At 46.1% G+C, this 58,804-nt stretch overlaps 5 protein-coding genes across 6 annotated transcripts; 4 read left to right on the top strand and 1 right to left on the bottom strand.

The window, feature by feature from the left end:
- Positions 1 to 551: 551 nt before the first annotated feature.
- On the top strand, positions 552 to 6,356 carry SPATA24 (spermatogenesis associated 24). The gene is made up of 6 exons (XM_004381059.1): positions 552 to 689; positions 1,959 to 2,024; positions 2,253 to 2,383; positions 2,473 to 2,543; positions 5,991 to 6,093; positions 6,198 to 6,356. The coding sequence occupies exons 1-6, from the start codon at positions 573 to 575 to the stop codon at positions 6,322 to 6,324; spliced, it is 615 nt and encodes a 204-aa protein (XP_004381116.1). The 5' UTR covers positions 552 to 572; the 3' UTR covers positions 6,325 to 6,356.
- A 2,044-nt stretch (positions 6,357 to 8,400) lies between these two features.
- PROB1 (proline rich basic protein 1) lies at positions 8,401 to 11,433 on the top strand. The gene has a single exon (XM_004381058.1). It carries the CDS (start codon positions 8,401 to 8,403, stop codon positions 11,431 to 11,433), a length of 3,033 nt encoding a protein of 1,010 aa, XP_004381115.1.
- Positions 11,434 to 13,621: 2,188 nt separating this feature from the next.
- MZB1 (marginal zone B and B1 cell specific protein) lies at positions 13,622 to 18,916 on the top strand. Of its 2 annotated transcripts, XR_002824809.1 has the most exons (6): positions 13,622 to 13,846; positions 15,205 to 15,329; positions 15,708 to 15,818; positions 15,906 to 16,003; positions 17,143 to 17,744; positions 18,881 to 18,916. XR_002824809.1 is itself a non-coding variant. In XM_004381057.2 (4 exons), exons 1-4 carry the CDS (start codon positions 13,670 to 13,672, stop codon positions 16,060 to 16,062), a joined length of 570 nt encoding a protein of 189 aa, XP_004381114.1. In that variant the 5' UTR covers positions 13,624 to 13,669; the 3' UTR covers positions 16,063 to 16,280. The 2 variants fall into 2 exon arrangements, 1 of the variants encoding a protein (XP_004381114.1); XM_004381057.2 differs by lacking the exons at positions 17,143 to 17,744; positions 18,881 to 18,916 and having other exon boundaries at positions 13,624 to 13,846; positions 15,906 to 16,280.
- SLC23A1 (solute carrier family 23 member 1) lies at positions 18,766 to 23,434 on the top strand. Its single transcript, XM_023735598.1, has 9 exons — positions 18,766 to 18,942; positions 19,514 to 19,642; positions 20,049 to 20,206; positions 20,988 to 21,076; positions 21,229 to 21,296; positions 21,464 to 21,645; positions 21,778 to 21,898; positions 22,161 to 22,317; positions 22,605 to 23,434. The coding sequence occupies exons 1-9, from the start codon at positions 18,907 to 18,909 to the stop codon at positions 22,859 to 22,861; spliced, it is 1,197 nt and encodes a 398-aa protein (XP_023591366.1). The 5' UTR covers positions 18,766 to 18,906; the 3' UTR covers positions 22,862 to 23,434.
- A 7,390-nt stretch (positions 23,435 to 30,824) lies between these two features.
- On the bottom strand, positions 30,825 to 58,540 carry PAIP2 (poly(A) binding protein interacting protein 2). The gene is made up of 4 exons (XM_012556892.2): positions 58,399 to 58,540; positions 35,774 to 35,937; positions 34,546 to 34,725; positions 30,825 to 31,835 (listed from the first exon to the last, which is right to left on the bottom strand). Exons 2-4 carry the CDS (start codon positions 35,909 to 35,911, stop codon positions 31,779 to 31,781), a joined length of 375 nt encoding a protein of 124 aa, XP_012412346.1. The 5' UTR covers positions 35,912 to 35,937; positions 58,399 to 58,540; the 3' UTR covers positions 30,825 to 31,778.
- Between the last annotated feature and the right edge of the window lie 264 nt (positions 58,541 to 58,804).

Raw genomic sequence — 58,804 nt, 5'->3', positions numbered from 1 at the left:
ATCAGAGGTTGATGACTTATCTTGGGTGAAGTAATTCTCTTTTTCTATCTTTGGGCTTCCCTTTATTACTTAGACTTAGGCCCCTAAGTACCCATTATGTTCCTAGGAGTGAAAAAGAGCACAGGAGAATGAAGTTTCATACCATGGGGAAAATTCGGAGACTAGTGTGGGAGGATGCAGGTAAAGCTAAAGATTCCGGGTGCTTCAGTATCTTGCAGTTTTTTATAGGCCCTGACAGAAGGCTGAGGGCCAGTGTGTGAGTGTTGCCTGCTCACAAGCATTTAGAGGGAGTATAAAGCAGGCCCTTCCTGCCTCTCAACAGCGTAAGAAACTGCGTAAGAAACACAAGTTATGATGGACGTGCAAATTCCCTGTAAACCAAAATTTCCAGAAGTCTTTTGAGGGTCCTCCGCCCAGGTGACTCCTTTAAGAGGCGGGCCTTAACCCAGCTAACAGACAAAGTGCCCGTCCCCGGTTGCCAGGGTGCTTTGTGGCGTCGCATTCTCATTGGTGGGCGACGGTGGTGAGGCACCCATTGGCAGTCATTTCCAACCAGCGGGCGGGGGCGAAAGATGGCGACGCCCCTCGGGTGGTCGCAGGGGGGGTCAGGATCCGTATGTCTAGCCTTCGATCAACTGCGGGACGTGATTGAATCTCAGGAGGAATTGATCCACCAGCTGAGGAACGTGGTAGGCAGCCAGAAGAGCTGGGGGAGAGGCCGTATTGGACGCCTCATGGTGGGGACGGGACTAGACTCTGTCCCATAGACTATGCCACGCCAAAGGGCGTGGCTAGCTGGCTAGCGCACATTTCCAATGGCGTTATTAGGAGGAGGCGGGGCCCAGACGAATCTGGTTTGGTGGGGATAGGGCCAAAAGCGGTGGGCACTTAGGAGTGTTTACCGGAGAATTTTAACCAAAACCTAGCAGTGCTCTATACTCTCTTTGCGTCTGGTTGCCCTTGGGCCTGGTAGATATGTCCCTGTCTATTCACTGAGCCTCAGTTTCCTCATTTTTAAGTGGAGACGACTAAATTGATTTCCCACTGCTATCGTGGGCAGGCCGAGAAATTACGACGTCCCCTCTATTATGGACGCAGTATTAAATACAGTGCCCTGCTGAGTGCAGTAAGCACACGTTTGGCCCTTGCATACCTTAATTTAAGGTCCTCCAACCTCTTTATGTCCCTTTGCTTTTTCCTTCTCAATCGAACCCCACTTTATAGATGAAAACATTGGAGCCACAGATTACCTGGACATGGTAAAATCCTGGCCGGTTGGTGTTCATGATTTTTGTTTTTGTTTTCTATCTTGATAAGAGGAATGGGATGTATCCCTATCTCAGAAATAAAACTACCGTCCCATATATTTCTCACTGTAATGGTTCTTAGAAAAACTTTTCCTTCCTGGGAAGTTGGATATGGGGCTGAGGGGAGAGAGACATGCTTTTTGCTACCCTAATGCCCCCCTTCAGCAAAATGTATACAGATCCAGGCATTGAATTACTTTCAGTTCCCTGAAGGTACCCAAATCTTTCTCTTGGCAGCTGGCATTAGCCCATGTGTTTTCACAGTCTGGATCACTTTTCTCCTCAACCCCTCTTCTTCTGGCCCACGCCTACCCAATAGATCTCAGCTCTGATGCCACCTATTCTGGAAGCATTTCTGACCTCCCCCAGGCTGAGTCAGGGCCCTCCTCTGGGTGCCACAGCCCCTTATGTTTCCCCATCACAGCACACATTGTCTTAGAAGTGCCTGGTTACAGGCTATCTCCTCCATGAGGGTAGGATCAAGAGCTGAGCCTCAGTGAATCTTGTGGAACTGAATTCTCCCTTCCCAGGCCACGGGCATCATAGTATTATTCAACCTTGGTCTTGGTCCCTAGAGGCCCCCATCCCACCCCAACCCTCAGGCCCTCCCACCCCAGCCCCAGGCCCTGCCTGAGCCAGGCTCTGTTGCAGATGATTCTCCAGGATGAAAATTTTGTCAGTAAAGAAGAGTTCCAGGCAGTGGAGAAGAAGCTGATGGTAAGTAATGACCTCTTCAGGCTCCTAATGCTGCCCCATTTCCCAAGCCTCCTGTGGTTGGGGAGAGTCACTGAGTTTTGGCCTCTGAGAGCCTCCAGCCACAGGAGTGAGGCCAGAATCTTCCTGTACCCTGGCTTCTATGTGCCCCTCTGAAAAATGTGGCTGGTTAGCAGAGCCTGAGACCCAAAGTGACTGGGAATAATGAAGTCACTGCTGCTGCCCCTGCAGGAAGAGAAAGCTGCTCATGCTAAGACCAAGGTCCTCCTGGCCAAGGAAGAGGAGAAATTGCAGTTTGCCCTTGGAGAAGTAGAGGTGCTATCCAAACAGTTGGAAAAAGAGAAGCTGGCCTTTGAAAAAGCGTGAGTGGGCTTTGGTAGAGGGGTGGAGAATTGAGGATCCCATTTGCCTGCCAGCCTGCTCACCCTCCCATCCATCTTTTCCCATCCAGGCTCTCCAGCGTCAAGAGCAAAGTCCTGCAGGAATCCAGCAAGAAGGACCAGCTCATCACCAAATGCAATGGTAGGCGGGAGGCCCGTGCTCCCCCCCACGCTTACATGCATGGGCTCTTCCCTAACAGCCCAGTGCCCGGGTCCAGGGCAGGGTTTCACCCCAACTTCTGTACCCGGCCGAGGATACAGGCAAGCCCAAGCGGGCCACACCTTCGCAAAGGCCTTCAGGGACCAGGCAGGCCGCGGAAATGAGGGACGCAGTCGGCATACAATATTCTTCACAGCCATAAAGAAACGGGCTCGCTCCCATTTTTCTTGAAACCGACAACCTTCTTAGTCCACCTTTTGTTTTCCCACTTTTGATAAGTATTAGAAATAGTGTACTTTACTCATAACTCTGTTGCAAGAGGAACAACAGGGCAAGCACAGTCCTACATGGGTGCTGACCCTTAGCCTCAGGGTCGAGGACACAACAGGGAAGAGTGGGGACCATGGTGACGTGGAGAGCCATGCTCCCTCTCAAGGGCTTAGCCCCCCTCTGCTGTGGGAAAGTGGCCCAGTGTTGCCAGGTCTTTAAAAAAGAAACTGGAAACCAGGTTTTAATGGATACTTTTCCATTAAGCATCTCCATTATGATTTTTGGGTGTGGGCAACTGATTTAAAAAAAAAATTTTTTTTTAATTGTTGTGCTTTAAGTGAAAGTTTACAATTCAAGTTATTCTCTCATGCAAAAATTTATACATACATTGTTATATGACCCTAGTTGCTCTCCCTGTACTGTGACAGCACACTCCTCCTTTCCACCCTGGATTTCCCGTGTCCATTCAACCAGCTCCTAACCCTCTCTGCCTTCTCATCTCACCTCCAGACAGTAGCTGCCCATTTAGTCTCATGTATCTACTTGAGCTAAGAAGCACATTCTTCACAAGTATCATTTTATGTCCCGCAGTCCAGTCTAATCTTTGTCTGAAGAGTTGGCCTCAGGAATGGTTTTAGTTTTGGGCTAACAGAGAGTCCATGGGCCGTGTCTTCTGGGGTCCCTCAGTCTCCGTCAGACCATTAAGTCTAGTCTTGATTTAAAAACTTTTAAAGCATCATGTGGGCCAAATAGAATATGCTATAGGTGACACAAACAGTTAAGCATTCAACTACTAACCCGAAGGTTGGAGGTTCAAGCCCAACCAGGATGCCTTGGAAGAAAGGCCTGGTGATCTGCTTCCCCAAGTTCACAGCCATGAAAACCTATGGAGCACAGTTCTACACTGAAACACTTGGGGTTGCCATGAGTCAGAATCAACTTGATGGCAACTGGTTACTGGTGGGCCAACAATTTTCACCTCAGCTGTAGGCAGATGCCTGGTCTGCTTGCTGGCTCAGGCAGTGCTGGGAGTCGTGGGGCACTTTCAGAGTCAGTTACCCAGCGTCTCTTGACCTCAGGAACCCCTTTCATTCTCCCAGAATGATAAACTCCCATGACTTAGTTTAAGAACTATGTATGAATTCCATATTCAACATCTGCTTCATTAACTGCAACAGATCTTGTGTAGGCCAGAGACCAAAGCCCAGGCTAAAAACAGGTTCAAAGCACTTCCTGGTGGGGCCCCCACTTGGAGCCTTGGGTACCCCCTACCACTACCTGCCAACGCAGCCTGCTGTCTCCTCTGGTGGGCACTCTTACTGGTAAAATGCCAGCAGACAGTTTTGATCTGGCCAGGCCTCAAAGCCCCCCACCGAGGGCTCCAACCAGGGCCTCCTGGGGCCCAACAGGCAGTCACTATCTCCATACCCCAGGCCGCTGGTCCCTTAGTCCTTTCCCTACTTCCTGGGCGTCCAGGACTTCCCTAAAAGGAACCTGAGGTTTCTTCCTGGTGGAGCCAGAAACATCTTTCCTCTAGGGTATTTCCTTCCCCAAGGATCAGCCGAGGCCCCAAGGCTTTGTGTCTGCTTGTAGGAGACTTGTGTGAGTCATGGAGGTAGGGCCTGGCTGCCTCCTCCCAGAATGTCCTGAACCACCCCTCCAGTGGGGCCCAAGCCCTCACCTGAGCAAATCTGGTGACCTGAGCCTCACCTGGCCCACCTCCTTCTCCCCAGCCTCCCCTTGTGTGGTTTGGGTTTGTTACCCTTCATAGTCCTTCATTCTTCTCAAAGTGATTTTCTAACCATCCTCTCATTTGAGTGCCACAGGTTTTATTTTAAAAGACTCATGAATTTCTCATTCTTTTTCCCAGAAGAATTTCAAAAGCAATTAATCCAGATTAACAAATGACCTTGGGAAGGGATGTTCAGTAGTCCTGGTCCCATGACCCAGTGAGCCCATGTCTTCATTCTCTCCCCTTCACTCTGTCGCCTCTTTTGCATGCTGTGCTTTAACTTTTGACCAGATCTTCTCCTCTAAAGTCTTAAATGCTTCTAGTTACTTAATAGTCTTTGTCCAGCCTCTAATGATGGTGGGTTTTTTTTCCTGTGAGGATCAGAACTTTCCAGGACTCCGTGAAGTCAGGTTATATAAATGAAGTACTCCCAGATCCTTATAACCCCATTGGATTTTGACCCAAGACACAGAAAGCATTCTTGCATCTAGTGAGCACTTAATTTGGGGGCAAGCTCTGCCACCACTGTCTCACTGGGTCCTCCTTACCCCCACTGTGGAATGGAGACTGTCTCTGTCCCCATCTTACAGATGAAGCAACAGGTCAAAAAAGGGACGTAACTTGCCCAAGTGGTAATGGTGTCTCACAAATATTAACTTTATTGAAACCTAGCTTGTTCTGTTCTCTGACCGGTTTCTGAGTCATAACTCTCAGAAGCTGCCTCCTTGAAGGCAAAGACCCTCTCTTCTCCCACTACCCCTGAATTCCTAGCACAGGGTGGGTATCCCACCTGTCCTCAGTAGGTCTGGTTGGACTGAGGTGACTGAACCAGTGATGCTTCCATGCCTTAAACCTCCAAGGGACAGTCTATCCATTCCACCACTAAATTCACTCTGCACCTACTATGTGTCAGGCACTGTTTTAGGCCCTAGGGTTATAACTGAGTAAAATAAAAATCCTTGTCCTTATGGAGCTTACATTGTAGTAGGGGAGAAAACAAATGAGTAAAACGTATAGATATAAGTGTTAAGAAAAAAAATAAAGCAGGAAAACAGTACAGGAAGTATTGGGAGGGGTTGTTAATTGGGGAAGGTCTCACCAAGGAGGTGGGATCTGTGAAAACCTGCAGAGTTGAGGGCAGGAACCATTCATCCTCCTGCTTTAGGGCAGGGCTGCCCACCTCTCTCCAAGGCCTGCGCTCTTGAGGGTCACCTGGTCCAGAATACAGTTGTGGAGTCACTGACACATCATCAGACATTACTCCTCACCCCCAAGACTTCATAATAAACTCATTCATACTAAGGTGTTAGCAACTACTTATGGAGAACCCCTAGTGGAAGGAGCCAAGTTCAGAAAAGACCGAGGAGGGAATGTCTTAGGAAGGAGCCTGTGGGATGGGCTCTCCTCCCTACCTCTCTCCCCCACAGAAATTGAGTCTCACATTATAAAGCAAGAAGATGTTCTTAATGACAAAGAGAATGAGATTAAGGAGTTGCAGCAAGTTATCAGCCAACAAAAACAGATTTTCAGGTGAGGGGTCTGGCCAGACTGGGGGTTGTGGTGGAAGTGAGGAGCCAGACCTCTGGCCCCTATCCGAGCTGTCCCCAGCCCACATCCAGCTGACTCCGTTGCAGGAATCACATGTCTGACTTCCGGATCCAGAAGCAGCAGGAGAACTACATGGCCCAGGTGCTGGACCAGAAGCATCGGAAGTCCTCGGGGACGCAGCAGGCCCAGAGCCAGCGTCTCAGGGAAAAATAAAATGGTCGTCGCTTTCCTGTTCTCTGGCTGTAGTGCCTGACCTCTGCCTTTTCTCCCCTGGCAATCCCCAACCCTGCCCTTCCACTCCTGTGTGTACCCCCTTCCCAGGCCTGGCCAGTGACCTGATCTCTAGGGAAGGGACAGGGGAAGAGACAGCAGGCATGCTCCTTCCTTCCTGTCTGCCTTCTGGGGCTAATTCCTGGGCCTGGATGCCGAAGTGAGGATCAAGTTACCAAGGACTGGGTGGGTGCAGTCCTTAGACCACCACCTGCTGGGTCACTCCTGGGCTCAGAGGGGGTTGCTGCTCAAGCCTCCAGCCCCTGCTACTTCCTTCCCTCCCTGGGATAGGAGGGAGGGTCCATGGGGCTGGGGGATGGCAGCCTAGGGGGAGGAGTTGACCGTTGTCTAGTAGGCACCTCCCCTTCTTACTCTTTGTATTTAATTCCTCCTTATATAAACAGCCCTGGTTATTCCAGTAACATCCCACCCCGCCTCCCAGTGCCCTGGTCAATTTAACTCTCCCAGTTTAGCTATAGAGCAGAAGGGGTGTATGCGTATGCGTGTGTGTGTGTGTGTGTGTGTGTGTGTGTGTGTGTGAGAGAGAGAGAGAGAAAAGCATGGCCAGAGGTTTCAAAGACTGTGATCCAGGAACACAATTAATTTGAGAAATCCATTTCCATCATCTAATAAGAATAACGTTATACTGGTGTATCACATTTGCACCTTCTTACATCTCCTCAAATAGAATCTCACAGGTCTCTGCAGATGGGAGGAAGGGAAAAGGACAATGCTATGTTATTTCTAGGGTGGGAGACTAAGTCTCCAATTTGAGTCTCCTGACTTGCTCAAGTTGCCCAAGCAGGGCTGAAAGTGATGGACAGGCTTACTCCTCTTAGAGGCCATCACTGAGTGTGCCCTAGGTGATGATGGGGACACACCCAGGCAGGGGACTCACATCAGGGAGGCTGAGTCTGATTCATCAAGTCCAGCCTCTTCTGGGTCTGTTTGAGGGTGAGGGCACAGGAAGGGCCAGTGCTTCACTCCTGGACTAGCTGAGTCCTGAGTCATAGCAGGACCTTGAAGCCAGACATTTAAGGGCAAGTGGTGCCCATTGTCCTGTCCGAGGACAATGACAGGTGGTGGCTGCTCCCCTCCCCGCCCCCCACTTGCCCCCAGTAGGTCTCGAGGTCATGGGGGCTGGAATTAGGGCCTTGTGGAGTGCCTGGGGGGCACAGGGCTGTTCCTGCCTCAGAGGGGCTTTATAAGAGGGGACCACAGCTATCCCAGTTTCCCAAGGGACCTTACATCTGCATCCAGGGCTTGTTCGAGGTACCAGGGCAGCCTGTAAATGCTAGAGCTGTCCACTCCAGCCCTTTCCAATAGGTTCCTAAGGGGAAAGAGGAATGAGTCCAGCCAGGGACAGACCTTCCTGAGGCCCCCGGAGCACACTTTTTGCAGTAGGGGGATCCCTTCGCCTACCTTCTTCATTCTATCATAGGTTAGGGGGATGACTGGGTCAAGGAAGGTTGTAGGTGCACCTTCATGAGCTCTAGCTGGGCTGGGCAATGAGAAGGCCTGGAGGGCGGGCCCTGCAATGATAGGCAGACCTGGGGGCTGAGGGGAAGATGAAAAATTGCTGGTAAGACTGAGTTGCCTGGCCTGAGTGTCTTTGGCTCCCACCCTGATAGGGGCACAATAGTGCTTGACCTCAGATACATCCCTGCTCCAGCCTCAGTTTCCTCACCTGTAATGGGTGGAGTTGGGCCTGGCTTCTGGCTCCAAGTTAGACACCTGCTTTCCCCTCACCTGCCTGTTAGCCAAAGGCTGGAGTCCCATTCCAGGCGCTCTGACCTGCGGGAAAAGAAGAGTTGGTTCCGTGGTGGGGGTGGGGGGTAGGTCTCTCCTGCTGCCAACACCGCGGGCTCAGGAGTGGACGCGGCCGCTTTAAGGCGCAGTGACCCCACAGCATCTGCGGGCGGGGCGAGGACAGTGCGGGCTGCGGCTGCGGCCCTAGCGGAGGCGAACGCGAGGGAGGTAGTGCGCGAGCGGTAGTGCACGGCGGCATCCTGCGCGAACATGCTGACCGTGCTCGCCCCTCCAGCCCTGCCGGGGCTCCCGGGGCAGCTGCCCGCGGCCCCCGCGCGACGGCAGGACTCCTCGGATTCGTCAGGCTCCTACTACACGGCTCCGGGCTCTCCAGGGCCCCCGGACGTTGGGCCGGACGCAGAGGGACGGGCGAGTTGGCTCATGGTGGCCCCTGCGCCGGGGGCGGGTGCGCAGCCTCGCCTGTCCGTCAGCGCCCAGAATAGCCGCCAGCAGCACTGGCAGGTCTCGGGTTTCCGGCGAGGCCCGGGCTCCGGCCCGCAGCCACACCAGCCCCAGCTGCGCACGCTGCCGTCGGGGGAGATGGAAGTCATCTTCAGCGCCGGGCCCTTGTTTAGCCCCTCCGACGTGACGGATCGCAAGGTTCAACAGCTTACCGCACGGGCTTTCCGCAGCCTCTCGCCGTCTGAGCCCGCGACTCCCGCCCCTGACCCACCGCAGCCTCAGGCCCCCGACAGTGGCGCCCGCTGGGCCACCCACCTGGAGCTGCGGCCCCGCGGGCCGAGCCCCACGGCACCAACACAGTTCGAGTGTGTGGAGGTGGCGCTGGAGGAGCGCGCCGCGCCTGCCAGGCCCCGGACGGTGCCCAAGCGTCAGATAGAGCTGCGACCTCGGCCCCAGAGTCCCCCGCGGGCAGCCAGCGCGCAGCGCCCCCCGCTGCTCCTGCGCACCGGCTCCCTGGACGAGTCGCTGGGTCGTCTGCAGGCTGCCGCAGGCCTCGTGCAGACAGCGCTAGCTAGAAAACTGAGCCCGGCGCCCCCCGCCCTAAGTAGCGCCACCTCCGGGCCCACAGGAAGGCGGGAGCTTGTGACCCGGGAAACGGCCTGCGGCGCCAGAGTCCTCTTGGAGGAGGCCAGATCTCGGCCACCCCGCGTGCACGATGGTTCCGCCCCCGCCAGGGCCCGAAGACCGTGGCCCAGCCTCCGCGAGCGCGCGATTCGACGCGATAAACCTACTCCCGGGACTGAGCCGCTGGGTCCTGTTAGCTCTAGCATCTTCCTGCAGTCAGAGGAGAAGATCCAGGAGACGCACCACCGGGAACCCAAGACTCAGTTCCCGCGGGAGACTCCGGCTCCTGCACGGAATCCGTCCTTCCAGGCTAGGGCCCCCTGGGCCGTGAAGCCAAGGAGCCCGTCCCCGCCGTGGGATGCTCCGAGTGAGGCCATGCGGGGTCCTCGCTGCCCGCCTCGCCAGGCCCTGTCCCCGTGGGATCAGGCTGTCCAGAGGGTGGGGAGCCCTTCAGTTCCCGAAGCTTCTTCCACACGGGAAAATCGGAATCCGGCCGTCGAGGAAATTGTCAGCAGGAGAAGGAGCCCTTCCTCTCCGAGTATTTCTCAGTGGAATCAGGATGTTGCCAGGGCAAGAAGCCCATCCCTCGAAACTCCTTCCCAGTGGGAGGTTTCGCATCTGGCAATCCGGGATACGGTAGCAGGGAGCAGGAGCCTGTCCCTGCCGGCCTTGCCACCATGGGAGACTTCAGGTCGTCCTATCGAGGGGCCGTGGAGCCTATCGCCCCATGAGACGTGGGATCCCACGGTGCAGCGATCATCGATAGTATCTACGCCAGAAGCTCTGAATGGAGTAGCTCAGGAGGAGCAGGCACTGTCTACGCTATCTACACCCAGGACTCCGGAGCTAACAGAGGCGCAAGGTCCGTCCACGCAGGAGATTCTGGATCTTGCCTTTCGAGGCAGTCAGCCGTCGCCAGAGTTGGCTGCATCCGAGCCGCCCCGCAGTCTACTCGTGAGCGCCCTGCACGCTGACGCGCACCCGGAAGCCTCGGGCCCTGAGGAAGCAGCCTCGGGACGCCAGTGCGTGGCCATTCCACGGCCCCGTGACGTGCGCAAGATGGTAAGGACCACGTACGCGCCAACTTTCCCGGCAAGAACCCCAGGCTCAGGGCTGCCTGTCTTTCTTGCCGACCCCCACGTGGAGGAGGAAGGCACATCCAAGTCGCAAGAGCTCGAGGCGCTGGGGTCCCCCGCCCCGGCTCATTACACTTCCATCTTTCTCAAGGACTTTCTGCCTGTCGTGCCGCACCCCTACGAGCCCCCAGGGCCATCCTGCAGTCTCGACACGGTCCCCCAGGACGCCTCGAAGCCCAGTGGGGTCCAGCGGCGGAGGGCAGAAAACAACACAGCGAAACCCTTCGCGCGCACTGAGATCTGCCTGCCTGGTGCTCTTGCTTTGGGCCACCGACGGAAGACAACCCCAGGAGTCCAAGTGCACGGTCTTGTCAAAGAGAACCGGAACGCCCAGGCCCGGCGCCTCGTCCCCGACGGCGCGGGTCGGACCAGCCCTCCAGGCGGCGCTCGCACATCACCCCAGCGGTCCCCTATAGAGCCAGCGGAGACCTACCTTCCTCGGCCACCCCGCCCCAGCTCCCCTCAGGCGCACACCAGTTCAAGCCCAGGGATATCCCCCAAATTGGAGACACCCCTTGCGGCCCACGAGCCCGCGGCTGCTGTCCAACCGCTTGTTCCGCGGGAGACCCAGGGGGCAGGTGGCAGGACAGCCCCTGCCCAGCCTCGCGCTGCCTCGGCGCCCCCCATGAACCGGCCCCCGGAAGGCCCCCCCCAGGGGGCGCGCAGGCTGCCCGGGGCCGCGCATCTGGGGAGGGTCCTGGTGGACCCCGAGAGCGGCCGCTACTACTATGTGGAGGCGCCGCGGCAGCCTCGACTGCGGCTGCTCTTCGACCCGGAGAGCGGGCAGTATGTGGAGGTGCTGCTGCCACCCTCGCCCCCAGGGCCGCCCCGCCGCGTCTACACCCCGCTGGCCCTGGGGCCCAGCCTCTACCCATCCTATGGGCCCATCTCTGGTCTCTCATTACCATCGTCCCCAGGCCTCCCCCAGCTACCCTGGGCCTCTGAGGCGGTGCCACTAGACAGGATGTACTATCTGCCAGTGAGTGGGACCCCCAGCCCCGCATCTCCTCTGCTCCCCTGTGCCCCACCCTCCAGCTCCGGTCCTGCCCAGCAGGGCAAGGACTCTTTGTTCCCCGTGTGAGGCCCCATGGCCTGATCCCCATTGTGCTGGGGCCCACTGATGGCCTTTGAGGCTCTGACATCCAGCCCCCTGCCCTCGTTTCCTACCATTACCTCTGTCCTTGACCCATCCCAGCCAGTCTTCAGACCTGAAGTTTCCTTCAGAGAATGCCTGAGGCCTAGGGCTGATGGAGCTAGAGCTCGGAGAGTGGCTGCCTACTGTCTCTACCAACAAAAATGTATATCCCTTTCCCAAGCATTCCCAGAGTGGTGTGTGTGGTGTGTGTGTGTGTGCGCGTATGCGTGTGTGTGTGTGTGTGTGTGTGTGTGTGTGTGTGTGTGTGTGTGTAGTATGCAAACAATCAAATATGTAAAAGCAATGAGTTCCCGGGCTTGTCCCCAGGAGCAGCCCTGGGAGGTGTTGGGGTTCCTCAGGGGGTAGCAGGGAATGGGAGCAGGAGGCGACAGGGCTGCCCCCAGAGGTAGTGAAACTGTCCCTCCCCGAAGGTAGGCCCACCTGAGGTGGAGCAAGCAGATAGGCACTGGTGGGATGGAGGAGAAAGACTCTGTTATCAAATCTGTTATTCTTTAGAAGAGGATCTGAGCCTTGGCCTGGAAAGCTATGGGGGAAGGTGACTAGAACAGCCCTGGCCAGGCTGGGTCTGGGAAAGGGAGCTGCAAGGGGGAGTAGGTGGCAGTGGAGCAGGGAAGTAACATGGAGAGGGGTTATCAAGGGTCAGCCTAGCATTTGGGGCGGGGCAGGGCTAGGGATGAGGTAGGTGGAGGTTGCTGTACCCCAGCCTCTTACTCAGCTTCTCCTTCAAACCCTCAAAGCCTAACTGACTCATCCTGTGGCCAGGGGTGGGGAGGCTTCAGCCATTCCCACCCAGAGATTGAGTGTAGAAGGAATGAGTCCTCAGGAAGGACTTAAAGCAGGAAGGATATTGGGCTGTTGACCCCTCTGAGTGGGGTGGAAGGTGAGTTAGGGCTTGCAGTAGAAGGGGTGCCCCTGTGTGAGGCAGGCCGGAGGGACCTGGAGCCCTCAGTAGAAGGGATGCCCCTGTATGGGGCAGGCCAGAGAGTCATGGAGCCAGTGCTCCAACTGTCCTCAGGTTCCGGGAGCCTCTGGCAGGATGGGATCTAAGATGGGAAGGATCTGCATGGGGCTGGGAATGGGCAGTGGTCTGCGTGGGGATTCTATGAGTAGTTCTGAGCCAGAAAGAGCTGAGGCTTGCTGGCTGGTGTGTGACGTGACGAGTTCCGGGAGGAACAGTTCTCATTAGAAGCAGTGTCAGGGACGAGGATGCCTCCCCTAAGCTCCAGGCCTCGGGGGGGTGGGGGGGCTGGGTCCCTTGGAGTCCCTGTCCCCCTGCCCTGGACTGGAAGCTGACTGGGAGAACTATGGGTCAGAATGACCTGGACATCTCCCCTTGGCTGGAGACACCGGTCCCTATGGCAAGGAGGACCCTTCGACACCCCTGGCCCCTCACCTCATCCTGTGTGTGTAATAAAATGCTAGCCGTTGAACCATGATAGCTGAAACAACTGGTGTAAAGTGCCTCATTTCCCGTGGTGGTCTCTTAACACCCTCCCCCGCCCCCAACACACACACATACAATGCCCTCTTATGCCTGGATATGGCCTGGGTGGAGGGGACCCTAGGATCCAGGGAAGGAGACCATGTGTGTCTTTCACATACTGTGGCTTCCCACTCTTAGTGAACTTGACATGCCTTCCAGGGAGGGAGTGCTAAGCTGGCAACCACACTGACCTCATTCCTTCTGGTGGCTGAGTGGCTGATGGGCTTTGGAGTCAATCAGGCCTGGGTTCCAATCTCAACTCTGCCCCTCTAACTGGGTGGCCGTGAATTTGTCATTTCTCTCTGAGCCTCAGAGTCCTCAGCAGTAGAATAAAGATGACAGTAACCACCTCCTCCCACAAAGTGCTCAGCACAGTGTGTAGCACATGGGCAGATCCCAGGATGTGGGAGGTATTATATGTTCCCACATGTTCTTGCCCAGGTCTCATTTTTCCCAGTCTGTAAAATGGATCTGAGATGGCTGGAGCCAGGCAGTCCCGCCAGAGAAGGTGCACACGTGGCACCTTCAGGGCCCTGGGGGAAGGGAAAGAATGGGAGGGGTGAGGTGTCAGTTCCTCATTGGGCTGGGCCAGGCATCCGTGGCAGTCCCACCACACACATGCATAAGCACACTTGCACCCCAAGACAGCCCACACTTGCTGAGCTGGCTCCAGAGGCCATGAGGCTGTCACCACTACAGCTACTGCTGCTGCTGGGGGCCTGGGTCATCCCAGGGGGTCTTGGGGGCAGATCTCCACTCACGGCTACTGCCCCACAGCTGGACGATGAGGAGAGGTACTCAACTCATATGCCTACACACCTGCGCTGTGACGCCTGCAGGGCTGTGGCCTACCAGGTAAGCCCCTCTACACTCCCCCTGCCCCTTCCAAGCCCCCTCCTCAAGCCAAACCCTTCCATCTACCTCAGATTCCACCAGTGACCTTTGATCCCCACACTCCCACCCCCAAGGCAGCAAGCCCCAGACCCAGCCTTCCAGGATGTTAGCATCCCCACTTCATCCAAACTCCCATGCCTCTGTTTACCCATCTGCCTGGTCAACAGAAAATAACATTCTGGAATACCTCAAAGTGTCTTAGGATCCCAGGGAACCACTCTCTTGTCCTCTCAGACCCTTCCCTTTACAGGTCTGTCTTAATTATCTAGTGCTGCTATAACAGAAATATCACAACTGGATGCTTTAACGAACAGAAATTTATTCTGTCACAGTTTAGGGGGCTAAATTCAGGGCACCACCTCCCGGTGAAGGCTTTCTCTCTCTGTCGGCTCTGGGGGAAGGTCCACGTCATCAATCTTCCCCTGAGTCTAGGAGTTTCTCAACATAGGGACTCTGGGTCCAAAGGACGTGCTCGTTCCTGGCTCTTCTTTCTTGGTAGTAGCAGGTCCGTCTCCTCTCTGCTTGCTTCTCTCTTTTATATCTCAAAAGAGATTGATTCAAGATACAACTTAATCATGTAGATTATATCCTGCCTCATTAACATAACTGCCTCTAATCCTGCCTCATTAACATCATAGAGGTTAGGATTTATAACACATAGGATAATTACATCAGATCACAAAATGGAGGACAACCACACAATAATGGGAATCATAGCCTAGCCAAGTTGACACACATTTTTGGCTGACACAATTCAATCCGTAATAAGGTCTATCCTTGGGTCTGGACTCCCTCCCAAACATGACTGGGGTGCCTTTGTATATGTGCATATGTGTGCACATGTGTTGAGTGCATGCATATGCGCGTACATGTCTGAGTTCGTACATACACCTGTTGCGTATATCTGTGCCTCTGTATCTGTATGTGTGCATGCACATGGGTCTGTGAGTACACATCATTAAAAATGAACCCTTTTTTTCCTCACCTTGTTCTGTGGTTTAAAATAGCATGTGCTAATGGGCAGAGGTTTCAGAGCAGATGTGTCAGGGGTAGGCACAGGGGACCCTGTGCCCAGGCCTCACTTTCCACTTGAGGGTTTCCTACTCCACACCATCCTAAGGAGTCAATCCTGCCTGGGCTGGCCCAGGCCCAGGTTGCAGGGACTCAGGGATGGGCCGTGTACCCTGCGTCACAGGTGCTTCCTGCCCAAACGGCTCCCTTGCCACCTCAGGCTCCCCTGAGACCTCACCCCTGAGTGCAGCCTCCTCCCCCCACTCTGCAGTCCCAAAGCCCTGGCTCCCAGCCCCTCCTTGTTCCAGATGTGGCAACATCTGTCAGAGGCCGAGGCCAAGCTTCATACCCCAGAGTCTGGGAGGCGACGAGAACTGAGCGAGTCAGGGTATACAGATGTCCTGGACCGAAGCTGCTCCCAGAGCTGGCAGGGGTGAGTTGCCAATCCAGCCCCTTCCCCCCTCCTCCAGGGGCAAGACTGGTGGATAGAGAACCCCACTGTCCCACTCACACCACACACACTCTACAAGGACTCTGGCAAGAAGTTGGGGCTAGCCAGGGTGAAGCCTGGACTCTGGAGCTGGGAGCAGGTAGACAAATGGAGTGGCTGTTGAAGGGAGCATGGCCTTCCTTGGGGCCAGGGGATTTCCTCTCTGGGTCGCAGTTTTTCACCAGGGAGGATCAGCTCTGGGCACTGAACTCAGCAAATGCCCATGATACTTTCGAGTGTGCCTAGCTTCACGTGAAGATAGGTCCCGCCCTGGCCGGGCTCCCACTAATGCTGCATCCCTCTGCTCCCCACTGCCGTCAGCTACGGGGTCCGAGAAGTGAACCAGGTGAAACACCTTACAGGCCCAGGGCTCAGCAAGGGACCAGAGCCAAGCATCAGTGTGATGGTCACAGGGGGCCCCTGGCCCATCAGGTAAAGACAGTGGGAGGGGAATGAGATGGAGCCCAGGTCTGCCCCTGTGGGCTGGGCAGAGTCTGAGCTCCTGCTGGGCTCCCCTAGGCTCTCCATGACATGTCTGCGCTACCTGGGGGAGTTTGGAGAAGACCAGATCTATGAAGCCCACCAACAAGGCCGAGGGGCTCTGGAAGCATTACTATGTGAGAGTCCCCGGGGGGCCTGCTCGAAGGATGAACCAGTCACGAAGGAAGAACTCTAGTCCATCTCCTCTTTCCTGGTATTATCAGGCCTGGAAGCAGGGACTTCCCTCTGGATCGTCCCCTTTACCTTCTGCAGGCTGGTTCCGAGGGCAGGGAGGCCTTGCCCCGCACTGCTGCTCTCCCTCCCTCTTCCAGCTTCAAGGCACTGGGACCTGGGTGGGGGCCAAGGTCTTCCTCTCTGGATTCTAATAAAACCCAGTGACCTCGACTCCTTCTCTCTGCAAAGGGTGCTTGGGGGGCTGAGAGGACAGGCATTGGTGTTTCTGCTGATGTTCCTCCTGGAGAGGGCCAAATGTATGGCCACAACTACCCAGAGGCAAAAGAGCTCTGCCAAGGCAGGGAATGGGCAGCTGCCAATGGCACAGGGACCCAGTTACATGTATGGTAACTCAGGTCCTCAGCTCTATCATGACAGAAAAGAACAATGGAGGGAATCTATACAGGCAGTCCACTTTGTGGACACACCTACTGTAGTCACTCCATGCTCTGTGCCCAGAAGACTCACTGGGTGACTTTGCTGCCTCTGACCCCAGTGGCATGGTTGGGTCCCTCCCTGGGACAGGTCAGAGTGGGCTTCCTGGAACTACCTTGATTCAACATCTTGGCTCCAAGTCCGGCTCTCCCCAGTAACTCTTCTGGTCTGGGGCCCTCTCCTTAGGAACAGATCCCTGATCCCTTACCTGGATCTGAGAATCTGGGGTGAGCCCTGGTCCCATACCTGATCTGGGAGCCTGGGGTGAGCCCTGGTCCCACACCTGGATCTGGGAACCTAGGGTCAAGTGGGGTGACAATTTGCATTTTCATTTGTGAGCATCTCTGTTCCCACTGGAGCCCTGGGAGGTGACCAGAACAGAGACTCTACTCCCCATTTGACAGACACAGAAACCAAGGCTAAGACAACACAAGAGCTCAGGCCAAGTCCCAGACTGGGTAATGGCAGGCTGGGAGGAGGATTCAGACTGGGTGGGGGGAGGTCAGCTACTGGAGGAATGGGAATACCTCATGCAGGCCAGGACCACTCCAATTTCCCTGGGGGCTGAATTGCAGTCCCAACCTCCACATTTCTTCACTTGTTCCAGGATCTGCCTGAGGCTCCTTCTTCCCTGGCTCTCACCCCAGAGAGAACCCCTAGGCACCAGGAGGAGAAACAGGGCCAAGGAACCGGATGAGCAGTTAACGTATGGGGTGTGGAGCTGGGCACCTATGACGTGGACCTGTGTGACCTTGTGTTTGTATAGATTGATTCAGAGACACTCTTTACAACAGAGTCTGGGTGCTCTGGGTCCATTTGTGCATCTGTGTACTTGGGACCATGTGCAACTTCCCCTCCTGTCTCCATGTGCTGTTGTGTGATTTTAGTTGAATTGTGCGTCCATGGGGCTATGTGTATAAAGGGTTGGGCTCAGTCTCCACAGCTCCCTGGGGGGCATTGAGAGGAGAGGGTGGGGAGAAAAGTGCTGAGGAGCGCCTCCAAGCTCCAAACTGGTCAGACGACTTTGGGAGCCTGACAGCAGAAGCCAAGAAGGGAGAGAAGAGGACAGACCGACCAACAGACAAAAGGGCTGGAGGCCAGACAGCACACGGACTCAGGGCTGTGTCATGAAGCTGCTACCTAGCTGGAGATCAATGCTGCCCACAGGCCCTCGGAGCAGGGCCTGGCCGTGGGCACAGCGACTGAGAAGTAGGTAGGCCCCGGGGTGGGGGGGCTGGGGTAGCACAGATGGTAGTAGAACCTGGGACCCTAGGCCCAACCCCCACCAGCTGAGGAGACTTCAGCCCCTTGGTTCCACCCCATCTCCCATTCAGCCAGCCCTCAGACCCCAGGGCCAGACTGGGCTGGGCCTGCCAGGAGGGTACAGGCCAGGAGTAGGGCTGGCTTCATGGGCTTTTGACGTGTACCCTGAACTTAGAAAGCCCCAATGCTCCATTTAATGCTCTGCTGTTGTCATCTTAAAATTCTTAATGACTTTTGAACATGGAGCCCCACATTTTCATTTTGTACCGGACCCCACAAATTGTGTAGCTGGTCCTGGCATAGGGGGAAAGGGAATCCAGGCCCTGACACAGGGACAGGGAAGGCTGGGTCTGCCTGGGCAGCTCCTTCTCCAGAGGCGCCTCTATGTAATGTGCCTCAGGGACCCTAAGTGGTGGGGTGTGGGGAGGGCAGGACTTTATCACATATAATGTGATGATTTACAGCATAGGCTCTGAAGTTCAGACCAACCTGAATTTTAAGAATGTTTTTTCTAGAACTTTGTTACTTGCGTGACACTGGTCAACTCACATCTCTCTGAATCTGTTTTGTCAACTGTAAAAGGGGATAATTCCACCCAACACTATGGGGTTAAGCATGACAGTGCATATACGTTGCTCAGCATGTAGCCATTCCTCAATAAGGAGAGTGGTTATGATGATGATGATAATGATTAACTTGTCATTAATAAGTGAGAAAGGGCCTCATACGGGCGTGGCACATACTAAACGCCCTTTTCCCCTCCTTTTCCTCCAACCTCACCCAGTTCTTCATAAACTTCCAAGACTCCCCACTGCCCACCCACCCCCCTCTCCAGCCCTCTCTTGGCAAACAAGAACAGGTCCCATGCCTGGGCTCAGGTGCCCGTAGGGAAGGGAATGCTCAGGAGGGAAGCATGGCAGAGGCTTGGTGGCCTTTACCACTATGGCCAGAGTTAATACGTTACCTCCACTGGATTCCCCTTTCGCAATCCAGTGCTGGGGCTCTGGTTACAGATTTACTTCAAACAATGTCTGATGTGTAAAGTCCTTCTTGACCTTCGTAAAGTTGTTCCCTCTTCTTAGGAACTGCTCACTGCTGCACCCGAAAGATGAGTGCCCAGGAGGACCCCGAGAGCCAGACGCAGGTGCTGGGGGATGTGCAGGAGAGGCGGGTAGGGAGGGGGCGGGAGGGCCTGTGCCGGGCCTTCTCTCTGGGAGGGCAGAGACAAAGGCTCTGATGAATTTGATCAAGAGTGACTGCCCCAGGCTGAATGTGGGAATTGGGGGCTGGGGTAGGGGCCAGTAGGGGTCTCACTAATAACCCAAGGACCTCTAGGGAGTAGAGGACCCAAGTTGGGCCCAGCCCAGGGAAAGCCTGTCCGTAGGGTTAAGCCCACTTGGCCACCTCTCCTGGTCACCCCCAGGCCACTTGACTTAGGCACGCATTCCCCTGGCTAGAATGTCCAGGTCCCAACTGCTCCAGGAGCCAGCACAGCACACTCATCCATGCGCAAATCAGTGTGAAGTAGAAGCCAAGTGTAGCCGGGTTGAGTGACAGCAGGGTGGATGGACTTGTTGGGGAGGGTGTGGGGCCGTAGGCTCGGACCTCACTCTGAGGAGCTGACAGGCCACTTGGGCTGATTATTTTTGGGGCAGGATAGATTTTGCATGTCTCCCATCACTCCACCCTGAGCTACTTCTCTCTGCTGCCCTCAGCATGAGTCCCTGGACTCAGCAGCCACCACGGACCCCCGGATGTCCCTGCCCACAGAGCCTAAGTTTGACATGTTGTACAAGATCGAGGATGTGCCACCTTGGTATCTGTGCATCCTGCTGGGCTTCCAGGTGGGCTTCCTCCCAGGGTCTCTCCATCCCTCACTTTGAGCTCTCTCTGATCCCAGCCCCCTGGCCAACAGGGTTATCTTGGGTAACAGGAAGAGAAAACTAAGGTCAACACAGTGGCTGTCACCAAGCAGGGGTGGGGAAGAGGCCTAAGAGAGGATTAACCCTCTAGAAGCATTCGTCACCTGCCAGTTGGAGTGTTGGTGGCAGGGAGAAGTGTCCGCTCCACAGAAGCTGCAGGAATGACTTGAGATTAGTGACCTGCAGAGGGTTGAGTGGTAGCTCACTGGGAATCCCTGGTGGGGCTCGTCAGTCCTAGGTAGACCACTGAGGCAGGGGAGGACCATTAGGGTGCCCATTTCCCCTAAACTCTGTAGTCCCTAACTCATGCATTCCCCCTGCCCCCCAGCATTACCTGACATGCTTCAGTGGCACCATCGCTGTGCCCTTCCTCCTGGCTGAGGCACTGTGTGTCGGTCGCGACCAGCATATGGTTAGCCAGCTCATCGGCACCATCTTCACATGCGTGGGTATCACCACCCTCATCCAGACCACACTGGGCATCCGGTGAGCTGCCCCCGCCTGTCACCCCGCTACCGCAATCCATACAGCAGGAGAAAGCTCTCTCTCAAAGCACTCTGCTGGGACAAAAAAAGCTGCCATCCACCCCCACATGCTGTTCCTACCCTCAGGTCAGCCTGAGAGCCAAGCAGCTGGGTCCTACCCTGAGGCCCTTGACTTAGAAGACCTACTCTGGTGCTCCCCAAGGACCAGGAGTCTGTGGGCTTACAGGGGCATGCCCTAGCTGAGTTCTTGCCTCCTAAACTGTACTCTGGGTACTCAGAACCCTGGACTTCCTGGCCCAACTGGCTCTGAGCCTGCTTCCTGGGCCTGTTCCGGTCTCTTCAGTGGTCCATCCTCCCAGGACCACGTGCACGTGCCCTTGTGCACAGATCTAGGCCTGGGTGGCCAAAGGATGGCTGTTTGATTGGTGGGGGGAAACAAAGGAAGGTTGAGTGGAACCTGGATGCAGGAACCAAGCTGTCCACATCTGTGCGCCTGGCCCCTGGCAGTGCAGGAGCTGGTGTTAAGGAGGGGGCAGGCTGTGAGTCAGGGGCCTCCATTTGTTCTCTTCCTTGAGCCCCGAAAATGTTAGGAACAGTCTTGCCTGGGGACTCAATGACTTCCCTCTACCCCACCCTTGTCCCTCTAGGAACAGTCTTGCCTGGGGACTCAATGACTTCCCTCTACCCCACCCTTGTCCCTCGGTGTCTATCCCTATGTGTCTGATTCTCCTGTCTCTGTATTCCTCCCCTCCCCCACCACCACTCTGTACCTGTCCTCCCAGGCTGCCGCTGTTCCAGGCCAGTGCCTTAGCATTTCTGGTCCCAGCCAAAGCCTTCCTGGCCCTGGAAAGATGGAAATGCCCTCCGGAAGGTGGGCAAACTCCTGGGGTCTGTGCTGGAGGTGAGGGAGGCCCAGGGGCCTGGAAGTCTGGGCGACTATCCTGAGTCCAGACACCAGGGTGCATCTTCTCTTCTTTTCTGTCCCTATTCCATGTGTGTGCATGTCTTTGTTTCTGCCCTCAGAGGAGATCTACGGTAACTGGAGTCTGCCACTGAACACCTCTCATATCTGGCACCCACGAATACGAGAGGTGGGTCTGCACGCAGGGTAGAAAAGGTCTGGACCTGATGAGGGGGCTAGGTGGGAGTGAGAGTCACTGAATTCAGGGATGCAAAGAGGTGGGACAAGAACTTTCATCCTGCCAGTGGCCAAGTCATCGCCTCTGCATGGTGACTAACTGATCTTTGCTCTTCCCAGGTCCAGGGTGCAATCATAGTGTCCAGCATGGTGGAGGTGGTAATTGGGATGATGGGACTGCCTGGGGCTCTGCTCAACTACATTGGGCCTCTCACAGTTACCCCCACTGTCTCCCTCATTGGCCTCTCTGTCTTCCAAGCTGCTGGTGACCGAGCTGGCTCCCATTGGGGCATCTCATCTTGGTGAGCAGGTGCCAGGCCTGATCCCTACCCAGCCCCAGCCCCAGCCCCAGCCCGATACCCTGCCCCCTTAGTTCTGGCTCCTGAGCCCAGCCTGGTCTACCAGCCACCTCCTCCTTGTACCTCTACCCCCAGCACCATTCTCCTGATCGTCCTCTTCTCCCAGTACCTGCGCAATCTCACCTTCCTGCTGCCCGTCTACCGCTGGGGCATGGGCCTCACTCTCTTCCGCATCCAGATCTTCAAGATGTTTCCTGTGAGGACCTGGCAGGCGGCCGGGGCTGGCACTAGGGCAGGGGCTGGACTTGTGTCTAGGGCTGTGGTGGGGGCAAGGGCAAGCATGGCATGGGAGCAAGAGCCAGAGCAGAGATGAGGTCCCAGCCAGAGGCTGGGGCCGGTGGTGGGGCTGGGTTCTGAGATAGGGCTGGGATAAAGGCTGGGGCTGAAGTAGGGACTGGTTAGCCTGGACCAAGACCCTCCAGTGCCCTCAGTGCCCTCCTTGCCCAACTCTGCTTCAGATCATGCTGGCCATAATGACTGTGTGGCTGCTCTGCTATGTCCTGACCCTGACGGATGTGCTGCCCACAGACTCAGCAGCCTATGGCTTCCAGGCACGAACAGATGCCCGTGGCGACATCATGGGTATTGCACCCTGGATCCGCATCCCCTACCCCTGTGAGTGATCCCACCTGGGCTGAAGATCCCTCTACCCACAACTGAGACCACTTACGAGGCCCCTGGTGATCCCAACCCAGCCAATGACATTATAAATAGCATAGGCTACAACTTACTGTGTTCCCGGCAGTGAGGTGTTTTACTCAGACATAGCCTCATTCCAGCTTCCTAAATCAGTGACCCCAAATAAGCTTGCACAGCTTAAGATCTCATTACTCTCCCCCACTACTGCCTGTCCAGTCTCCAGGGTCCTCACTGCCTCATTCTCCCGTCTCTCTTCAACCCAGGTCAGTGGGGTCTGCCCACAGTGACTGCAGCAGCTGTCCTCGGCATGTTCAGTGCCACACTCACTGGCATCATTGAGTCCATCGGAGATTACTATGCTTGTGCCCGCCTGGCTGGTGCACCACCACCTCCAGTACATGCTATCAACAGGTATGCCCACCTGACCCCCTCAGAGGCCACGCAGGAAGCAAATATACATGGGTTGAGTTCCAGAGGTATAGACTTGGGCAAATCACTCTCTCCAGACCTCGTTTTATGACATTGGGATGCTCATTACTCTGAGATTGTTGGGAGTAGCTGAGGAGATACTGGAGTCTGAGGAAAACCAGTCATTGACAAATTTCCTTGTGCCTAGCCTTCCGTGTACATTATCTTATCCAATCTACTAACGTTGTGGAGACAGGTACCTTTATTATCCCATTTTACATACGAGGAAACTGAACCCCAGAATTGCCCAATGGAGTAAACAACTGCCAGTGCACTGGGAATAGTGCTCCGACCTGGCTCCTAGCTCCCAGACCTACTTCTGGCCTGGAGTGGGGAATACTACAGATAGTTGCAGCCCATACAGCCCCCAAGACGACAGGCAACCTGGCCAGGGTGGTGGAAGGACCCAGATCAGGGTAGAGTCTGCACCAAGGCCCCCATTCACCCTTTTCTTCTAGGGGCATCTTCACCGAAGGCATCTGCTGCATTATCGCGGGGCTACTGGGCACGGGTAACGGGTCCACCTCATCCAGCCCCAACATCGGTGTCCTGGGGATTACCAAGGTGCCACCCCGCCTGAGCAGCACTAAGTCCCTATACTCATATTCTGTGTTCTGCAGGCCTCGCCTGTACCTCGCCCCCACTTTGGCCTAGCCTCGCCTTGTCTTTGAGAGAAGCCCCGGCCCATGTACGCCCTGCTCGCCCCTGCCCCAGCCTTGCCCCCTCCCATCTAGCCTCGCCTCCTGACTCCTCTGGCAGGTGGGCAGCCGGCGCGTGGTACAGTATGGTGCAGCCATCATGCTGATCCTGGGCACCATTGGCAAGTTCACAGCCCTCTTCGCCTCGCTGCCTGACCCCATCTTGGGGGGCATGTTCTGCACTCTCTTTGGTGAGTATAGGGTCCAGGCCGGGGTGCGGGGACAGAGCACGGTGGTGCCAGTCACAGAGTGGCGGGACCTGACCACACAGCAATTCTAGCTGCTCTCCTATGCTCTCAGGCATGATAACGGCCGTGGGACTGTCCAACCTGCAGTTTGTGGACATGAACTCCTCTCGCAATCTCTTCGTGCTTGGCTTTTCCATGTTCTTCGGGCTTACTCTACCCAATTACCTGGAGTCCAACCCCGGCGCCATCGACACAGGTGCTTGGGCCTGTCTGCATGTCTGGGGCAATAGGGGACTGAGCCCATGACTCCGAGCACAGCTACCTCCCTCAAAGGAGCCACATAAAAAAAAAAAAAAGGCTCCATATAGCTAGAGCCACAAATACTGCCCAACTCTGGCTGTTAATCAGCAGCTGAGAGGATAATTAGCAGGTGTGCTTTACTAAGACACCGTGGCCAGGTAATGGGCTTTAGTACAGCTCCATCAGACAGATACTATTATAGTATCATCTCCACTTGAGAGATGAGGAAAGTGAGGCTCAGAGAGGTTAAGTGATTTATCCCAAGTTAACAACTAGCATCGGGCAGAACAGGGATTTGAACCCACAGATGAAAGAGGGTTCAGCCCTCTATGCCTCTTAAAAGGCAGAATTCTGTAGTTTCATCTTTGTTACCTGCTCAAGGGAGGCAGTAGGCAGCACAGGAGAAAGCCCCTGGGTCCTGCCCACTAGATGATGCTGTGATGCCTATTAACCCTTGGCCTATTCCACAGGCATCCCTGAAGTGGACCAGATTCTGACCGTGCTGCTGACCACTGAGATGTTTGTGGGCGGGTTCCTTGCTTTCATACTGGATAACACAGTGCCAGGTATGCTTCAGCCCTGGGAGGGGTATGCAGAAGTAGGCTGGACTCATGCACTCCAGCTGACAGCTGCTGAGCTGGAGCTGTGGCCAGGTACAGTGGAGGCCCTGCAGGGAGAAGTGGGAACAGATGGGCAGGTGGAATGTGTGCTGGCTGGAGGAAGAGACAGAGGCAGACATTCCTCAGAGGTCTTGAAGAGGGTGGCCCAGGAGAGTCATTCCCAAGCCCAGCAGGTCATTTCTTTAAAAGTAATTTTTTGTTGTTGTTGAGAATATACACAGGAAAAACAGATATCAAGTTTCTACCTGTACATTTCAGTGACACTGACTACATTCGAGTTGTGCAACCATTCTCACCCTCCTTTTCTGAATTATTCCTCCCGCATTAACATAAACTCACCAACCCCTAAGGGGTAAGGTTCCTCCTATCTAATCTTTTGAGTTGCTGTTGTCAATCTGACCCCATATAAATAGACCTTAAAAAAGTGTAATGCTCAAGGCAGACATTTCTTTACCCATTAAGCTAACTTACTATTTTAAGGCTTCAGGGGAAATTTTTGCTTTAAGGTTTAAAGATTATTTTAGGGCAATAGTTTCAGGTGTTCACACAGCCTCCATGGTTCCAGAAAGCCTGGATTCCACAAGAATTTGACATTCTGTTCTACAACCCCCCCTTTTGATCAGGATTCTTCTATAGAATCTTTGATCAAAATGTTCAATAATGATAGCCAGGCATCATCCAGTTCTTCTGGTCTCATGGCAAAGGAGGCAGTTCTTCACGGAGGCAATTAGCCACACATTCCATTTCTTCCTCCTATTCCTGACTTTTCTTCTCCCTCTGCTGCTCCAGGCTAACAGAAACCACTTGTTGTTATTTCTTGATGGCCACCAGGCAGAGGGTGCCTTTGGGTGCATTTACTTTCTTATAGGACAGATGCAAATGCACCATCAGTTAGCAGAGTCCACTCCAAATATGCCAGCAGTCGTATCTGAGCTCCTAACATTTCCCTTTGGTACCAGAGCTTTTTGCAAGGATCATGGAAGATACTTCCTGAGGTCCCCGGCAATCATCCAGGCCCACATATATGTGCCCAGTAAATGTATAAAAAACTAAATGTTATCAGATTTTCTAATTAATAATAAGCATAAACCAAAACAACTAAACCTCTTGCTGTCGATTTGACTGCAACTCATAGTGACCCTATAGTACAGAGTAAACGGTCCGTGTAGGGTTTCTAAGAGCAGCTGGCAGACTCGAGCTGTCAACCTTTTGGTTAGCAGCCAAGCTCTTAACCACTGTGCCACCAGGGCTCCTAATAAGAAGCATAGTTAACATTCATCAAACATCTTCTGGGGGCCAGTATGGAGCTAAGTGTCTTATTTCATCTTCAAAACCCATCCAGTGAGGCAGAGACTATTCATATGATTTTACAGATGAGAAAACAGAATTAGAGAGGTGAAGTGCCTCAGCTAAGGTCACAAAGCTAAGACATTGCAAATCTGAGACTTTAGTGAAGCCCATCTGATGCAGTCTGGCCTGCATCCCAGCCAGTGCACCATACTGCCTCTACTGGAGGGTTTCAGGAGACCTGGGCTGGAGGATCAGGGAGGCTCAGTAGAGACAGGGGTTAAAGACTATCAGTATAGTGAGATAACTGAGGGATGGGGGGTGGGAGGGTAGGAGGACAATGGCCTTCCATCCTGAGCCACTTATCAATCTGAAGAAAGCCCCAGGCCCTGCATGCCTCCCTCCTTCTCAAGATCCAAGTGTCTCCTCACAGCAAAGGAGTCAGAGGCTGTCAGCACACAGCCAGTGTGTGGAAGGGTGGGCAGGGAAGGGCCAGAGCTCCCTGGGGGATTTTAGGCAGCACCAAATGATAAAGGAGCCCTTGGTAGCAGATGCCCCTTGGATGAATGGGTGGGTACCTGACAATGGTACCCATCTCCCTCCATTTAGAGGAAGTTGGGGATGGAGGCTGAAGCAGCCCATCCTGTGGACCTGAGACAATAAAGTGACAGTGATGAATTGCAGCCTCAACACCTAGGGACTGTAGGGAAGTGGAGGGCATCCAAATGGGCAGCCTGACACTTACTGCCCTACAGACTGAGAGGCTTTGATTTGGGTAGTTGGATTAAGCATTCCAAGTAAGCATCAGCAACCATTCCTGCCAGGGATCATTATATGCTTTATGCCACATAACCCTCAATGGCTCTTAAATCAATGCACATTGATGAGAAAACTAAAGCTCAGAGTCACATGCCTAAGGTCACAACCTGGATTCAAACTCAGATCTAGCTCAAAACCAAGACCTTAATGATGGAATTGCAGAGCTTTCTGCAACCCTTAACTTGCTAGTGGGCCACTTTGTATATGCCCTTTCTCTTTACCTATACACAGCCTAACCTTAGAGAGACTGTCGACAGTTCAGCAAATGCCAGTGGAGCATACTACCTTGGCCCTGGGTTGGACACCAAAGGGGTGTGCAAAACGTGTAAGTCAGTTTGTATTGAGGAGCTCTTAGCACAAGACAGAAGTAAAACTAGGTTTAACTGAGCAATAAAGCCAATGAGGCAGGAGGACTTCTAAGATGAGGGAGACTGAGTAAGGCCTGGACTGCCAGCTTTGTGGCTGATCTGCTGACACTTATTCATTCAGTGCCAGACACATGGAAATCTCTCTCCCCTTCCTCTAGACCTGCAATGTTTCACAGCCTGTCAATCCCAGTCCTCCAGGGAAAATCTCAGCAATCTCATGCACCCCTCCCCCACCTTCCATGAGAGAATTCCTCTAGTTGTAAAAAATCACTTCTGTGTATCCCTACTACCAACAAAGATTTTACTTGATCTCAGACGTTTGTATTATAAAAACAAGGGTTTATTTTCCAAATATGAAATAATACTGAATAGATGGTTTCAAAATACACTTCCCTGCCCTAAAAGCAGTCTGGGCACTCACTATTTAGCCCCCCTAGGCCCAGGACACACTAGCTACACACTCAGAATTCTTGGTTGACAATCACTTAACCATTCTGCCTGTTTCCTCATCTTAAAATTTTGTCTAATAGTGCCTATACTTCTCTTAGAGCTGTGTTCTGAAAAAAGAATAATGAATCAAAGCACTTAGCATAGGGCTTAGTACAGTGTATGTACTCAATAAATATAATTAATAACCAGTATCCTATAGAGTTCTCCTTAGAATTCTGGCCTAGTTAGGAGCTCAGAAATCATGGATTGAACAACTTTTCTGGATTGGAAGATATTTGAAAAAGACACTTGATTCCTGAAGTCAGCCTCAGGACTAGGTCATGGGAAGGAGAGGCAGCAGAGGGTTGTTGGCCCTGGTTAAGTGTCCCCATTGCCCTCTTCCAGGGAGCCCACAGGAGCGAGGTCTGATACAGTGGAAAGCTGGGGCCCATGCCAACAGTGAGACGTCCACCAGTCTCAAGAGCTACGACCTCCCCATTGGAATGGGCATGGTAAAAAGGATCACCTTTCTGAAATACATTCCTATCTGCCCAGTCTTCAAAGGATTTTCTTCAAGGTCAAAAGAGGAGCTTCGAGTTCCAGAAGATACTCCAGAAAATACAGAAACTGGGTCTGCATCTACCAAGGTCTGAAAAATTACTTCCAGGAAAGGTAGGATGTGTGTTAGTTCCATGGCTTTGGTGGGAGGGTTAAATAATCAAAATATTCTTATGCTTTAACCAAAGAAAACCAAAAATACTCAGTTTCCATTTTTGTGATCTATCATGTGTCCTCAAGAAGAAGGTGGAATGGGTAAAAAGTCAATATGGATTTTGGGTGAGATTCCTTAGCCATTGTATACTGAGATAGAAAGGAACTTTCCAAACTGGTGTGGGCCACAAAGAGGTAAAGTTACCACTATGCTGAAATAGTTATCCCCTCAGGGGCCTGCGCAGAATCTGGGCCAACTGGAGCTCAGGAGCCAGCAGCTTCAGTCATGGGCAGCCTCATCCTTGTACTCCAGTATGCTAAACAGATATCACTTTATGACATGGAAAAGACTGATACAACCTAATAGGAAAAATCTTTTCACATAAGCTGCCTTGTTTCAATGTTGTTGTGTGCCATCAAGTTGACTCCAACTCACAGTGACCCTATAGGACAGACCAGAAGTGTCCCATAGGGTTTTCCTAGGCTGAAATCATTACAGGAGCAGATCACCAGCTCTTTTCTCCCATGGAGCCACTGGTGGGTCCGAACCATGGACCTTTTGGTTAGCAGCTGAGCTCCTTCCCTTGTTTTAATAGTGGTCATAAAATTAAAGCTCTCTGAGACAGGATGGCTTTGGTTAACCTAAAGCTATGCCAGGATAGGCCCAGTGGGGTGATCCTTTGTACCCAGGGCTTCAAAACCTCTCATCTCCACCTGTAATGCAGATGCCTATCTCTCTAGTTAAACATCAAAGTTCACTGTGCATATTCCCTCAGACAGAGAGGAAAAGCTCCAACAAAATGACAGTTCAGCCTAGACGACTCCTTAACAAGAATAACAGCAATCACTTAAATAGAACTTCCTATGTGCCAAGCACTACCTTAAGTGCTAGATGTACATTAACTTCTCAAACAATCTTAACATACTGTTATTATTACCATTTTACAGATGTGGAAACTGAGGCACAGAAAGGTTAAGTGACTTGCACACTATCACAGGATTCACATCCAGGAAGTCTGACTAGAGTCTTTGGTCTTAATCATTAAAAGTTACAATGCGTCTCTAATTCCAGTTTATCATCTCCAATTATACTGCACTATGCCTCATATATTTGATAGCCTGCTGTGCCACTTATGGTACTGAGCTATTAAGAAAACACAGGGGAAATGGTTGTATCATGGCTCCTAAAAAGAAAGTCAGGCATGATTGTCTCTACTTCATAGCTTCTTTAAAAACCCACCTATACATAATTTGTTAAGCTGGCTATTAAAGAACACTGGGGCACAGGTGCTCCCACCAGTGGACCACCAGGGAGAATGTGAGCCAGAATCGACTACATGACCTTCTTTATCTTTTCTGAGAATCCTCCTATGGGGCTCTTAATTGCTGGGAAAAACCAAGGAAACCTCTGGCCACCCGAGTTCACTACTACTAGGATTATGGAATTGACCTTGTTCTAAGGCCAACAGCAGGTACTAGTTTCAATGACAAACATTAGAATTCCCAAGAGCCCAACAAGCTCAAGAAAAGCACAGAGGACATTATCAAGAGCTGAGTAGGGCCATGAGGCAGAATTGTGTGTGGAATCAGGAAACTGCTAGCTAGCTGACAGTCTAGGTGCCCATGGAAGTGGCAGACAAAAAATCAAATGAGTTTTTACATCAGGCAAATCTGTTGTAAAAAATCTCTTCAGAAGTGTTTAAAAAGTAAAGACATCACTGTGAGGACTAAGGTGCACCTAACCCAAGCCATGGTATTTTCAATTGCCTTATATGCATGTGAAAGTTGGACAATGAACAAGGAACACCAAAGAAGAAGTGATATATTCTAAGTATGGTACTGGTGAAGAATGCTGAATATACCATGGACTGCCAGAAGAAAGAACAAATCTGTCTTGGAAGAAGTACAGCCAGAGCGCTCCTTAGAAGCTAGGATGGTGAGAATTTGTCTCACGTACTTTGGACACGTTATCAAGAGGGACCAATCCCTAGAGAAAGACATCATGCTTGGTACAGAAGAGGGTCATCGAAAGAGGAAGACCCTCAATGAGATGGACTGACACAATGGCTCCAACAATGGGCTCAAACATTGCAATGATTGTGACGATGGGCACAAGACCAGGCAGTGTTTCCTTTGTTGCACAGAGTTGCTATGAGTTGGAACTGACTCGATGGCACCTAACGAAGACGACAACAACACAAAGATTAGCCACAAATATAAATAAGCTTGTGATGGGGTAGGGAGAGAAAGTCCAGGTGAATCAAAATAGCAAACCAGCCCAATTAGACCAGCCATGGTTTGTGAAAGTCAGAAACCATAATGGAGGTTAGATTATAGCAGGGTCAGCATTATGATGGTCAGCCAAAAACGTTCTTAACATGGCTGCCCTGACACTGAAGCCTGAAGAGATCAAGGAGGGTTAAGAAGTGGTCAGATACTTACCCAACAACATACTTGTCACTAAGGAATCTAATAAAGCCTGCTCTCTCTGCACATTCTGCCAGCAGGATTGTCCTGAAGCACTGAGCCCACACTAAAGTGGATATCACCACTGGAGAGTCTGCATTCCAGCATCCAATAAACACAACCATCAGCTCAGTTCTACTATTATTTATTTTTTTAAATATTTTTGAAAAAATATAATTTTCTTACAATATTTTCAACTTAAACACTATTCACACTGAACACGTATGGCAGCTTAACCTACCCAAATATGAAGTTTAAGAAGCCAAAACTGTTCTAGCTTTGTTAAAAGAAAAGTTGTGCTGCAGACTATTGTGATGGTTAACAAAGCAAGGAAAAGCACCACTCAGATCATAATGTTACAATTTCTTTGTTCAATTGGATTATGGGTTGGCCAGATGTTAGACTTCACACAGGCATAGCGCTGATGCAGTGGACTCCTTAGAAGATGCAATTCTCAATTCACATACCTCCTCAGATGTACTTTAGGAGAATTAAACATTTCTGACATGATAACATACCATAAAAGTCAGGAATAGTTCTCATCACTACCTTGTAACCTCAGTAACCAAAAACATGTCTTTAATAAATTACTTCAAATTAACTAACAGGTCTTCATAGAAAAAGGAGATTTTTGTTGATGGGGACAAATGCAAACTGAAGACTGAATTGAGAAATTTCCTTAGCATTTTAACTTAATTCTGATTTACCCATTTTTTAAAAGTTTAAACTTTAACAAGTGTTAGTTAACCTTAAGGGACCAGTTTAGCCTCAAAATAGACAATTAGGTAAAATTTAGAGGTCATTTAATTTGGTACTTTGTCACGTCTTGACTGGTGCTTCTTTCCTTGCTGTCTTCACATCAAGCCATGGGGACAATTCTATTTTCAGTAAATGTGACAGCTTTTTACTTAATAACAGTCTCAGCACTTTTATTAAGCATGCAAGACTAACAAAACTTTGGCAATGCGTAAGTGTAACACAGTGACAAGAGAGAGCTTTTACAATTAAGTTTTCTAATACTGCCTTCACAGTGTGGAAATTGTGCTACATCCACCAAAAGAGGGCCCCATCTACTCAAATATTTTAGTACTTCACCCCAGGAACAAACTCCTTTGCATTTGGATTCAGATTGCTCTTGACCTGGAAAATAAGTACATAAAAAGCAAGTTCATTAACAGATGGCTCCAGATACTCGGAAGCATTCAACCCAGATCTACATGCAAAAACATCTTCCAAAAAATACAAGTAAAAAGTTAAGAACTCAGATTTAAGGTTAAACCTAACCCAAAATCTATGGCAGAGAAAAGAAGAACCAGGTCTAAGCTATATACATTATATCAAAATTATATCAACCTTTCTAAAGAGGCAGTAGGAACTGAAATTGTTTTCCTTAAGTGTAACCAGAAACCAACTAACTTCACATAAACTAAAAAAATGGCACTAAACAAGGAATTGTTGATTTAATTATGTTACCTTTCTTTAAATACTTTCATACCATGCAAACATGTTAAACAAGTGTTGCAATTATGATTAAAGTCACTGGGGAATTGTTTACGGATTAATTTTACTTTATGATCCTCACTGAAAATATGGAGTTGTCTTTCTTCAATTGCTGTCTTCTAATTCCCACAGGAAGCATGGTATATAACAGGAAAAGAAAACTACATGGGGAGTCAGAAGACCTAAGTCTGAATCCCAGCTAGGCCCCTAACTTCCAATGTAACCCTGGATAAGTCACCCTCTCTGGGAGTTTTTCTATCAGTTAAAAGAAAGGGGGACTGGGTCAAAGTCTCTAAGCACCTCAGAATTATTATTCAATGTCTCTGAATCTTTACTGTCCTAAGTGGATGTGTCAGAGTATAGGGAAGAATACTGGAAATTCTCCTCTACCACATCTAGGACTGCAAGTTGATAAAGAAGAAAAAAGGATGGACTCCAAGTCCTGAAATGTAGGTATGCTGGCAGGCTTTCAGACTGAATCTGATCCCTACACCACTTACTTCAAGACCAAAGCATAATATTAAACAACATGTTGAACCAATAATTTAATTTTAGTTTCATAATTTATACATAACCATTTCCCTTGGAGAGGATATATTCTCTCTTCCCTCAAAGGAAATATATCTACTCTATAAAAGTGTGAGGTCTAAATAAAAAAGCAGTGTTCTTGAATGTGCAACCTTTTAGCAGCTACAGAAGAATAAGAACCGATTAATCTCTCAAAAAGACGAAGTGAAACAAACCAGGTTTTATATTATGGAATTGTACTGGGTCCAGATTAAAGTCATATATTACACTCAGCAAAGGCTTTGCTAATCAGGGCAATCAGGATTATCTGTGCAGTGACTAACGTAGCCATAAACAAGTGCAGTCACGCGTAGCTTAGTGTCCACGACACGGTCTGTGAAATAGGATGTTACGTGATTTGGAAACACCATATTATATACAGACAGTCCATGGCTTACAAATGTCTGACTTACATACAACCTATAAGTTATAAACCAACCCCTGTAAAGCCTGTTATATGTTATATGTATAACCTTACGGGACCACAGACATACACGTGGTCAGATGTTCCCAAACGACGCTATGCAGCGCATGACTATGTATCCCAAAAGACTATTCAGATCACATATCAGCTCAAACGGGTTATACTGTAACAAAGGCTATATACCAAACTGTAAATACAGCCTTTAAAAGAATGGTTTCCAAATACCTGACTGGGGCAGGCTAGCTATATAATAAATCCTCTGGGGGTGCTTTTTAAACATTAACATGCCTAGGGGACTGATTCTGCATGACTCAGGTGCAGCTTAGAAATTGATTTTTTTTTTTTTTTTTTTAGTGCTTCAAAGGTAATTATAATGTACAGTCAGGTCAAGAAATTGCTGCAGTGAACAGAAGACAATAAAAAAGATACTTCAGAGTCCAGTGGGCAAATTCTAGAGAACTATCTTGTAGCAGCAACTAGAGACTGTAAACATGGACAGAAAGATTAACACTCAGACTTAGAGAAAATGTTTGATTTCAGAAAATTATTTATCTTAATTTTTGTGAAGGATACCTCAGGTTCTAGTCTAGTGCTGATGCTTAGTTATCACAATTCGTTTTTACTACAAATACACCATCCGTAATGAGACGCTGAGTATAACTAAAATGCAAGTAGGTGTGTGTCCCTTTTCTGCCATGAGCTTGTACAAGTCTTCATTAAATCACAGCTCCAAACAGAGTTAGGTACCTCAACCAAAACCCTGGGTCAGGAAACCAAACCAAAAACTGAACTTGTTGCCGTCGAGTCGACTCTGACTCATAGCAACCCTATAGGACAGAGGAGACCTGCCCCATAGGGTTTCCATGGAGTAGCTGGTGGATTTGAACTGCTGACCTTTTGGTTAGCAGCTGAGCTCATAATCACTGCACCACCGGGGCTCCCAGATCTCCAAAATTTTATCTTTCAGATAAAATTTTGCAAACTTCATCAAATGTCTAGGATAAGATTAAAGAGCAAAACCTGTCCAACAAGCCACTTTTGTACAGTATAGGTTAAGTCACCTGAACAAACTGTGCATACTTTTTTGGTATTCTTTAAGACATTTAAGTAGCCTTTTATTATCAAGACTAAAAGCAGTGGCCAAAAGTCTGTTTGGTCTAAGACTAGCTCCAGAACATTGCCAGAAGTCACTCCATGTCCTAAGTAAGACTGGTGGAGGCCTCTGCTTCCACTGTAAGAAGCAGAACAAATTTCTGAAGGGGAAGAGATGCAGAACTCTTCTTAAACAGATGGTAGCTTGTTTTTCCATTTATAGGAAGGATGACCTAGGTTTTAAAAAGATGAAAAGTAACTTTTTACCACAAGATCTTCCAGAGAAGAGCCATCACTGATAACAAGGTCATTAAATTGGTCCTGGATTTGGTCCATAGTTTGTGGGAGATCTCGAGCTGGAATAAACCACTCGTGTTCTTCCTCCTCTTCCAGCATTTCTTGGAAACAACGTTCAATAAATTCTTCTTCCCATAACTCCTCTTCTATCTGGATTTATAATAAATAAAGGACAATTTATAGCACATTTGGTAAGATATCACTAGGAATGGCTTAAAAATATCTTAAACTAAGACATTTAAAAACACATCATATTTCCTCTTCTGCTTCTGTGCTAAGGGAAAAAATGCTTACCATAAAGACCTGAAAAGATATGTTTAGGGTTTTGCTGTCTTGTATTAGCAGAATATTCTTTTTTCCATTGAGGGTGGTAGGAAAGAAGTAACAAATAAAGGAGGGGCTCTCAATGTGTAATGTGCATCAGAATTACCTGCAATACTTTAAAGTTATACAAACCTCAACTCCACCCAAAAACGATTGAAAGAGAATCTCTAGGAGGGCATGGGTAAAAAAACAAAACAAAACACAGGTGATTCTCACTGAACTAAGACAAGACAAATGTTTTACTCTTGAACATCTACCATCAGATATGGAGATGCCACCAAAGCCATAATACTAACTATAAAGAAGATGGGGACAGCTGCCAGAAATAGGGGAATAAAAGGCAACATTAATCAACATATAGGAGTTCTCTGAATTTGAAAACTATGGTGTCAGATTTTTCAGGCTGATCAGACTGAGAACCTCAGGCGAGAAACAGCAATACTTCTGCATCCTAGTACCTATGCCCACCTGCTCCTCATTCCTGAATTCCTCCGACTTTCACTGCAATACAGCAATCTAACTTGCATAAGGCAGTGGTTCCCCAAACCTGATTGTTGACTGGAACCATCTGGGAGCTTTTTAAAAAGTTTCCCAGGCTCCACCCTACTACTCCTGAAACAGAACTTCTGGGGGGTGGGACCCTGAAACAAGCTCCCCAAGTTATTTCAACAAGCAGTTAAGTCTAGTAGTAATTTGACAGCCACACCATCTCAGCACCCCACTAAAATCAGTGGCATATATATATGAAATATATAAATCCATATACTTCATATATAAGAAATCAGATTAAAAACATATTTTAGGGAAAAGTATATTCATATTATTTGAAGGCTACAATGGGCTACAAACAAGAACGCCTGTACACAAAACTAACTTGTCTGTTGAATTCCTCTTCATTTTCCATCCACATGTACTCTGCAAATGGATTGTCATCTTCGTGAGAATGACCGTTTATTATCACATCGTCATTGATGATGCTTGGGCTAGTACTGCTGCGACTTGGATCTTTCATGGTTGACGTTAGTTGTCGTTTTTAACCTTATTAAGAAGAACAATACAGTTACTTTACAGTTAATCACTTTCAGTTCTTAGGAAGCATCTATTTTCACCAGGCATCATGGTTAGGTGTTAGATGCACATGATACATTAAGTGTACATGATGAATTGAGCAAATGATTTTAATGTTTAGGAAATAGCTAAGAACAGTCTAGACTCATCTATGCTCTCTAATATCAGTAAATAAAGGCAATCAACACCTTAAATGGAATCTCCAAATCATTTTACACTGGATAGCCCCTGCTTTATAAAACATGTATGGTCTGGAAAACTTGGTCATCAAGTGACTTTATGAAAAGCAAATTCTACTTTTAAAAATGATTTCAAAAAGTCTAGAGATTGACAGTGAAAACTAACAAACTTTTAATAACCTCTTGGTTTCTTCAGTTCTAAGGTACAGCTTTGGATCTCTCCTTCATAGCCCATTATCTATTTTGCTTTTTTCTCTGGGTCCACTGAATTCCTCCCTAGCTGAACCTTCTCATTGTATGCCGAGTTTCAGGCACCCAATCTCTTTTTATCTAAGTAAAAGAAGTATCTAATATAGTAGAGGTCTGGTTTCTTACAATCCACTCCCTAGTTGATACCATAATTTAACCTAATTGATACACTGCGGGCTAAAAATTCCAAGCATGAGGTTTCGGATTCTACAGTATTCTACCAATCATTAAGTCTGAAATAGCTAAAAATGGGTTTATATAAAACAAGAATCACCTGTACATAAATTCAAGCAGCAGTGTGACCTGTGCCAACAGAAGGAAACAGCATACCTACTATGAGAGCAGAGTTCAAAAAAGGCCTACTTACTCTGAAGTTACCATAATCAAGCAAAATGCTAAAACTAAAATCTCCTAAAAGAAATTCCCCCTCCCCCACCCTGGGATAAGGTTCAGGGGAGAGAGATTTGCTTATGTGTGTTGACTGGCCCTTTAAATTTAGTCTACAAACTTATTCTTAAGAGCACATAAATATAATAAAAATCCAACAATTTAGTCTCTCACCTAGGGAGGGGGTTTTCTACCCCCACACACATATCTGTTTCTCAAATACTGATGACAATAGCATCATGGTGGTGAAATTTAATTGTTAAGAGGTCCTCAACTAAAAACTACTGGGAACTTCTGCCCTAGTTGCTGCTGCTGTGTATGTGTGTATGAAAGAGAGGCAGAGACACACTCTCAGAGTTAAGTACACAGTAGGGTGTCAGCAGGAAGAAAACATGATTAGGAAACTGCACTGTGAAAGCAGACAAGGCAGAAAACAAAGGGTATCTTTGATATTTTTATTTATCATTAAAATTGGCGGAAATAAAACTTTTTACTTTGATAACAAGTTTTGACTAAATGACAATCAGTTCTTCTAAAGAAAATTACTCATTCTTATGTCAAGCTACCATTTACATGGTCATCCTTAAATTACACTTCAGACTTGCCTTAATATTAAATATTACGAGTAGCAGGAGTTGACTCTGCCTTGCAATTGGATGGAAATCTGCCTAAAGTGTATATATGAACCTATCATTAAGCTATATTCAAAGACATCCCAATTTGTAACAGCTTTCCATTATTATTTTCCCAACTTATACCCTACAGTCCTCTAAAGAATAACCATTAAATCCTACCTTTCAGGAGACCACAGCATCAAAAAATGACAGGAAACACTTCATTAACATTTTTAGTTAAAAACAGCAAACGAATTCCTACTTAGCACAGCGTATAGGGATACTCAAGCACAGTTCTACCCTGACACAGGGGTCACCATAGTCAGAACTGACTTGACGGCAACTGATTATAGGATATTCACTATTCAACTGGAATTAAACAGTTAAGTAGCAACTATGTGAGACATATCTATCCAGAAATACTTGCAACTTGTTTTTAAATATGTTTCAGCTGACTAAAGTATAGCTACATATAAATGCTATCTTTTTTTTTTTTTTTTTAAGAGAGTGTTTTCCATACATATTGTGAATAGAAGCTTGTACAAACAATGAAAAACCTACCTCAGCAAATTCTATAGTCTGGGAATCACTAGGAAACCCCCCCGCCTTGTTTGACGCCAACCAGTAGATAAAATATAAATGAACAGTGCTTAGCAAACAGCTCAATACTTGCATTTGACAGGGCCTAGGTCAGTTTTTTTGCCGTTATCACCTCATTAAACAACCTGTAGCTTTGGTAAAGATCTCAGTGAAAGAGTTTATGAAAAGACAATAAATGAAATTACTTTCAGTCAAGCAATACTTGGGAAACAAATCATAATCGATGCCAACAAGAACAAACTGGAGCCTGGGTACTAATCTTATACCCTAAATAGCTGAGGGAAGAATTGCTTACCAGATTTCTGGGGCAAACAACAAACAAACCAAAAAGCCTGGGAGAAACAGCTAGGGAAGGACATGCTTTGTGCAGTAAGAGTTTTGAAAAGCTCCTGCATATTCTGGGAAACGTGGAAGGCAACATGCATGCCCAGCGCTGGATGCATGCTCAGAAAAGACCTGAAAAGGCCCTAAGCTCTCACCTCTGGTTGACCTTCAGGCTCCACGCAAGCAAGAAGTGAAGGCTATGGCAGAATTGTAAAGTACCTGGCTAAACACAGATATACAGCCCATCTGCAAAGACTGGGAGTTTTGTTTTGTATATGTGTGTTTGTTGTTCCAGGCATTTACGGAAATCTGTCAAATCATTAGCCGACCACTACGCAAACACAACAGACTTTAGTGACCACACATAACAAATAATACAAATGTTACAAAATTAGTTCAGAAAAGTCACTAAACAACAACTACTACAAGCAGCAGCAACAACAAACCCTGGGAAGAGGAGAGAATCTGATTTCCAGTTGCCACACTGTAATATTCAAACTGTCCAGTTTTCAACAAAAAATTATAAAGTATGCAAAGAAAGTATGGCCCACACAAAAGGGAGAAAACAAACAAACAAACAGAAACTGTCCCTCAGGAAGCCCAGATACTGGACTCACTAGACAAAGACTTTAACACAACCATTTTAGATATTCTCAAAGAGCTAATAGAAACTTATTATACAAAGCACTAAAAGAAATCATGAAAATGTCTCACCAAAGAGGGAATATCAATAAAGAGACAGAAATTACAAAAAGGAACCAAATAATGACCCAGTAATACCACCCTAGATGTATAACCCAAAAGAACTGAAAACAGAAACACAAACAAAAACCTATACACCGATGTTCACTGCAGCACTATTCACAAGAGCCAAAATGTGAAAAGAACCTAAATTTCCAACAGATGAATCAATAAACAAAATATACACACACTGAAATATTACTCAGCCATATAGAGAAATGAAGTCTAGATACATGCTACGAGATTGATGAACCATGAAAACATTATGCCTAGTTAAATAAGTCAGTTACAGAAGAACATGTATTATATGATCCTATAAGAAAAGAGATGATGGAGAATCTCAGTATCATCAGTCAGAACAAGGCCACCGGCTGACTGAGGAACAGACCATCAATTGCTCATATGCAAGTTCAAGTTGTAGCTGAAGAAAACCAAACAAGTTCACAAGAGCCAAAGTACAACCTTGAATATATCCCACCTGAATTTACAGACCATCTCAAGAATAGATTCCACACAATGAACCTCATGACCAAAGATCAGACAAGTTGTGGGATGACATCAAGGACGTCCATCATGAATAAAAGCAAAAGGTCATTAAAAAGACAGGAAAGAAAGAAAAGACCAAAATGATTGTCAGAAAAGACTCTGAAACTTGCTCTTGAACTCAGAGTAGCTGAAGTGAAAGGAAGAAATGATGAATTAAAAGAGATGAACAGATTTCAAGGGTGGCTTGAGAAGACAAAATAAGGTATTAAAATCAAACGTGCAAAGACCTGGAGTTAGAAAACCAAAAGGGAAGAACATGCTCAGCATTTCTACAGTTGAAAGAACTGAAGAAAAAATTCAAACCTCGAGTTGCAATACTGAAGGATTCTACAGGGAAAATACTGAATGACGCAGGAAGCATCAAAGGAAGATGGAAGGGATATACAGTCACTGTACCAAAATGACCTGTTGCCGTTGAGTGGATTCTGACTCACAGCAACCCTACAGGACAGAGCAGAACTGCCCATAGAGTTTCCATGGAGCAGCTGGTGGATTCGAACTGCTGACCTTTTGATTAGCAGCTGAGCTCTTAACCACTGCACCACCAGGGCTTCTTTAAAAATGAAGGAGAATCAAATAAACAAAAGCTGAAAGAGTTTGATGCTAGTAGTCCTGCATTACAAGAAATGCTAAAGGGAGTCCTTCCAGCTGACATGAAAGGACAGTAAAGAGTAACTCCAATCCACACAAAGAATCACACTAGAACAGGTTAACTACATAGATAAATACAAAAGTCAGTACTAAGGTATTTTTGGTTTGTAACTCTTTTTCCCCTCTATGATTTAAAAGACAAATTCATAAATAATTATAAATCTATGTTATTTGGCACACAGTGTATAAAGATGTAATCTGTGACAATAACAACATAAAGGGGAGGGACTTGTCTGAGTGCCCAAAAGAGATAATGACTTACCACACCAACATGTTACTATCTTATCTTTGCTCATGTGTTAATATGACTTAATTTAAAACTGGCAGGAATGAACTAAGAAAATAACTTCTATCCCCAAATTTTTGTGTCCACTATTTACTTCAAGGCATGTATATGGTGCTTTAAAATCCTAAAGTTATCAGAAACTATAATTCAACAATCACCTATTTCTCTAGAATATATCTCTAGGAATGGGACTGGTAGATAATATAGTATTTCTATTTCTAGCTTTTTAAGGAGGTGCTATATCATTTCCCATAGTGGTTGTACCATTTTACATTCCCATCAGCAGAGCATAAGAGTTCCAATCTTCCCGCAACCTCTCCAACATTTGTTATTTTCTGTTTTCTTGATTCATGCCAGTAATGTCTGGGTGAGACAGTATCTCATTGTAGTTTTGATTTGCACTTCTCAAATGGCTAATGATTGTGAGCACTTCCTCATGTGTCTATGAATGAATGTCTTCATTAGTGAAGTGTCAGTTCATATCCTCTGCCCATTTTGAATTGCATTATCTTTTTGTTATCGAAGTATTCTATAGATTTTAGATATTAAACCCTTGTCAGATATGTCATAGCGAAAATTGTTTTCCCAGTCTGTAGATCCTCTTTTTGCTCTTTTGATGAGCATTAAGTGTTTAATTTTTAGGAGCTCCCAGTTACCTAGTTTCTCTTCTGATGTTTATGCACTGTTATGGTTTGTATTGAATTTATGCCATGTATTAGGGCACCTAGCATTGTCCCTGTTTTCTCTTCCATGATCTTTATTTTTTAGGTTTTATGTTTAGGTTCATGATCCATTTTGAGTTAATTTTTGTGTATAGTGTGAGGTATGGGTCCTGTTTTATTTTTTCACAGACAGACATCCAGTTTTGCCAGCACCATCTTTTCCCCATTTAATGGACTTTGGTCCTTTGTCAAAGATTAATGATCACAGGTGGATGGATTTACATCTGGGTTTTCGATTCTGTTCCGTTGGTCTGTGTGTCTGTCGCTGTGCCAGTACCAGGCTGTTTTGACTACCATGGCTATATAGGAGGCTCTGAGATAAGGTAGTGTGGGGCCTCTTACTTTGTTCTTTTCCTTCAATAATGCTTTGCTTATCCGGGGTCCCTTTCCTTTCCATATAAAGTTGGTGATTAGTTTTTCCATCTCATTAAAGAATGCTGTTGGTATCTGGGTTGGGACTGCATTATATCTGTAAATCGCTTTGGGTAGGATTGACATTTTCAGAATGTTGAGTCCTCCTATCCATAAGCATGGTAGATTTTTCCACTTATGTAGGTCTCTTTTGGTTTCTTGCCAATTGTGCTTTGTAGTTTTCTTCGTATAGGTCTTTTACATCTCTGGTTAGATTTCTTCTTAAGTATTTTACCTTTGTAGGGGCTATTATAAATGGTATTGTTTTCCTGATTTCCTTTTCGAACTTCTCTTTATTGGTGTATAAGAATCCAACTGATTTTTGTATGTTGATCTTATATCCTGCTACTCTGCTGAATCTACTAGTTTCAGTAGTCTTCTTGTGGAATCTTTGGGGTTCTCTATGTAGAGGATCATATCATCTGTGAATATGGATAGTTTTATTTTTTCTTTTCCAATTTGAATGCCCTTTACTTTTTTCTTGCCTTATTGCTCTAACTAGGACTTCCAGCACAATGTTAAATAGGAGTGATAATAAGCGGTATTCTTGTCTTGTTCCTTTTCTCAGGGGGAATCCTTTCAGTCTCTCTCATTGAGAATGGTGTTGGCTGTTGGTTTGTATTAAAAAACCAAAAGACGTGTTCCTGTCGAGTAGAACTGCCCCACAGGGTTTCCAAGGAGGGGCTGGAGGATCTGAACTGCCGACCTTTTTTGGTTAGCAGCTGTAGCTCTTAATCACTGTGCCACCAGGGCTCTGGTGCCCTTTATTATGTTGAGGAATCTTCCTTCTATTTGTATTTATTGACAGTTTTAAGAATCACCATTTTCAACCTCAATCTAATGCAAAGGACAGTTTTTGCTAACACAGTAATACTACCTCAAAAAGTGATTTAATATGTCTAAGTGTTGATAAAATACATGCAATAAGATTTCTCAAAAGAAAATCACAAAACAGCAATGTATCACCTTATAGTGCTTTCAGTAACCATTTGAAAATTTTTAGACAACTGATCTCTGTACATACTTTGGATGAATTTTATTTAAAAAGGATGCATTAGACTTCCGGGCAACATGGCGCTATAGTCAGAAGCACCACGTCATCCCTCCGCAGCAAAGATCAGAAAAACTAAGTCAAACAGTCACACATCAATCCTGAAACCCTACGCACCAAATGAAGAAATAAAGAACTCAGCCAAGCACCGAATAGAATAAGAAACTGACCGAGAACACAGAGCAAGGAGAGATACATGCAGAGGTCCCCTATCAGCTACTGCAGCACAGGTCCACCATCTTGGACTCCTATCGGAGATCAGCGAACAAGGGGTATGAGAAAACAGCTTCACGGAGATTCTAGCAGGAAAAAGAACAACCGGTAACCAGCGATATACACTTTCTCACTCCCCACCCTTCTTCACCCCCACTTAGCCTCCTCTGCTTCCTGCAGCCACAGTCTCTTGGCCGGGAAGCACCAGCTTCACCCCAGTGTTGCCTGAATTCCACCCACCCGCCTGCACTGGCCAGCTCCCCGAGTGCCTTTTGTTGGCTGCTGGTGTTGCTTTTTTCCACTTCTTTAAACTTCTTCCTTACCTCTCACCACCTCCCCCTCCTTTCCCTCAAATACCTGGCTCCGCATGCCATCTTTGCTTCCTCCTGAAAGGCTGCAAAACACCGTTCGACTGTGAAACTCCTTTCCGGCCTGTGCCGCCACACTGGTGGGACCCTCAGGACTTTTTTGTTTCTTTGCTCTGATTTGTTCTATTTTGATTTCTTTGTTTTCTTTTTTTGGCCTGGGAACCCCTTCTAGCCGGGCAGTACTGCGCAGCTTGGAAGCTACTCCCTTACTCTGCAGAGATGCACAGGGACATCCGTGGGGGCATTTCTTTTTTCTTGTTTTTTGGGTTTTTTTTTGTTTGTTTGTTTCTTTGTTTTGTTTTCTTCTCTCTCTTATTCCCTTTTTGTCTTTCTTCATTTCCAGTTTCTTGGTTTGTTCATTTTTATTCTTTTACCCTTTTCCTTTTCATTTTTGTTTTTCCCCATTTCTCAGTCTCTCATGTCTCCGCTCCAACAGCAAGCTCCCTTAGCACTCTTTTGTTTGTTTGTTGTTGGCCCCTGTTCCTCTCTCCTCTTTCCCATACCCATCTTAGCTCCACACATCACAATCTACCCCCTCCTTCCTGCCTACCTGCACTGTGCGCTGAACATCACACTCCCAAGCTGCACAGGCACGGCCTACTGGAACCTACCCTGTACTGATTCCCGGTCCGCACTGTCAGCCCTGGTACGTGCCACAAACAATCTATCCCATCAACTCCCCTTCAGCTGGACCTGCCCTACAGTACCATATCTGAGTGACTGACCCTCCCACTGGAGAAGAAGGTGAAAAGTATCGTGCCCACCGATGAGCAAACAATAAAGACCGCAAAAACCGCCTGCTCAGACATACCCAAATAAAACAAAAAAGCAGGACAAAACAAATCTACATCAATAAACGGGGAAAATAACCACTGAATGCCCCGAAGACAGCAGACAATATCAAAACATTTACAAAAACAGGACAGGATGGTTCCAGTAGGCGTCCAAAATAAGACATCAGATGACTTTCCAAGAGAAGAAAAGGCACTAGACCTAACGGATAGGGAATTCAAATCTCTAATATTCGGAATCATCCAAGAGTTAAGCAAAAAACAGACAGAAATGAGGAAAAAACAGACAAATTCCTGGAAAAGGCAGACAAACTCATGGAAAATACAAACAAAAAAAAAAAAAAAGAAAGAATTCAAGAAAATAATACAAGAACAAAATGCTAAAATAAATTTACAACTAGAAATCATACAAAAAACAACAATTAGAAATCCAAAAGATAACAAAGATTTCAGAAATGGACAGTGTCACAGAAGGGCTGAGCACGTTTGAAACAATGAAGACAGAATCAGTGAAATTGAAGACAAACACTTGGATACAACTCTGAGGAAAAATCAGAAAAAAAGAATGAAGACTAATGAAGAAACTCTGAGAATTATGTGGGATACAATCAAAACCAAAAATCTGCTAGTGATTGGAGTTCCGCAACAGGGAGAAAACAGAAAACACAGAGAGGATCATTGAAGAGTTGCTGACAGAAAACTTCTCCAATATCATGAAAGATGAAAAGCTGACCATCCAAGAAGCTCAACAAACCCCATATAGGATAGACCCCAAAAGAAAATCACCAAGGCATATCATAATCACACTTGCTAAAACCAAAGACAAAGAATCCTGAGAGCAGCTTGAGAAAAAGTCACATACAGGAGAAACAATAAGACTAAGCTCGGAATATTTGGCAGAAACCATGCAGGCAAGAAGGCAATGGAATGACATATATAAAACCTTGAGAGAAAAAAATTGCCAGACAAGAATAATATATCCTGCAAAACTCTCGTTCAAATATGATGGTGAAATTAGGTCATTTCCAGATAAACAAAAGTTAAGCGACTATGTAAAAACCAAACCAAACTTACAAGACTTATTAAAGGGAGTCCTTCGATCTGAGAACAAACAACATCAGACCACACGCTGAATACAGGACAAAGGATTGTATCAGCCAGATACCAACTTAGGAAATGAACTCTTAAGGACTATGCAAAACCAGAAGAATTACAACAGGGAACCAGAGAGGTTAATCTGTACATGACAACAGCATCACAACAATAAAAGAGGGAACAAATGGTGTAGGTATAGAACCTTCTAATGGAGAGGAAGGCAAGGCAATACCATCTAATAATAGACTGGTTCAAATCTAGGAAGATAAGGGTAAATTTCAAGGTAACCACAAAGAAAGTTACAAACGTACTCATCAAAATAAAGACTAAAAACACAAAGTCTCAATAAAAACAAAACCTGCAGAAACAAAAGAAATGAAAAAAAATCCACAAACAAAAGGAACTCAGCACAGGAGAGTAAAAGGAACAAAGAAAACGTCAGCACCGCAAAAAAAAGCACTACAAAATGCAATCCCACTCTTAGGAATATATCCTAGAGAAATAAGAGCTGTCACACAAATAGACATATGCACACCCATGTTCACTGCAGCATTGTTCACAACAGCAAAAAGATGGAAACAACCTAGATGTCCATCAACAGATGAATGGATAAACAAACAATGGTACATACACACAATGGAGTATTATGCAACGATAAAGAACAATGATGAATCTGTGAAGCATCTCATAACATGGATGAAACTGGAAGACATTATGCTGAATGAAATAAGTCAATCACAAAAGGACAAATATTGTATGAGACCTCTACTGTAAAGACTCATGTAGAAGTTTACACACAAAAAGAAACAATCTTTGTTGGTTATGACAGATGGGAGGGGTTGGGGGGAACTAAATAGACAATAGATAAGTGGTAACTTTGGTGAAGGGTAAGACAGTACACAACACTGGGGAAGCCATCACAACTTGTACAAGGGAAGGTCATGGAAGCTCCGAAGACACTTCCAAACTCCCTGAGGGATGGAATTGCTGGGCGGAGGGCTGTGGGGACCATGGTCTTGGGGAACATCCAGCTCAACTGGCATAATACCAGTTTATAAAGACAGTGTTCTACATTCTACCTTGGTGAGTACCGTCTGGAGTCTTAAAAGCCTGTGAGTAGCCATCTAAGATACTCCACCAGTCTTACCCCTTCGGGAGCAAGGGAGAATGAAGAGAACAAGATACAAGGAAAAGGTTAGTCCAAGGGACTAATGGACCATAGCTACCACGGCCTCCACTGGACTGAGTCCAGTACAGCTAGATGGTGCCTGGCTACCACCACTGACTGCTCTAACCAGGATCACAAAAGAGGGTCCTAGACAGAGCTGGAAAAGGATGTAGAACAAAATTCAAACACACACAAAAAAGACCAGATTTACTGGCCTGAAAGAGACTGAGAAACCCTGACAGTATGGTCCCCAGACACCCTTTTAGCTCAGTGGTGAAGTCATTCCTGAAGTTCACCGTTCAGCCAGGGACTGGACAGCCTCATAAAACAAAACGGGACTAACAAGCCACAGCAGTCCAGGGACAAGGACTAGAAGGCAGGAGCAGACAGGAAAGCTGTGATACAGAACACAAGGTTGAAAAGGGACAGTGTTGACATGTCGTGGGGTTGTTAACCATTGTCATAGGGCAATATGTGTACTGTTTAACGAGAAACTATTTGTTCTTCAAACCTTTATCTAAGGTACAAAAAAGAATTACCTAGGTGAGCTCAAACTGGTAACAGCAACTCAAAAGGTTTGATGGGAAGCCTAGGGGGCAGTGAGTTGAAGATAATGGTGATGGAATAAGTTGGAAAAGGATAGTGAGAACAGCAGCACAACTGGAAGAATATAATCGATGTCACTGAATTGTACATGTAGAAACTTTTGAAGTGGTGTAACTTTGGCTATGTATATTTTCACCAAAGAAAAAGGTCCTCCAAGGTCGAGAAGGGAGAGCGTTGAAAAGTTGTTAGGTTGTTAACCAATGTTATAAAACAATATGTGTACTGACTATTTAATGAGAAACTATTTGTTCTGTAAACCTTCATCTAAAGTACAAAAAAAATTTTTTTAAAAAGCATTAAGTGAAAGAAATGTGCGTACAAAGTACACACCAAGTAAAAACAAAAACAAAACAAATACAAGTGCACAAATCAGATCTAAAGTAAATTAAGTTTTACCCTTTCTATCTCCAATTCTATCCAGCTGTAATTAACGTTACAGCTTAGTATGTATCATTTCATATTTGTTTGCTTATAGAATCATGAATAAAGGGTTTCTATATTTTAATCCCTGGGTGGTGCAAATGGTTAATATGCTCAGCTACTAACTGAAAGGTAGGTCCATCCAGACGCACCTCAGAAGAGGCTTAGTGATCTACTTCTGATACACCAGCCACTGATAACCTTATAGAGCACAATTCTACTTGAGACACGTGCAGTCACCATGAGTTGGAGTTGACTTGAGAGCAACTGGTTGTTTGTATTTTAATAGAATCATACTAAACATGTTGCATGATATATCTTTTATTAGTCAACATGTAGAGGTATATTTTGCTTTTTAATAGATAAAGCACCATTTATTCAACCATTCCCACTCTGATGCATGTTCATGTTTCCAGTTTTTGCCATTACAATCAATTCTGTTATGATCACCCTTGTACACATATCCTTTTCTATTCATGCTTTCTATAGTATACAACTCCGTAAAGGGGAAATGCTGGGTCAAAGGCCGAGTGCATTTATAACTTTAATGTTGTTGTCAGGTGCCGTTGGGTCGACTCTGACTCATAGCAACCCTGTGTACAACAGAACAAAACACTGTTCAGTCCTGTACCATCCTCACAATCATTGCTATGTTAAAGCCCACTGTTGCAGCCCCTGTTGCCAATCCAACTTGCTGACAGTCTTCCTCTTTTTTGCTGACCCTCTATTTTACCAAGCATGATGTCCTTCTCCAGGGACTGGTCCCTCCTGACAACATGTCCAAAGTGAGACTAAGTCTCACCATCCTCGCTTCCAAGGAGCATTCTGGTTGCATGTCTTCCGAAACAGGTTTGTTCGTTCTTCTGAAAGTCCATGGTATAGTCCATATTCTTGGCTAACACCATACTTCAAATGCATCAATTCTTTTGATCTTCCTTACTGTCCAGCTTTTGCATGCATATAAGGCAACTGAAAATACCATAGCTTGAGCGAAGCACACCTTAATCCTCATGACATACTCTTTAACACTTCAGAAAGGTCTTTTGCAGCAGGTTTGCCCAATGTAATGTATCATTTGATTTCCTGACTGCTGCTCCCATGCATATCAATTGTGGATCCAAGTAAAATGAAAATCCTTGACAATGCCACTGTTTTCTCTTTATCATGATGTTGCTTATCGGTTCAGCTGTGAGGATTTTTGTTTTACGTTTACGTTGAGGTAAAATCCATACCGAAGGCTGTATTTTAATAGATATTATTTGCCAAAAATGTTGTAATGTACATTCTTATTATGATGTTTGAGTGCACCTGTTTCTCTGCATCTTCAACAGTCCTGAATGTTATCAATATATTTTATTTTTGCAGTGTGATGAAATCTCAACTGTTTTCCTTTACAACTTCAGCAATATCTGTATCTTGCTTAGGAAGTCCTTTCCTTCCTATCTTAGAGACTGTATTTCTGTATTTCCTCAATTATTTTTTACACTTTCATTGTTTACATTAAAATTTTTAATTCATGTGATTTTACCTTAGAGTTTAATGTTAAGGATTTATATTTTTCCATGTGAGTAATATCCCACCATTATTTAATGAAAGCTATTTATGTTTTTATCAAAATTAAATTCCCACTTATATCTGTTTCTAAAATTCTTTATTCTGTAATTGTATATTCCTGAACAAATACCAGTTTTCCCCCCAAACTTTTTATTTTGAAGAATTTTAAGCTTACTTAAAAGTTGCAACAACAGTACAATGAACACCTGTACCTGTCACCTAGATTCAGCAATTGTTAATGTTTTACTACAGTTGTTTTAGCTCTATATAATTGCTTTGCTTATCAATCTGAAAAGTTACAGACATCACAACCTTTCACCCTCAAATATTTCAGAATACCTTACTGTTTTGATTAAAATATTCTTCTAGTAATACAAAGCCCCTCCTAGTCTTTCAAATTTGGGGGCAAAATCTCAACACATTTATTCTTCATACAAGTGTTAGAATTATTTTGTCCAACTGCAAAGAAAACTCTCCATTGAGAGAAGTCTGAATGACAGTTCATTACATTTTGCAGTTTGATCAGGATTGATATCTTTATATTAAACCTTCTAGCCAGGAATATAGTACGTCTATTTATTCAGATCTTGTTTTAAGTACTTAAAAAATAAATGAACTAGGAAGTTCTTTTCCCAGTAATGGTGGACTAGATTATTTGGGGACTCCCTGGGTGGTACAAATGGTTAATATGCTCAGCTGCTAATCTAAAGGTTGGAGATTTGAGCCCACCCAGAGGCACCTCAGAAGAATGGCCTGGCGATCTATGTCCAAAATGTCATCCACTGAAAACCCAATGGAGGAAGCACAGTTCTACTCTGATACACATGGTGGTGGTGGTGAAGGGGGACCCACCATGAGTAGGAATCAACTGGACTGCAAATGGTAGAATATTTGGACCAGTCTTTCCACTGAAAGTATAGTGTTAGATAACATATTTTTAAAGAAATTCCTTAGAAGCACTAAGGTGTTAACAATATAATAAGAAACTTCTACACTAAAATCAAAAGAAAAGTAGGAATCCAGAGAGCTAAGTGGCACTTTTAAACACTGGAGCTGCTTTTGCCCTGAGGGTTTTTGCTCATTAGACTTGTTTGGGTTGGATGCCTCATGGGTCATGAAGGACAGAAGTTAAGGCAGGGAATGTAATAGGACACCCTCCCACACTAAGCTGAGACCTCAAAGGGCTACATAAGCTCAGGATAAGGGTGAACCAAAAGTACCACCCCACCCACAAAATTGCCTTGGTACTAGCAGATCAAGAGAAAAAGTGGGAGGGGACCCTGATACACTGTGACCATGGCTGACCCTCCCGTGCATGAGCAGAGTAAGATCCCATCACCTGGGAGGTCCAGAACATTTCAAATCAGGAACTGAGTATGAGGTGATCCTGAACTGATAGTGACCCTGTTGTTGTCAGAGGTGCTGTCAAGTCCGTTCCAACTCATAGCAACCCTATGCACCACAGGACGAAACACTGCCTGGTCCTGCACCATGCTCACAATTGTTGTTATGCTTGAGCCCATTGTTGCAGCCACTGTGTCAATCCATCTCGTTGAAGGTCTTCCTCTTTTTTGCTGACACTCTACTTTACCAAGCATGATGTCCTTTTCCAGGGACTGATCCCTCCTCACAGCATGTCCAAAGTATCTAAGCCGTAATCTCGCCATCCTTCCTTCTAAGGAGCATTCTGGTTGTACTTCTTCCAAGACAGATAGTGACCCTAGTGCCTGGCAAAAGCAAACGTAAAACTTCTTGGGAGGAAATCATCATTCTAGGCCTTACAGACCCACACAAATAATGAACAGTGTGCAATTAAAGACAACCAAACCCCATAAGGAAAAAACAAGGCACAATGAGCAAGAACCAGAACAACTAACAGAAAACAAAACCAGATTCACATCACACTTCAAACACTGGAATTATGCAACAAAGATTATAAAAGAAATAATTATTACACATCAGGTTGAAAATATTTTCAGGGAATGGCAAAGTATAAAAAGTGCTAAAAGGTCTGGAAAAGAGTCAAATGAAACTTCTAGATACATAAAAATTATAAAACTCATCAATGAGTTTGGCAGAAGGTTACATACAATATAAGAACTGGTAGAGAGAAGAAATTATCCATGAAGCAGCAACAGGGATCAAGCAATGCAGAAAAAAGAGTGGGAATAACAAAGTTCCAAAAGGAGAGGAGAAAAAAATGCAGCAGAGGCAGGATGTGAATATTTCAAATACGACGAAAGACATTAATCTACATATTCAAGAAGCCCAAGAAACTCTAAGATATATACATAACAAGATACATTATAGTCAAACTGCAGAGTATCAAAAAAGAATTCTTAAAAGCAGAAAAAAGATTATTTCAAAAAATGACAAATCAGCTGCTTCTCAACAATAATAATGGAAGTCAAAAGACTACAACGAAAGAAACTGCAGACCCAGAATGCTAGACCCTGCAGAAAACAGCTTTCAAACATTAATGAACTGGAAATTTTTCTATCCTTGTATTTTGGAGTATTTTTTTAAAAAAAAGATTACAGCCAAGAAAATCTTGTGGGGCAGTTCTACTCTGTCACATGGGGTCACTATGAGTCGGAATCAACTTGGCAGTACCTAATAAAAACGGTTTTTTCCGTCTCGTGGCTGATTTGATTACATGTCTTTTCCCCCAGTAAGACCTACCAGATATTTATCTTATTTTGGGGGAAAAAAAAAATTCCAGCTTTTATAATATACATAACAGTGAATATAATTTTATATACTCTTTGTATATAAAAGAGGGGAGGGATGTGTGTTCACTGTTTGTAAATATATAGAATTTCTAGAAGGATATAAAAGAAACTGAAAAGCAAATAACAAATCTGGTAAGGGATTTGTGCCTAGAATATATAAAGAAGTATTACAACTCAATAATAAAAAACACAAACAACCCAATTAAAAAATGGGCAAAGGCTCTGAATAAACAGTTCTCCAAAGATATACAAATGGTCATTAAGCACATGAAAAGATGCTCAGCATTATTAGTCATCCAGGAAACCAAAATCACAACTATAATGAGATACCACTTCACACCTTCTAGGATGGCCAAAATAAAAAAGACAGATAACAAGTGTTGGTGAGGATGTGGAGAAAGTGGAACCCTTATACATTGGTGGTGGGAATATAAAATGTTGCAGCTGCTTTAGAAAACAATCTGGCATTTTCTCAAAAGGTTAAACATAGCATCACCATATGACATAATAACATGTTTTCATTTCGCTTGGTAGCTATCCAAGAGAAATGAAAACATACTTCCACGCAAAAACATATATGAATGTTCACAGCAGCATTATTCATAATAGCGCAAATGTGAAAACAACCCAAATGCCCATCAACCTGATCAAAGAAGAAACTGTGGTATATCCATATAACGGAATATTACTGGCAATAAAAAGATATGAAGTACTTGATACATACTACACAATATGAATGAGTCTTGTAAACATTATGCTAAGTCAAAGAAGCCAGTCACAAAGGACCATATATTGGATGATTCCATTTATATGAAATGTCCAGAATAGGCAAACCTGTAAAAAACCAAACCAAACCTATTGCCATTGAGTCAATTCTCACTCATAACAACTCTATAGGACAGAACAGAACTGCCCCATAGGGTTTCCAAGGCTATAATCTTTACGGAAGCAGACTGCCACATTTTTCTCCCACTGAGTGGCTGGTGGGTTCAGACCAACCTTTTGGTTACCAGTCGAGCACTTCAACCACTGCACCACCAGTGCTCCATCAAATCTAGAGACAGAAAATAGATTAGTGATTGCCTAGTGCTGAGAGGAATGGGGTTGACAGCTAAGGGGTTTCTCTTTGGAATAATGAAAATGTTCTAAAATTGACTGTGGTGATGGTAGCACAACTCTGTGAATATATGTGAATTATATCTTAATAAAGCTGTTTTAAGAAAAAGAAACTGATAATACTGGTTGACTCCAGGGAAGGGGAACTACGTAGCTAGAGATATTTTTGCTGTATTTTTTGAGTTTAAATGGATCAGTGATCTATTAAAAATTAAACCTTAATAAACAAATCCCCACCTTTTGTTTTACTGATCATTCCTACATATTTTTGTTTTCTATTTTCTTAATTTCAGCTTTCTTCTCTACTTAATTTTAGCCGACTTCCTACTCTTTCTCAACTTGATAAACTTTTATTTTCAATCTTTCACTTAATAAAACTTTTATAGCTATAAATTTCCACTAAAAGTTCTGATATAAAATAGTTTTTCATCAATTTTAGATACTTAAAAATTAAATAATTAGTATTGAGCCAGAGATTATTCAGAGGAGTATTTTTCTTAATTTAAAAGTGGTTAAGGTTCTTTGGTTACCTTCTGATGCCCTGATTCCTAGTTTTATTTTATTATGGCTATAAAACGTAGTCAGAGAAAGCTTCACTTTTTGGAATTATGGTTTTGTTTGTAGACAACTATAATTTTTACAAAATGTTCCTTGGGCCTAAAGAGAAGAATGTGCAGTTTCTATTCCAAGAGGTACAAAAATGAAGTGTGTATGCATGTATACATACCTACACACATATATAGTTGATATTCTATATTTTTTGTTTTACTTAATTTATTAAATTCTGAAAGTGGTATATTCATATTCTCCACTATAAGAGTTAGATTATTTAACCAAGTCTGAGAATCTTACCTTTCATAGAGAATTAACATTTTTAATAACTGATATTTGGTTTTATGTCTTCCGTTATAATTTTGTCTACTTTTCTTCTTTAATTCTATTAATATTTCTTTCCTATTCTGTTTATTTTCCTGTTTTTAAAAGTTTTAAATATTTTCCTATCAATTAAAAATATACTCTCTACACCTTCAACCAATTCGAGACATTTAGAATGTTTTTCCTCCTTTAGTACACTCAAATCAATTCCTGCTCCCAGCCAAGGAAAGCCCTTTAGAATTTTACTTACCTACTTCCTCCTTCTCCACCTCCTGAGTTTTTGGGAAATAATTTACCACTCTTTGTTATTAGGCTTTCCCTATTAGTACACATCTTTTTAAAGAATTTGTAAACACAATTACATTATTATTTATATTTTTTACTAGATTCATCATTCCCTAACTTGACATCTTTGTTTTGGTTTAGTTTTAATTTAGCAAAGGTATTTCCTCAAAAGGGTACCTGGGGACATATATTTCTAAATTACAAGTCCAGAAATGTCTTCTGCCTTCATATATTGAATAAAAATATTAGTTGGAAGAGGATTTTTAGATTTTGTCTTTTCCATCAAATCTATAAGTATTCCAGCTTTCATTGTAGAAAATTAATTTTCTTTCCTTTGTAAACATGCTGGTTTAGCTGAGAGCGTAAGATGTTTAACATTTAAACTCAGAAATTTCACCAGATTTCGGTTAGGTGAGAGTAATTTTTTCCTAATAATGCTGCCTAGCACTCAACAAACCACTTCAATCTACAAATTCAAGTCTTTATTCAGTTATTGTCTTTAGCTGTCTTCTCCTCCAGAAAAGCCTCTTAACATACTGATTTCCAGCAGTGTGCATTCTTTTATATTCTCTATACAATTGTAGAATATGGCAATCTTTCAAGTTTCAGAAATTTCCCCCTCTAGTTTCATCTCTTTAGAATTTTCATTAAAATTCAAATAGAGTTCTCCTGTTTCTTTCATCAATCCACCCCAACAGATACTTTTTCTTATTCCATTAAACTCTACTTGGAAGCCTTAACAACTTTATTTGCATATGTATGTATATATAAAAGCAGAAAAAATCAGTTGCCATTGAGTCAACTCCGACTCATGGCAACCCCAGGTGCGTCAGAATAGAACTGTGTTCCATAGGGTTTTTAATGGCTGCTTTTGGGAAAGCAGATCGCCAGGCCCTTCTTCAGAGGCAGATCTGAGTTGACTAAAACCTCCAACTTTTTGGTTAGCAGCAGACTGCATGGGCCTCCATCTTCCACTTAGAAGTTTGTGAGAAGTACTGAATTTTTTGTTTTAATGTTTGACAGTATAAAGTGATGACTAAAAGCATGAGCTATGAAATCAGGCTACCCTTCTGAGTGACCATGGGCAAGTTATTTAACACCTCTATGTCTGATGGAATCGACTTTATGGCAACGGGTTACTATGTCTGTTTGGCACAGTAGTTAACTGCTCAGCTGCTGATCAAAAGGACGGGGGTTCAAAGATGTAGCAGTCTGCTTCCGTAAAGATTACTGCCTTGGTAACCCTATGGGGCAGTTCTACTCTGTCCTAAAGGGTCGCTATGAGTCGGAATTGACTAGATGGCAAGTGGTTTGGTATTTTGGTTTTATGTCTGTTTATCTGTAAAATGGGTAATAATCATAGAGTCTGGCACATAACAAACAGTATTATCTATCTTGGTGCTTTTTAAACATTTACAGCAGGTAAAGATCACTAGAGCAAGGGATAAGTAAAAATCACTGGTTCTAGGAAGTACCCCAGAAAGCATGGCCCCTGGATTCTCTATCAGCCCAGAACTAAAACAATTTCCGAGGCCAACTCTTCAGATAGGGATTGGACTGGACTGTGGGACATAAAGTGATACTCGTGAGGGTAGATACATGGGACTAAATGGGCAGCTTCTGTCCGGAGGTGAGATGGGAAGGCAGAGAGGGTTAGGAGCTGGTTGAATGGATATGGGGAATCGGGGTGGAAAGGAGGAGTGTGCTGTCACCGTATGGGGAGAGCAATTAGGGTCACATAACAATGTATGTACAAATTTTTGTATGGGAGACGAACCTGAAATGTAAACTTCATTTAAACTACAAGAATAAAAAAAACTTTTTGTAAAGTATCAAAAGAAAGTATCAAGTAAAAAAAAAAACCGATATAAAAGACAAGAAGCAGAGACAATCTGAACCCTCTAAATATGAGTCGGAATCAACTCAACAGCAATAGGTTTTTTCTTTTTTAAACCTGCACCATCTAATATGGTAGCCACTAGCTACATGGGGCTAGCTAAATTTCAATTAATTTAAATTAAATACAAATTAAAAATGTAGTTCTTCAGTCGCACTAGCTATGTTTCAAACACTCAAAAGCCACAAGTGGTCAGTAGCTACCTTATTGGACAGCACTGCTCTAAACTTTAATCTTGCACCTGAGTCAGAAGAAGTAGGTTTAAATCTCAGATATGCCACTAACTGTGCCACCTACAGGATCATGTATATGTCACTAAATCACAGGCAGCACAATATAAAGGTTAAGAGCACACAGTATCTGGGCTAACTGGATTTGAATTCCAGCTCTTACTAGCTATGTAACACTGGGCAAATTACTTAACATCTCTCATTTGTTATCTTCATTTTACAATATTACCTACCTCCAAAAGGTGGTAAGAGAGGGTAAAAGGTTAAATTAGTTAATACTTGTAAAACCACTTAGAACAATGCTGTGTAAGTATTTACTGAATAAACACATAAATTTCTCAAGCTCAAATTTACTCAATCTCAAAATGGATAAGATAAAATTTGCTCTGTCTACCTCACAGGTTGTGGTGATAATGAATACAAAAATATTTTGTAAATTACAAGATGTAATTTAGGGACAGGGCTCTTATTTTCACCTTCTTTAATCTCCCACCATATCCATGAAACTGCTGTGGTAACTGAATATTTTATGAATGTTTATATTTTCACTAAAACTAGAGTCATAAAGGATGAACCTGAATAAGCTGCAGAGTACTTACTCGTGGAAAAGCCTGCTGTAAACTTAACCAAAAAAAATCTTTTGCTGATTGTGATTTGTAATGACCCTATAGGACAGAGTAGAACTGCCCCATAGAGTTTCAAAGGAGCGGCTGGTGGATTCGAACTGCTGACCTTTTGGTTAGCAGCTGAGCTCTTAACCACTGCGCCACCAGGGCTCCGCTATAAACTTACTCGGTCCCAATAAGGGTAGAAATCATTTAGTTCAATTTGAGCCCTTAAGAAGCAATATACTATAATAAAAACGCCCAAGCTCCCAAGCCTTTAACCATTACAGCAAGTCTCCATTCCCCAACCCCCATCTCTTAAGAAACAAATATAATTCTTGGACACTGTCTACCTTTATTTGTGATAAATACTTACTGGTGAGAAATAGTTTTGTTCAAGTTCACAACCAACAAGTAACACAAAAAGACTAATCTGCCACAAATATGCTGTCTTTCACAGACCGGAAGCCTGAACACAAAATAGCACCCACCGGAGTCCCACTGAAAATCCTCACAGACCCTTTTCCTACTTGCAAACAAAATGCTGCGAATGAAATTTCAAAGGTTATTTAATGAAAATACAAACCAATACCTAATCACCTACTCATATGCAATCTGTGCCACCAGGGTACAAATTTAAACAGCACATATCAAAAGGGAATCTGTCTTCTGCCGAAATTAATGTCACAGGCTATGTTAAACCTTTCTCCAAGGCAAACTGGAAGCCAAATTCTTTCTAGAGTTTGGGGTTTCTGTAAGATGACAGGGTCACAAAATTAGGGAAAGCAAAACAGCAAAAGAAGGCAAAAAAGGATCCTTTTAGGAGTCACTAGAAAATACTAATGTTGGCTGCTGCAACAAATGTTTTGAAAACAAAACTTCACCACAAGCCTTATTTTTTGGGGTGGGGGATATAAGCACAAAGTATTAGGAATTACAAGGTAAGAGCAGAGTATCAAAGACTGTAAATTAGATGGGCTTTTTAAAGTTCACCTAGCTCCAAGTCCGCCTGGAGTAGACCCAGTACCCCAGGACAAAGGTACTAATACCCAGAACACGGGATACAATATAACTAAAAATAAGGAGTAGAGAAGGCGAAGAAATGGGAGAAAGGGCTCAGAAAGACAGAGGCCCGCTGACGGCTGCAGGGTGCTCCTGCAGGACGCTCGCGAGTCCGCTAGTTCCTCCACCCGCTTATGCCTCCCACCCCTCTCCACCGCCCCAGGCTTGGGCAAGAGCGCGCAAGCGCACCGCGTAGACGGTGCGCGTGGCGACGCGCAGGCGTAAAGTGGGCTGGAACAATGAGCTTTGTTGCCGAGGCGGCGCAGGGGTACAAGAGATAAGGTACGCGGATGGGGGTGGGGAGGGAAGAAAGGGTTTGGGAAGGGGTGAGGAGCTAAGAGAAACTGCTATCCCGACAACCCCTGCGCGCCACTGAAGACCCGGATAGAAATCTGCCAGAACCAAATCATAAATAATAATGACAATGAGAAAAAAAAACCCAGCCATTTCTAAGAGAAGAAAGAGAAGAAGTCGGCCCAACCTTGTCCCTCACACTCAGCGGAAAGGGGAAACAACAGAGGCTATACGGTGACGCGGTGGCTAACAATTTGCAAGGACCCTTTAGGCCCCTCAGGCGTCGCCGAGATGCTGTCCCTCGACCGCCGGGACCGCCGCACCCTTCTCGCTGCTCTGCCCGAAGGGACCCCCTCACCCAGTGCACGGCAGCGGGGACGGCAGCCAACGAATCCTGTCGGCCTCCACGGATCTCCACAGGCAGCGCCGCTCCCCCGCTCGACGTGCGCTTCGCCCGCCACCTCCCTTCTCCAGTCCAAACAAACACCGCAGCCCGGAAGTGACCTCACTTCCGCCGCCGGCCCCGCCCTCTCGTTCTGTCAGTGCTGCAGCCCGAGTCCGCTGGAGAGCGCGCGAGAGTACCCGCGACCCGAAAGATTTCTGCGTTCTGTGGGCTGCACACGTGTGCATGCGCCACGGCCTTCTCTGCAGGATATTCTAACAGCCCTGTTGTGTTCTCTCTGGGAGGCGGCAGTGGGGCGGGGCCAGTGTCCCAACATCCGCCCATCGAGAAGAATGGGGAATATGGAGACTGGAACAGATCT

Source organism: Trichechus manatus, unplaced genomic scaffold (assembly GCF_000243295.1).
Source record: "Trichechus manatus latirostris isolate Lorelei unplaced genomic scaffold, TriManLat1.0 scaffold00080, whole genome shotgun sequence".
Classification (NCBI taxonomy): Eukaryota; Metazoa; Chordata; class Mammalia; order Sirenia; family Trichechidae; genus Trichechus; species Trichechus manatus.
This window is presented reverse-complemented; position numbering and strand designations above follow the sequence as displayed.

Excerpts from the sequence above, each read along its gene's own strand:
- PROB1 (XM_004381058.1), top strand. The coding sequence starts at position 8,401 with ATGCTGACCGTGCTCGCCCCTCCAGCCCTGCCGGGGCTCCCGGGGCAG.
- MZB1 (XM_004381057.2), top strand. The coding sequence starts at position 13,670 with ATGAGGCTGTCACCACTACAGCTACTGCTGCTGCTGGGGGCCTGGGTC. Across the intron at positions 13,847-15,204 it reads GCAGGGCTGTGGCCTACCAG|ATGTGGCAACATCTGTCAGA; the intron begins GTAAGCCCCTCT and ends TCCTTGTTCCAG. Across the intron at positions 15,819-15,905 it reads GGGGGCCCCTGGCCCATCAG|GCTCTCCATGACATGTCTGC; the intron begins GTAAAGACAGTG and ends GGGCTCCCCTAG.
- SLC23A1 (XM_023735598.1), top strand. The coding sequence starts at position 18,907 with ATGAGTGCCCAGGAGGACCCCGAGAGCCAGACGCAG. Across the intron at positions 19,643-20,048 it reads GCATCCTGCTGGGCTTCCAG|CATTACCTGACATGCTTCAG; the intron begins GTGGGCTTCCTC and ends CCTGCCCCCCAG. Across the intron at positions 20,207-20,987 it reads CAGACCACACTGGGCATCCG|GCTGCCGCTGTTCCAGGCCA; the intron begins GTGAGCTGCCCC and ends CTGTCCTCCCAG.
- PAIP2 (XM_012556892.2), bottom strand. The coding sequence starts at position 35,911 with ATGAAAGATCCAAGTCGCAGCAGTACTAGCCCAAGCATCATCAATGAC. Across the intron at positions 34,726-35,773 it reads AAGAGGAATTCAACAGACAA|ATAGAAGAGGAGTTATGGGA; the intron begins GTTAGTTTTGTG and ends TTATAAATCCAG. Across the intron at positions 31,836-34,545 it reads CTTCTCTGGAAGATCTTGTG|GTCAAGAGCAATCTGAATCC; the intron begins GTAAAAAGTTAC and ends CTTATTTTCCAG.
- SPATA24 (XM_004381059.1), top strand. The coding sequence starts at position 573 with ATGGCGACGCCCCTCGGGTGGTCGCAGGGGGGGTCAGGATCCGTATGT. Across the intron at positions 2,384-2,472 it reads AAGCTGGCCTTTGAAAAAGC|GCTCTCCAGCGTCAAGAGCA; the intron begins GTGAGTGGGCTT and ends TTTCCCATCCAG. Across the intron at positions 6,094-6,197 it reads CAACAAAAACAGATTTTCAG|GAATCACATGTCTGACTTCC; the intron begins GTGAGGGGTCTG and ends ACTCCGTTGCAG.